Here is a 72089-nt window from a genome sequence, read left to right as displayed (position 1 = left end):
TCCCAAAAATAATATAAAAGTGGAAAATAAAGCCCAATATAGTCCAAAACAGTAGATAATATAGCATGGAGCAATCAAAAATTATAGATACGTTGGAGACGTATCAGCTGGTCCCGCACGTCTTTGAACTATTAAGAAGGAGATCAATATGCATGTGTATTAGTTGAGTGACTAGATATCGACAATCATGTAAGATTTGTGAATAGTCTTCTGGCAAATGTTCCTTTCGGACGCCATCATGCGAACACCATTGCTGTCTATCAGATCTGCTCCTTTCGGACGCCATCATGCGGATGTTCTCGCAAACGTAGTATGCACACACTTCAGTCCCCGGCACCTGCTTCAGGGCCTTTACGAGAATAGAATTTAATCAGATAATAATTAGTCAAGCATGTTAATTAATTAATGGTATTGAAACAAGAATTAAACAGATGGTAGCTAGCTAGCTAGTACTACTTAATTACTTACCTTGGGTCGATACCAAAATAGTTTTGGTCGCCATTTTCCTGGAGTCACCTTGATGTACTTTGCCCAAGCCCTTCCCGCCGACAAAGAAAATTAATAAAGGGGTTATTAAAAATAGTTCATATCAGGAAATGACGAACTAAATAGGCCGAGATATAGTTAATAATGATTGAAATTACCTGTTGACTATCCCCTTCACGATGCTGTAGTCACTTTCTTTTTTAAGTAGTGAGTCCAGTACTTCAACTTTTCCTTTGTCAACTTTAATGTCTAACAAGATCCAGTGACAGAATTTGTAGTACAAGACAGTGTGACTCACTCGAAGTTGTAAGGAAGTAGTATATCTTCATTGCTATTGAGGCGCTTAAAGAACTCTAGCATGTTTTTCTCTACATCTTGTCTACACAATTCCAATTTCCATGTGTATTCATTAACGGTATTTGGGTCAATGAACCCAATGTCATAGCGTCCAGCTTTTTTCATTTCATACATCTTCATCCTGTATAATACCACAGAAAAGAATATATAGTGAGAATATATAATTACAGGTAATTAATGATCAATCAATGAGCACTAGAGCTAGCTTGAGACTTAAATTATAGAAAGAAATCACTTACAGACAATAGCAACTGATGATAGATTTGTCGAGTGCATCTTGATTGAATAACTGAAATTTTTATGAATACTCAACGGACAGAGCTTTCTTATTGAAGTAATGATCTTCCTCGACTTGCGCCATGAGGGACTCTCGATTGGAACTCTTGCTAATTTTCATGTACCAATCAAGCAATTCATACATTCTCGTTGGGAGGTTCTTGACCTCCTCGGGCTCGACCAAAGGTTGGCCCCGGACATATTTCCGTTTTATTTTCTCCTCTCTAAGCGGAGACATGGGCTCGATATCGAGGAGTTGTCCAACAGTGATCTTGAGCATTTCAGCCTGCATTATATGTTACTCGGTTATTACCACATCGTCCGGCTTGGGAACGTAAACGGTTCGCCCACAATAATATTGGCTACGCGTACTGTCATGTGTTGTTGGCACAACAAGCGGGGGGATCGATTGCGCCGCCTGTTCTCCCAGCTGGGGAACGATTTTCCTGCATTTTTTGACAACTGCTTGTTGGCTCGAGCTTGAGCTCGCTTCTTTCTATAGTCGTGCTCGATGTGCCTTCCTGATTTGGCTCTCATAGTCTGAGTCAATAGGCTTGGGAGCTGGTGGTCTAGCCATATGAATGAAGTGGTCAATCTTTTCCTTAGGCACTTTCTCCCTCGGCGGCGGTGCCGGTTTCGGTCCAAAATGGGCGTCCACTTCGGCCCGCACTATGGCATCGTTTTGCTCCTCGGTCATGTCGTAAGGCCTCTGAGGAAGAGGAGCGAGGCTGCTTGGAACATATTTATATCGCTTGTCTTCGCCTGTACTTCCTGTACTACCTCAACTCGTACCGCTACGCACCATAGCTGCGGCGTGTCTCTTCTGCGAATGCTGAGGCGGCGGAGACGGTTGACGTGGCTGAGTTGGAGCAGGAGGAGTGGCCTGACGCTGTGCCGGACTTGAAACAGGAGGTGTGGCCTAACACGGTGTCGGACTTGAAGCAGGAGGTGTGGCCTGACGCTGTGCCGGACTTGAAGCAGGAGGTGTGGCCTTACACGGTGTCGGACTTGAAACAGGAGGAGTGGCCTGATGCTGTGCCGGACTTGAAGCAGGAGTCTGCTCACGCGTTCATGGACTTGGAGGAGCGGGAGTCTGCTGACATGGTGGCGGACTTCGAGGAGGAGTCGGCAGACGTGGTGTCGGTGGACTTCGAAAGATGATGCAATCCTTTCTCCATAGGATGATATGATGTATGGCCTCTCCCAGTGTGTGCTCATCGTCACCTCCAGGAATGTCAAGCTGTAGCCCCGAATATGGGTCCACCACTTCATCAACCAAGACACGAGCATAGCCCGCTGGAATCGGGGCGCAATGGAAGGTTGCTTCGGGGGTAATTGTAAAAGCAACGGCATCCGCCACCTTCATGGATATGTTCTTCATTTTGAAGTGTAGCTCACAGTTAGTGTTCTTTATGATGTCATCCACAGGGTATGTATCTAGCAGTGCGTCGCCCGGGGCGGAACCAACGCTGCTTCTCAGCATGGATGGGACGGTGCTATCCAATGCTGGATGATCATCCGCTTGCCGCTACCGCTGCTGAGACCCCCTTTCATGACTAAGTGAGTCGATCTGCTGCTGCTGCTGCTGCTGCTGGAATTTGAGTGCCAAGTCCGCGTGCCTTGCTTCTAGGCCTTGAAGGCGTTCCGCGTCCTGCTTCCTCTGCTCCTCCTCCAGCTTCCTCTTCTTCTCCTCCTCCATCATCTTTCTTGCACGGGTCCTGTAGTCATCGTTCCATTCCGAAAATCCCTCATACCAGGGAATAACACCCTTGCCTCATGTTCTTCCCGGGTGTTCAGGATTTCCCAGGGCGCGCGTAAGCTCGTCGTTCTCTCTGTTGGGCGTGAACACCCCCTTTCGAGCATCTTCTATTGCGTCAAGTAACTTTTGTTCTGCTCCTTTTAGACTTGCCTTCTTCGAAACCAGGCCTGTCTTCAGGTCCAACGCCCCCCCATGCGCATAGAACCAAGTTCTGCACCTAGGGGGCCAGCTCCTAGTAACCGGAGTGACCCCTGCATCCTCCATCTCTTGCTCAGACTTATCCCACTTAGGCATTGCCACCGCGTAGCCACCTAGACCCAGCCTATGGAACTGCGTCTTTTTTGCGGCATTGGCCTTGTTTTTTCTCGACCGTTCCTTAGATAATTCTGATTCCTTGAATTTCACGAAAGCGGGCCAGTGTTCTCTTTGCTTCTCCAGTGTTCCCTTGAATTCTGGAGTCTTCCTTTCTGCAGCGAGGTAGTTGGCCCATACAGTTTTCTTGTGGGTGTTGAATGCAATTGCCATCTTCTTAAGAGCAGCGTCCTTGACTTTCTGCACATCTGCATCAGTGAAATAATCTGGTAGGGTGAAATGTTCCATCAGAGATTCCCAAAGCTTTTGTTTTCCTCTGTCGTCGACCCAAGTAACATCTAGGCGTTTAGTTTTTGGCTCTTTCCATTCTTGAATGGAGATCGGGAGTTGGTCCTTCACAAGAACTCCGCACTGACGAACGAAATTGTTCGCAATGTTCTTAGGCGTGAGGGGTTCGCCACTAGCTTTGATGGAATCGATGTTGTACTTTACACCCTTCTTCAACTTTTTGCCTGGGCCGCGCTTTGTCCTGCTGTCTGTAGAAGCAGATTTGCTCGATCCGGAGGGCTGAAAGAAGAAAGATCGATTCATTAATATATCTTCAAATAAAAAAAACATGTGATGATCACTAGATGCCTGCTTATATAAATATACCTCGCCGGTAGTCTTTGTTATTTCAAGATCAACATTGTATTCGTCATCATAATCATTGTCTGCGTCATCATAATCATAATCATAGTTCATGACTTCATCAGCTCGGTCGTCGAGATCGAATATCTTATCATCACCCTCCCCGGTATTGTTCAGATATTGGGAGCCGTCATTTGCTTCATTCAGATCATCTGGGCTGTTAGGGCTGTGTATGATCTCGAACAGGGCCTCTTCTCCCTCTCTGCCGGTATTGTCCGCCATAGCTTTTATTTAACTAATACAGAAGAACTATAAAACAATTTAGTATTCAAATTACAATGCATGGATGCAATCAATAAGGAAAAACTGAATCATATAGTACATAATATGCATCGTCTCGAATAATATATAATCTCGAATACATCATCTCAAATAATATATAATCTCGAATAAATACACCCAAAGACAAGGAACCATCACAGGATCATATCTCCGGTCATCTGCCCAAAGAACCTGCCAGGTATTGGAGAACCTGACGTCCATAGCAGCCATGTAGCGATGGACGTGCTCGTCCTCCTCCCTGACACGACGACGCACCACCTCCGGCGGGGCCGGCTCCCTCTGCACCGAATGTGGCCCACGCGAACGCCACCAAAGGAGATCAGGGTCGACGACGGGACCCGAGGCCGAGTTCCTCACCAAGCGCCGCGCCCCTCCAGGTAGCACCTCCCAGTGCCAGCCCGGCGGAGCCCAGTTCCGGACATGGGTCAGCCGGACGTCGTGGCGAACGGGTCGACGGCGAGGATGTGCGCCGGGCGTCGTCGAGAACAAATACTATATGCCCGCAAAAAGTAACATTTTTTAAATGATTGGATTGTGATAACTAAAATTCTATATGCAAATTCTAACAATTTGATATTAATCTAATTCATCTAGCTAAAACTAACTCTAAAATTTCTAACATTTCTATATATATAACTGACATTTCTAATATTTCTATAACTAAAAAACAGAAAATTTGCTAACATTTCTATAAATATTTCTATAACTAAAAAACAGAAAAATTTATAACATTTCTATATAACTAACATTTCTAATATTTCTATAACTAAAAAACAGAAAAATTGCTAACATTTCTATAACAATGTGTGTGTGTGTGTGTGTGTGTGGACATGGCGGCCGGAGCAGGAGCTCACCGGCGAGGCGCGGCGACGGGGGGCGGCGACGGGGACGGAGACGGGCGGTGACGACGGGGATGGGGACGGGGCGGCGACGACGGGGACGGGGACGGGCCGGGCGGGGACGACGGGAGGACGGGGCGGGGCGCGACGACGGGGACGATGGGGACGGGGACGGCGACGGACAGCGACGGGGGCGGCGACGAGGGGCGGCGGCGACGGGGCAGAGGAGAAAGAAGCAGAGGGAGAGATGAGAAACTGATTTTTTTGAAGTGTTTTCTTATATAGCACAACCTTTAGTACCGGTTGAAGCCACCAACCGGTACTAAAGGTCTATTTTGGCCAGGCCAAGCGGCGCGAAGCGCACACCCTTTAGTATCGGGTGGTGGCTCCAACCGGTACTAAAGCCCCCCCTTTAGTACCGGTTTGAGCCACCACCCGGTACTAAAGGGGGTGCGCTAGCGCAGGTGCGGTGCGTCATGTTTAGTCCCACCTCGCTAGCCGAGGGGCGTCCGCACTGGTTTATAAGCCCCAGTGCGGTAGCTCTCTTGAGCTCCTCTCCAAAGCAGGCCTACTGGGCCTAAATGTTCTGTGCTTGCCTGTGGGCCTACTGGGCCTTTGCGGGCCTGCATCCTGGCCCAACAACAGGTTGGGTTTCTAGTCGTATGCAGGCCGCTATGGCGTAGTAGGCGGGCTTTTTTATTTTCTTATTTTTTTGCTTTATTTATTTTTGTTTTATTTATTTTTGAGTTGTTTTTTTGTTGTATTTAGAGTTTCTTTGTGAATATTTTTGCTTTAGGTACAAAAAATTACAAACTTTCTATTAGTGCTGGTAGTTTACAAATTTTAATAGTTTACATTTTGAATTATTTGAAATTTGTGTGAATCACTAGTTTGTGAATAACTTAACTTTGAAAATAGATTTTTCAGTGATTCTTTTTTCTTATGTTTAATATTAGTGTGTTTTATCATTATATTCAATTTGGCAATGCTTAGGTTATTTAAAAAATGAAATTCCTTTGTAACGGATGAGTTTTCGTCCGAAACCCTGATACTTCGAAAGAGATTGTCCATTTTGTACACGAAGTGCATCCAGTTTTTGCGGTAACCCTCTCTACTTTTTTTCACATGCTATGTGGGTGAAATTATGATACCATGCCAACTTTCAACCTTTTCTGAGTTCATTTGAAATGCTTTTTAGTTTCAGGGTCATTTAGCTGAAAAAACCAGTAAATGCATGAAAGAATTTGTTTGCACATAAAATTTCTTCGCGTTTCAAATGCCAAAACACATAACTACCCTAACTATTACAGAGATTCCCTCCTGGGTGTGAAACACAGAAGAAAGTGATGATAGTGAAGCCGATCACATCCCAGATCTTTGGGTGTGAAACTTTTTCTTCGCGTGTCTCCCTTTGCGTCGTAGCCATGGAAAATCTTCATCATTTAACTGGATGCTCGGGTCAATATTCACTGTGAATGGAGCAATTTCATCAAACTTTTCATAATCTTCTGACATGTCTGTCTTGTCATCCACTCCCACGATGTTTCTCTTCCCAGAAAGAACTATGTGGCGCTTTGGCTCATCGTATGATGCATTCGCTTCCTTATCTTTTCTTTTTCTCGGCTTGGTAGACATATCCTTCACATAGAAAACCTGTGCCACATCATTAGCTAGGACGAATGGTTCGTCTGCATATGCAAGATTGTTGAGATCCACTGTTGTCATTCCATACTGCGAGTCTTCCGTTAAACCGCCTCGTGTCATATTGACCCATTTGCACCGAAACAAAGGGACCTTCAAACCACATCCATAGTCAAGTTCCCATATCTCCTCTATGTAACCATAATATGTTTCATTTCCCATCTTGGTTGTTGCATTAAAGCAGATACCACTGTTTTGGTTGGTGCTCTTCTTATCTTGGGCGATCGTGTAAAATGTATTACCATTTATCTCGTACCCTTTGAAAGTCATTATATTCGAAGATGGTAACTGGGATAGGAGTACAGGTCATCTTCAATAGAGGCGTCATGCATGGTATGTGTCTGCAACCAGCTGGCGAAACTCCTGGTTTGTTCACATCTAATCCAGTCATCAAACCGCTCCGGGTGTTTGGAGCGTAGAAATTTTTTGTGTTCATCCATATACGGAGCCACCAAGGCAGAATTCTGTAGAACCGTGTAGTGTGCTTCAGTGAGAGAATGTCCGTCCATACATATTTTTTGATTCCCTCCTAGCGTGCCTTTTCCATCCAGTCTGCCCTTATGCCGCGATTCAAGAACACCAATCGTCTTAAGGTCAGGAATAAAGTCAATACAAAACTCAATGACCTCCTCATTTTCATGGCCCTTGGAGATGCTTCCTTCTGGACTAGCACGGTTATGAACATATTTCTTTAAGACTCCCATGAACCTCTCAAAGGGGAACATATTGTGTAGAAATACAGGACCCAAAATGTTAATCTCTTCGCATAGGTGAACTAGGACGTGCGTCATGATGTTGAAGAAGGATGGTGGGAACACCAACTCGAAACTGACAAGAGATTGCACCAAATCATTCTCTAACCTTGGTATGATTTCTGTATCGATTACCTTCTGAGAGATTGCATTGAGGAATGCACATAGCTTCACAATGGCTAATCGAACGTTATCCGGTAATGCTACCGCCGTACTAAGCAAAATAAGATGCATAAAAGATAAACATCACATGCAATCAAAATATGTGACATGATATGGCCATCATCATCTTGTGCCTTTGATCTCCATCTCCAAAGCACCGTCATGATCTCCATTGTCACCGGCTTGACACCTTAATCTCCATCGTAGCGTCGTTGTCGTCTCGCCAACTATTGCTTCTACAACTATCGCTAATGGATAGTGATAAAGTAAAGCAATTACATGGTGATTGCATTTCATACAATAAAGAGACAACCATAAGGGTCCTGCCAATTGTCGATAACTTTTACAAAACATGATCATCTCATACAATAACTTATATCATGTCTTGACCATATCACATCACAACATGCCCTGCAAAAACAAGTTAGACGTCCTCTACTTTGTTGTTGCAAGTTTTACGTGGCTGCTACGGGCTTCTAGCAAGAACCGTTCTTACCTACGATCAAAACCACAACAATTTTTTGTCAGGTGTGCTATTTTAACCTTCAACAAGGACCGACCGTAGTCAAATTCGATTCAATTGAAGTTGGAGAGACAGACACCCACCAGTCACCTTTATGCAAAACAAGTTGCATGTTTGTCGGTGGAACCGGTCTCATGAACGTGGTCATGTAAGGTTGGTCCGGGCAGCTTCATCCAACAATACCGACAAATCAAAATAAGACGTTGGTGGTAAGCAGTATGACTATTATCGCCCACAACTCTTTGTGTTTTACTCGTGCATATCATCTACGCATAGACCTGGCTCGGATGCCACTCTTGGGGAACGTAGCATGCAATTTCAAAAAAATTCCTACGATCACGCAAGATATATCTAGGAGATGCATAGCAACGAGAGGGGGAGAGTGTGTCCGTGTACCCTCGTAGACCGAAAGTGGAAGCGTTTGACAACGCGGTTGATGTAGTCGAACTTCTTCTCGTTTCGACCGATCATGCACTGAATGTACGACACCTCCGAGTTCTGCACACGTTCAGCTCGATGACGTCCCTCGAACTCTTGATCCAGCAAAGGGTCGAGGGAGAGTTTCGTCAGCACGACGGCGTTGTGACGGTGATAGTGATGTGATCCGTGCAAAGCTTTGCTAAGCACTACGTGAATATGACCGGAGGAGTAAACTGTGGAGAGAGACGCCGCACATGGCTTGGAACAATTGTTATGTCTCCAAGGGGTACCCTGCCCACGTATATAAAGGAGGGAGATGAGGAGGCCGACCACCAGGGGCACGCCATGAGGGGGGAATCCTACTAGGACTCCAGTCCTAGTAGGATTCGCCCCTCCCTTTTATTCCTTCTCATGGAGGGGGAAAGAGGGAAGAGGAGAAGGAAAGGGGGGCGTGCCCTCTCCCTCTCCCCTAGTCCAATTCGGACTCCCTATGGGAGGGGGGCGCAGCCACCCCTTGTGGGCTGCCTCCCCTCTCCCCTATGGCCCATGTAGGCCCATTACATTCCCAGGGGGGGGGGGTTCCGGTAACCCCTCGGTGTTCCGATAAATATCCGAAACGTCCCGAAACCATTCCGGTGTCCAAATACTATCGTCCAATATATCAATCTTTACCTCTCGACTATTTCGAGACTCCTCGTCATGTCCGTGATCTCATCCGGGACTCCGAACAATCTTCGGTCACCAAAACACATAACTCATAATACAAATCGTCATTGAACGTTAAGCGTGCGGACCCTACGGGTTCGAGAACTATGTAGACATGCTCGAGACACATCTTCGATCAATAACCAACAGCAGAACCTGGATGCTCATATTGGTTCCTACATTCTACGAAGATCTTTATCGGTCAAACCTCAATAGCAACATACGTTATTCCCTTTGTCATCGGTATGTTACTTGCCCGAGATTCAATCGTCTGTATCCTCATACCTAGTTCAATATCATTACCGGCAAGTGTCTTTACTCGTTCCATAATGCATCATCCCGCAACTTACTCATTAGTCACATTGCTTGCAAGGCTTATAGTGATGTGCATTACTGAGAGGGCCCAGAGATACCTCTCCGATACTCGGAGTGACAAATCCTAATCTCGATCTGTGCCAACCCAACAAACACCTTTGGAGACACCTGTAGAGCATCTTTATAATCACCCAGGTATGTTGTGACGTTTGATAGCGCACAAGGTGTTCCTCTAGTATTCGGGAGTTGCATAATCTCGTAGTCAGAGGAATATGTATAAGTCATGAAGAAAGCAATAGCAATAAAACTTAACAATCATTATGCTAAGCTAACGGATGGGTCTTTTCCATCACATCATTCTCTTAATGATGTGATCCCGTTCATCAAATGACAACACATGTCTATGGTTAGTAAACTTAACCATCTTTGATTAACGAGCTAGTCTAGTAGAGGCTTACTAGGGACACGATGTTTTGTCTATGTATCCACACATGTATCAAGTTACCGGTTAATACAATTCTAGCATGAATAATAAACATTTATCATGATATAAGGAAATATAAAATAACAACTTTATTATTGCCTCTAGGGCATATTTCCTTCAGTGTATGTATATCATGGTATGGCCTTGGAGAATTTCGACTTAAGAGGTTACTAAATCAATGCAGGAGCTCTGTAGAAATGGAGGTATACTGTCACTATCTTTAACGATATTGAAGTTAGGTGTTCCGAAATGTCTGAAAGGATCAATTGTTATCGCTTCTTCCATTTCCAGACAAAAGGCTAAAATCTTTGTATTGTAAGTTTGTCATGAGTCTTGAATTACGTTGTTTAATTCAAGTACTACTACTGTCTATTGCCAATATTTAGTTAGTAGCTAGTTCCTGCTATAGTCATTCTCTAGTTGTTACAACTGTGTGAAGCTGAAAGTATTTATTACCTTGATGAAGTTGCCTCTGTACCGAAAAGCATGCAACTAGGGCAGATTTTGGCACTGGAGGTTAGTTCTCCTAGGGCTGACCACAGCCAGGGGGAGAAATTAATCCTTTTTTGCAGCATCTGAAAATATCATTCAATTGATATCAATTTATCACAATGATTACTGTAGGTTCTTGATTTACTGAAGATCGCATTTGGAAGGAAACAAAAACCTGCTGCCAGTTCCCATGATAAGAGTTACCCCATGGGTTCTGTGCTTATAAGTGCATTGCGTCTCGTTGATGTCTTTTCTGACGATTCAAACTTCAGATCTTCCTTCATAACTAATACTGTAAGTTTTGAAGTCGACTGCTTTTTAATACCTACCTTGACAGCGTTATATAGTCTTTTTAGCAACCACAAAACTGTTACTTTGGCATATTTTATTTTATTCATCTTTTCTGCAGATTCCCTATCAGAGAGTCCCAAGCATTCATTGGACCATCTAGCTAGCATCTGACGAGGCCACGATAGTTTGCACAAACTTGGGTACAGTCTCTTGTATTTTTGTTTTACAGTTTGCTGTGATTATGTTAATTCTTATGTTGCATATCTTTCGTGGGTTTCACAGGATCTTTGTGCCATTATGCTAAATCATTAATCCCTGGTAACTTGTTAAATGAGGAAGATGTGCACCTATTAAGGTGGGTAATGCCATTTTGACTAGTCCTTTGTGTGCCACATAGAAATAATATTTTTATATACTTTTTTTCATTCTATGCCTGATTTTATTAGTCAATATGTTGTTTGAATTTGTTGCACTCACCTGAAAGCTTCTTTGATGTTTTTTCTCTAAAGTTTTCTTTTATTATCTCTGCAGTGATTTTGCTTTTAAGTTACATCACTGGTGTAAATCGCAAGTTGGACCGGGAACATCACAGGTTTGTTTGCTTTTACTCATTGATCTCTAAGATCGTAGTAGGTAGCCACAAACAAACCAAATCCTTATGTTTAGGGACACAGTTCTCTGATTCCCAAGGGATAAATTAGGTTTCTATCTACAATGATCCTTCTAAATTTCAGTGTCCTCAAGCAAATTCACTTTCAATGATCCTTCTAAATCATAGTAGGCAACCTAGTAGTAGTAGGAGGAGGGGAAATAACATCATCGCAACTGAAGAATTGGTAGGGCCAAGTTAGCTTTCTTCTTAGTCCTCCTTCATACTCCCTCTTATATTTTGTTTAGTGATCTAAACGCTCTTATATTTCTTTACAGAGGGAGTACTTATTTATTGCTATAGCTGTTTGTAGTAATAGCCTTTTCTTTGAATTCCAGGCTGAACAATAGAAAAGCCAAGCTTGCTCGTATCCCCAAAGAAAGAGGAGTAGCCATCTACACCAGCCACTTTCACCTGGGCGACTCCTCGGAGAGCTATTATATTTGCCGCCTTCAAGGGTGATGAATGCTCTACTCAAACTCGTTGTCAGCACGTATCTCATTTTCTCATCATGTGATGTTGTAGGTGGCAAAAAGTGACATGCATTCAGAAATGAAGCAAGACTTGCAACCGGTGCAGCCAACAAGGCTGGTGTTCCAGACCCCAATATGGATAAGGATAACCCTCTCAAGGTAACTGTAGACAAATAATTTACAATACGATATATTGATCGAGGTGCTGGTGCACGCATATATAATACAAGGGAAGGCCTCTACCTTAACTATACAAAACTAGAAGGTGAGCCACAACTCCAATACACGTGCAATACAAAATATATACTCAACACCCCCCGCAGTCGAAGCGTCGCTAGAGACACATAGACTGGACCGAAACTCCTCGAAGACGGGAGTAAGCAATCCCTTAGTCATCACATCAGCAAACTGTTGCGTTGTCGGCACGTGGAGAACCCGAACACGGCCAAGGGCAACCTGCTCGTGCACGAAGTGAATATCGAGCTCAATATGCTTTGTCCGTCGATGGTGCACTGGGTTGGCGGAGAGGTAGACCGCGCTGACGTTGTCGCAGTAGACAAGAGTGGCCTTGTGAACATCACAAAGCAACTCTTGGAGCAGCCGACGTATCCAAGAGCACTCGGCCACGGCATTAGCCACGGCGCGATACTCTGCCTCAGCGCTGGAGCGGGAGACCGTGGGCTGCCGCTTCGATGACCAAGAGATCAACGAGGGCCCAAGGTAGACGCAGTAGCCTGACGTAGAGCGTCGCATGTCGGGGCAGCCAGCCCAGTCAGCATCCGAGTAGGCCACGAGGTCGGTGGAGCCGGAGGCCGTCAGGGTGAGTCCCAAGGACATGGTGCCGCGTATATAACGGAGAATACGCTTCACCAAAGTCCAGTGAGAGTCACGCGTGGCGTGCATATGGAGGCACACCTGCTGAACAGTGTATGACAGGTCGAGGCGAGTCAGCGTCAAGTACTGTAAAGCACCGACGATGAAGCGATAAAACGCTCCATCGGGCACGAGAGACCCCTCCAGAGCAGAGACCTTCGCCTTCGTGTCGATGGGGGTGGGCACCGGCTTGTAATTAAGCATACCGGCACGCTCAAGGAGCTCGTGGGCGTACTTCTGCTGATGCAGAAAGAAACCGTCAGCCTGACGGATCACCTCGATGCCGAGAAAGTAGTGCAGGGGCACCAAGTCCTTGAGGGCGAACTCATCACGAAGACGAGCAGTCAGCCGTTGAAGGAGATCGGGGGCGGACGACATGAGGATGATGTCGTCGACGTAGTGCAGCAGATATGCAGTGTCAGCTCCCTGATGATACACAAAGAGTGAGGCATCGGAGCGAGTGGACCGAAAGCCCAGAGACTGCAGGAAGGCTGCGATACGCTGGTACCAAGCCCGAGGCGCCTGCTTCAACCCGTAAAGAGAGCGGGAGAGCAAGCACACGAAGTCGGGGTGCTCGGCGTCGATGAAACCAGTAGGCTGCTCATAGAACACCTGCTCGGCGAGATGACCGTGCAAGAAGGCGTTGAAAACGTCCAACTGATGCACATGCCAAGCGCGCGAGACGGCCATCTGAAGGACGGCGTGGATCGTGCCCGGTTTCACAACCGGGGCGAAGGTGTCGGTGAAGTCCACGCCCACGCGTTGCCGAAAGCCACGAACCACCCATCGAGCCTTGTAGCGCTCAAGAGAACCGTTCGGGCGAGTCTTGTGGCGAAACACCCACTTGCCAGAGATGATGTTGGCACGAGGGGGTCGCGGAACAAGCTGCCACGTGCGATTGCGCTGTAGGGCATCGAACTCCTCCTGCATCGCAGCCAGCCAATGGGGATCCCGAAGGGCGGCACGAGCGGAGGTGAGAATGGGTGATGGCGTCGATGTCGAGGCAGCGCACGCATACTCGTCGGAGGAGTAGCGCGTGCTCGGCCGATGCACTCCTGCACGGGTGACCGGGCCGGCGAGGGCGGCGGGTGCAGCGGCAGCGGGGGCCACAGCGGCGTCGGGGGCCACAGCCACAACAGGGGCGCCCGCGACGGCGGGGGCCGCGGTGTCAGGGGCGGGGCCCGCGGCATCAGAGGCGGGGGCCACGGTGTCAGGAGCCGCGACGGTGCCAGCCGAGCCAGCCACGGAGGAGGAGATGGGCGAGGTCGAGGTCGAGCCCATCGCAGGAGTAGCGGCGCCGGCCGGAGTGGCGGGTGGGGTGCCCGCGGGCTCGACCTCAGGCGAGGGAGCCGGGGACCCGGGGGCCCGGTCGGACTCAACCTCGGGTGAGGGAGTCGAGAACCCGGGAGGGGGCAGCAGAAGGCGCCGGGCCGGGGGGCCGCCGGGGGGTGCCGCCGCGCATCGCGCCAGGTAGGGGGCGCGGGGGCTGGAGCCGAAGGAGCCGCGGCCGGAGGAACTTGAAAAAAAGGGAACACCGTCTCGACGAAGTACACATGCCTCGAGGTGTACACACGATGAGTGACAGGATCATAGCACCGGTAACCTTTGGTGTTGGGAGGGTAGCCAAGGAAGATGCATGGGACGGAGCGGGGTGCAAGCTTGTGTGGCGTGGTGGATGCGGTGCTGGGATAACAGAGACACCCAAATATGCGAAGACCATCATAGGACGATGGTGTACCGAAAAGAAGGTGGTGAGGGGCGTAGTTCCACCGGGGACGACACAGACGAATGTTGACTAAGAGAGAGGCGGTGGCGAGGGCATCGGGCTAGAACCGAGCGGGCACATTAGCGTGAAAGAGCAACGTGCGAACACAGTCATTAAGAGTGTGTAGAATGCGCTCGGTGCGACCGTTCTGCTGTGAAGTGTAGGGGCATGTCAGACGGGAGGTGATTCCGTGAGAGGTGAGAAGTGAGCGAAGAGCGACGTTATCAAACTCTTTTTCGTTATCATTTTGGAGTGCAAGTATGGGGCGACCGAACTGAGTGGTGATGTAGGAATAAAAGGTGGTGAGTGTGGTTAAAGCATCGGATTTATGACGAAGAGTAAAAGTCCACACATAATGAGAGTAATCATCTAAAATCACCAAATAGTATAGATAGCCCGTGTTACTCACAACGGGGGAAGTCCAAACATCACTATGAATCAACTGAAACGGAAAAGTGGAAACTGAAGTAGACGCACTAAAGGGAAGACGCACGTCCTTTCCCAAATGACAAGCCTCACAAGTATGCTCGTCGAGCTTATTACATGAGAAAGAAAAACTTCTAAGAATCTGACGCAAAACGGCGGGGTTGGGGTGGCCCAAGCGAGCATGCCAAAGGTCGACGCCGGTGGAGAGAGTGACGGGTGTGGAAGTGGAGGCGCCGGTGTGCACGGGTTAAAGCTCGTCAGGGCTATCACATCGGTGAAGCACCATCCGGGTACGGCGTCCTTCACAGAAAAACCAACACCGTCAAATTCAATAGTAAGAAGATTCTCACGAGTAAGACAACGAACAGAGACTAAGCTAGTGACTAAATCAGGTGAAACAAGAACGTTAGACATAGTGATAGGTGTGGAACTAGAAGGAAAACTAGTGCTACCGACATGGTTGATGGGTAAAGAGGAACCGTTGCCAACGGTGATTCGAGTGGGAGTGTGAACGGGAGTGGAGGAGGAAAGGTTACCGGGATGAGCTGTCATGTGCGCAGTAGCACCCGAGTCCATGTACCAGTTGCCTCCACCGCCATAGTTGCTCGGCGACGGCGCCGGGTGTAGGACGGCCAGGAGGACTGGGTCCCACGGTGCATGTGCCGCCGGCGGCAGTTGGCCTCCATAGGGCGGCACTTGGGCGGGCGTGCCGTAGCCACCGAGGGGTGGCGGCGCGAGCGGGGCACCGTAGGGCTGGTAGGGGGCGCCGACGAACGCCTGGTGGCCCGCTGGACGGGGGCTAAGGAGACCCATTGCAGGAGCCCGCGGGACGGGCATGTGATAGGCGTGGACGCCGCCCGTCCATGGGTTCTGCCCGGCGGCCCATGGTGGAGGCGGCTGCTGGAAGTGGGGCACCCCCTGTGCCCTGCGCCTGCTGCTGCTGCGGCTGCTGCTGGCGGTGGCCCCCGCCACCCCGCCGGTTGCGCCGGCCCCCGCCACCTTGCGGCTGCTGGGGAGGCACTGGGGGCGCGGGCGGCAGCGGGTAGTAGCCGGCGGGTGCCGGCGGCGCGGACTGGCGGGGGGCGGCCGGAGGAGCAGGGCCGCCGTGGGTGGTACCGGCGGCGAGAGCGGTGTGCTGGACCCGCTGCTTCAGCTTCATCATCTGGCGCTCCTCAAGTTTGAGGTACGCGACGACGCGCTGGAAAGTGGGTTGCGGCAACAGGGTGAGGTTGGAAGCCGCGTTGCCGAAGTCCTCATTAAGCCCGGCGGTGAGGGTGCTTAGCATGAGGTCGTCAGAGACCTTAGCGCCGATGTCACGAAGCTCATCGGCGAGCATCTTGAGCCTCATGCAGTACTCGTCGATGATGGAGTTGCCCTGGTGACAGCTGAAGAACTCCTGCTGCAAGAATACAAGGCGCTGGAGTTTGTTGTCGGTAAAGAGCGCGTTGATCTTGACCCACACGGTGCATTCAGAAATGAAGCAAGACTTGCAACCGGTGCAGCCAACAAGGGCTGGTGTTCCAGACCCCAATATGGATAATGATAACCCTCTCAAGGTAACATTGTTAACAATTTTTTTTGAACCGGGCGTTACCCCTTTCCATTGCAAACAACGGAAATACAACCAGTTCCGAATACAGAGTCAGGGGGAGGGAAAGAGGTAAGGCGAGTTCAAGCATTACCAGGAAACCCACTGCCACTCAGGTCGCCGTCGACCCGAGTGCTGTGGGACGAAAACCTGGCAACACCTACAGTTAACAGAGAGCTAAGTCCCACGACATCCAGAGAGGGTAACAAGCCAACACACCAAAAGTATCCACGAAAACAAAAGAGAGAGGAAACTGCTACGAGGAAGATGGCCCTCCAGGCAGGACTCCATCGCCGCGCCCTTGAAGCAGAAAACCTCCACCACGATCTTTCACGCTCCTCCAATTGGCTGGGTATTGGCTCCGCAAAGTCTCATTAGTTGCATCGTGCTGGTCCTGATCATCTCGGCGCCTGAGCGAAGCTTGTCAGCGTCATCGCCCTTCTGCAGTCCTATCCAGTACAAAAGAAAAGAGCATATAGAGAACACAATTTCAAAGGGAGACTTAATTTGCTTTTTCTCAAAGGTAGCCTTATTGCGAGCAACCCAGATCGCCCAGCAGGTGGCAGCAAGACCAACAGTATAAAACTTGTCTCCTCCTGAAAGAAAGGAATAGCACCAAGCAAAGAATTGCCAATAGTTATCAGGGCACTTATCAGTACCAATGGCCACCCCAATAGATCGCCACACCACCCTAGCGACCGAACAAGTAAAGAATAAGTGTTGTGAAGTCTCAATCTCGTTACAGAATGAACAAACAGGGTTCCCAGACCAATTCCTGTGACGCATCACCTGTCTAGTCAGCACCGCATATTGCGAAAGTTGCCACATAAATTTTTTAATCTTGAGTGGGATTTTGGCCTTCCAAATCCATTTATAATGGCACCCACTGAGGGGTTTCTCCAGCAACTTATAAACAGATTTGGTACTAAAGTTACCATTCTGGTTCAGACTCCAAACCACTCGATCCTCCTTGTCAGTTAAGGGAATTTTATTAACCGTATCCAAAACAGCCCCCCATTGCTCAGACAGCATAGGAGTAAGCCTTCTTCTAAAGAAGGAAGCACTATCTACATTCAGCACTTGTTTGATAGTACATTCAGGGATGTTGCAAATGTCAAAGAGTTGAGGGTAACTCTCCTTAAACGGAAGCAGTCCGTTAATGGAGTCACTCCACACCCTGGCACATTGACTTGGGGACGTATTTGATCCCAATCCAAAACATGCAAGAGTTTATGGCAATGCCTCCCATGCATGAAACAGGAGGGAAATAATGCCAAGGGTAATAAGACTCCAAGAAACCGCACGGAGAGGAAAACTCTGCCACCACCGTGCCATGTTGAGTACGGTCGAACCGGCGAGGAAATCTTGGGGGCAGGGGTGGGGACTGGGGGGTGGTGTGGATTTATCGATGGAGACTGTCGACCGGGCGAAGAGCAGCGTTGAGGATAGGATCAAGAAAAACCTGCATGCGGTATGAAACTGAAGAGTCGCTGCAGAAAAGAGTGGAGTTCGTGGAAGACCTTCCGTACGTTGGGGTTAAATCCCGCCCAACTTCCAAGTGGTGGTGTGGAGCTGGGCTGAAGAAGCGTCGCAGCCCAGGCTACCAGGTGAGATATTGGTTTCCGCTACCTCATCTTAAGTAAAGTGATGCGCTCTAACATTCTCCTGATTGCCACCTTATCATTTTTCAGTTTCAGCCACAAGACCCACAAGATTCACAACAAGATGAAGAAGAAGAGAGAAGGATCTTCGAAAGCCTGCGGTTCAAGAGTAAAGATGTTCTGCAGCTAAGGAAGGACTTCATCATTTCTTCAGCTAAGGAAGGCTTGAGCAGTGGGTTGAAAAGGTTGCTCCAACTTATTGACGGGTTGCTTGAGCCTTCCTCATAAGTAAAGAGTGTCAGTCTCTTCTCCTACTCGAGCCTTATCATGTTTAGTTTCAGGATCTGCAGAGAAGGCTGCTAAAGAATTACTCATGTACTATCAATCTCTGGCAGTATTCAACTTTCTGACTATCATCCTCTCTGACTATCCCACCATGGATGGCCTTTTACATGAAGAATTTACACTTACAATTCATCTTTTGCCTCCCAATTCGGTGTGCCTTGGTTGAATTTCAGCAAATAAAATTTCACTCACCCCATCCACCCCTTGAAATTTGAGTCCAACCTTGACCATAATTTTTTCTAACATAAATATGAAGCATGTGCCACAAAAAAATATAGCTACAGACATTGGAGTGTTCTATTTTTTTACAATAAAATATATAGCCTCTGCTTTCAACTAAGGAAATTGCGCCAACAATTTTTTTACAATATATTAACATTTTTCTAAATATATCACTAACATATTTTTGAAGCATGTAAATATTTCTTAAAATGTCACATACATTTTTTTGAATGGTACAAAATATTTTTTAACTACGAACCTTTTCTACAGTGTAGAAACATTTTCCAAAATATCACAAATATATATTTTTAAACGTGTGAACATTAAACAAAAATCATACATACTATATGAATGTTAGAACTATTTTTCTAAAATATACAACATTTTGTAAATTGCATGTACATTTTGAAAATGTAATAATTTTTTAAAATGGCTTGTATTCATTTGTTAAATTTGAACTAAAACCATGATACTTATTATGGATCGAAGGGAGTATTCTTTTTAATGCTATTAACATTTATGAAAAGTTACGTCAACATTTTTTATAATAACATTAACATTTACGAATTTGGGATGAGCGTTTTTATTTTTTAAAGTAAATTAAGTTTTTGAATATATGTATTTAAAACATTTCAAGAATGTATAACAAAGCTAAAAGGAAAAAGAAAAGAATGAAGAAAGCAAAGAAGAATCAGGGAAGAAACTACTTGGGCTGGCCCAATAAGTAGCAACGGGAGGGCGGGTTCATGCTAGACCAGGTTCGGTCTCGCTGCGGGTGATATACATGGCTCAGCCCTCCCGTTGTGCTTCCCTTTTTTTGGTTTTCAAACTTTTCGGTTTTTCCGGGAAAAAAGTTCATCCAAATCTATTATGATAGGATATAATTTCGAAGATCTCGACACGAGAGATCCCATGACGAAACGATTAATGATTTGGATACACGGTTTTAAAGAATTTATAAAAACCAAATCTGTGAAATAAACACAAACTTTCAAGTTGCGACCAGTGGCACATATGAAGTGTGCCAGTTGTCATCACCAGAGAAGGTGGGGATGACCTTCGCAAAGGTTGTAAGGGGTACCCTTGCTAACTAGTGATTTCGGCAATATCTAGATGTTCCTGTCCAAGGCATGCAATCTATTTGAAAAAACGTTCTTGTTTCCAAAACAAGTTCAAATTTTGAAAAATGTTCGCACATTGAAGAAATCTTCTTGCTTTTAAAAGAAATCATTTTTTAAATGCTCCTGTTTTCAAGAAATGTTTATGCTTTAAAACATTCTTACCTAAGTGGTTGGTGGCTATAGCGTCCCGTGTCAAAACTGATGGTCGCAGGTTCGAGTCCAAGTATATCATTTTTTGTTGTTAATTTTCTCATATATGTGTACTACTGTAGTAGGGTTTCGCTGTGGTTGACTTTTCCCGCCAATAAAAATCTATGAGGGTGTTTTCTGTAAAAATACATCAGGTCCAACACCATCACTCACTGACATGTGGGATCATACACGTGCATATGTCCGCATGCGCGTACTATGACCGTATCTGCATGCTTGAGTCAAGTTAGATGACCACAAAACCGTATTTTCTAAGTTGTAGTAGCAAACTAAACATACGACGCAAGTTTTATAACTCCCAGTGATATTACCTCAAAAATCAAGATAGGCCACCAACAGATACAACAAAAGACATCTCGGTTCTAAGGTAGGAACCCACGCTGGACATGAACAAACGAGGGTTCAACATCTATATCTGTTTACAGCACCGCGGAACGCTATAAGCACAAAGAGGAACGGCCTGAGATAGCAACCACCTTGCTTCAAAATCCTGTCCAGAACATAGGAAGAACATAAGTACAACAAGATCACAACATTGATTTTGATTTTGACGCATGTTCTGACATTGCACCAAATCCTGGCTCTGCCACGCTGCATGTGATTCACCATCACATGGAGAGAAGGGAGTACGACATTTACCACTGTTGGTTGTTTGCATACGCATGGATACTCATCACAGACAACTAGTATTACTGGCAGACAGGTACTACTCCTACCTCCTAGTTTGACCTACCGATGACTTGGGTTGAGTCGTCGTCGGGTAGATTGTGACGCCCCCGATTCAATCGTATACTAATCATATACGCAAACGTGTACGATCAAAATCAGGGACTCATGGGAAGATATCACAACTCAACTCTAAAAAGTAAAATAAGTCATACAAGGATCATAATACAAGCCAGGGGCCTCGAGGGCTCGAATACAAATGCTCGATCATAGACGAGTCAGCAGAAGCAACAATATCTGAGTACAGACATTAGTTAAATAAGTTGCCATAACATGGCTAGCACAAACTGGGATACAGATCGAAAGAGGCGCATGCCTCCTGCCTGGGATCCACCTAAACTACTCCTGGTCGTCGTCAGCGGTGGCGTCAAGCTCCTGGGCTCCAGCATCTGGTTGCGACAACCAGGTAGAATGGAAAGGGGAAAAAGAGGGAGAAAAATAACCGTGAGTACTCATCCAAAGTACTCGCAAGTAAGGATCTACACTACATATGCATGTGTATCTGTGTAAAGAGGCAATATTGGTGAACTGAACTGCAGAATGTCAGAATAAGATGGGGATAGCCAGTCCTGTCGAAGACTACGCTTCTGGCAGCCTCCATCTTGCAACATGTCGAAGAGAGTAGATCGTAAGTTCACCAAGTATCATCGCATAGCATAATCCTACCGGCGATCCTCCCCTCGTTGCCCTGTGTCAGAGCGATCACTGGGTTATATCTGGCACTTGGAAGGGTGTGTTTTATTAAGTATCCGGTTCCAGTTGTCATAAGGTCAAGGTACAACTCCAAGTCGTTCTGTTACCGAAGATCACGGCTATTCGAATAGATCAACTTCCCTGCAGGGGTGCACCACATTACCCAACACGCTCGATCCCCTTTGGCCGGACACACTTTCCTGGGTCATGCCCGGCCTCGGAAGATCAACACGTTGCAGCCCCACCTAGGCACAACAGAGAGGTCAGCACGCCGGTCTAAATCCTATGCGCGCAGGGGTCTAGGCCCATCGTCCATTGCACACCTGCACATTGCGTGGGTGGCCGAAAGCAGACCTAGCCCCCTTAATACAAGAGCAGGCTTACGGTCCAATCCGGCGCGCGCCGCTCAGTCGCTGACGTCAAGAAGGCTTCAGCTGATACCACGACATCGAGTGCCCATAACTGTTCCCGCGTAGTTGGTTAGTGCGTATAGGCCAGTGGCCAGACTCAGATCAAATACCAAGATATCCTTAAGCGTGTTATTTGAAGTATCCGCGAACGCCGACCAGGGCCAGGCCCACCTCTCTCCTAGGTGGTCTCAACCTGCCCTGTCGCTTCTCCACAAAGTAACAGTCGGGGGCCGTCGGGAACCCAGGCCCACCTCTACCGGGATGGAGCCACCTGCCCCTTCAGCCCCCATCTCCGAACAGTATCATAAGTAATGTAACAATATAAAGTATATAGCATATGCCCGTGATCACCTCCCGAAGTGATCACGGCCCAGTAGTATAGCATGACAGACGGACAAGAGTGTAGGGCCAGTGATGGAATACTAGCATCCTATACTAAGCATTTAGGATTGCAGGTAAGGGTAACAAATGTAGCAACAATGACAGGCTATGCAGCAGAATAGGATTAACCGAAAGTAGTAACATGCTACATTACTCTAATGCAAGCAGTAGAGAGAAGGAATAGGCGATATCTGGTGATCAAGGGGGAGTGGGGGGCTTACCTGGAAGCTCAGCCGAGAAGGAGGGGTCGTCAACACCGTAGTCGTGCTGGGTAGCAGCGGCGTCGGTCTCACTGTCTAACGAGAGAAGAGGGGGAAGAAACAATAAATATAATGCAAACATAAGTATGACAGTGCATGACATGACAATGCACGATGCTAGGTGTGCCCTAACGCGATAGGAGGTGATACCGACGAAGGGGGAAACATCCGGGAAAGTATTCCCGGTGTTTTGCATTTTCTGATAGATGAACCGAAGGGGGAAAGTTGCGAGTTTGCTATGCTAGGGATGTGTGGCGGTCGAACAGGCTGTGTATTCGGGTTCGTCTCGTCGTTCTGAGCAACTTTCATGTACAAATTATTTTTATCCGAGCTACGGATTATTTTATACTAATTTTCAAAGTTTTAATCAATTTATAAATTATTATTATGAATTAATTCAAAATAGCATTATTGCATCAGCATGACGTCAGCAGTCATCAGAGGTGTTGACTGGGTCAAACTGACATGTGGGGCACGCATGTCATACTCTGTTTATTCTAATTAGGGTTTAACTAATCTAATTATTGTTTAATTAATTAACAATAGTTAATTAGGTTAACTAAACATGGTTGATTAATTTAGTTAATTAATTAATTAAATTTATTTTTATTTTTATTATTTTTATTCTTCTTTTCTTTTTAGATAAAACGTTCCAGGGTGGGGTCCCTTGTCATAGGCCCCTAGGCCTAACGGGCGCAGCCCGAACGGGCGGTGCGGGCGAAGCCGCCGCTCGCCCGGTAGCGGGGCGAGGCCGGAGCGAGGGCGACCAACGCAGCCGGTCAGCGCAGGCGCGGCCGGGGCCGTGGTCCGGACCGTGGAGGACGCGGGCGGCGGACGGCATAGTGCAACGGGCGCTCGTGTGGCCGGCCGCGGACGTCGTAGGGCGGAGGGCGAGCAGCGCACGGTGGTGCCGGAGCACGACCAGGGGGTGTGAGCGGGGCGCACGGCCCAGGCGCGGTGCGGGGAGGAGGCCGTGGCCCCGGGACGGCAACAAGTACGGCGGGCGCACGCTAGGGCGACCGTGGGCACTTGCGGACGGCGAGGGGGAGTGGACGGAGCGACAGCATGGAGTGAGGCCATGCACGGGCGCGCGCGAAGGCGAGGTCGCCGGCGGCCAGATGCAGCTGTGGTTGCGCGAGGGGCCATGGGCGAGGCAGCGGCGCGGGGCGCGCGAGCGCGTGCGCACTTCGACGCGTGCAGGCGTGGCACGGGCCATAGAAGGGGAGAGGAAGAGAGGCCGGGGCCTCACCGTGGGGCCGTAGGGTCAAATGGCAGCGGGTGTCGAGGAGGATGACTGGGACGTGCGACGGAGACGGGGAGCGCCGTCAGGGTTGAGGTCGGGCGGCGGCGTCGTCGGGTCGCACGGTGGTCGAGGCGGTGAAGAAGCTGTGGGGCGGAGGCGGCAGCCCTCGGATGCGGGCGTGCTCGCCGGAGCAGCGGCGGAGTCGATCGGGACAGCGGGGCGCCGGCGAGGAAGGGCTTCCCCGCGGCAGTGGTGGCGGAGGGGGGCGCAGCGCCCTGATCCAGATCGGGTCGAGGGGGAGGAGACGAGGGAGCGAGGGGAGTGGGGGAACATGGGGAAGCGAGTGGGGGCGTGGATAGGTTAGGGTTAGGACTCAGGGGCGTGGGGGGGGGGGGGGTTATGGGGGGCCAGGTGGGCCGGCCTGGCTGGCCAGTGGCCAACTGGGCCGAGGCCCAGCGAGGGGGGTTGCCCCCCATTGCTTCCTTTTATTTATTAAATTTTCTTTTCTATTTTAATTTGTGTTTTCATATTTATTTTAGTTTTGCAAAGTACAAAAACGATCCCTAAATTAGTACTACCACTAAACCCACTACCATAAAAAGTTTAACCCCTAAATAGAATAATTTAACATTTTATTAATTATAAAAGGCATTTCAAATATTTGTTTTTGCTACTGTTTTATTCATTTTTAGAGTATTTAAAGGTTTTATATAAGTGTGGTTCTCCACCATAATTACCTATGCATTATTTGGTACAACCCGAACATTTTAGTTTTATTGTTTGAAAACTTTTGTCGTTTGCCTTAATTTAGATTTGAATTTGAATCGGTTTTGAACTAACGCGAGATTGGCAACAGTAACCGAGGTGATGTGGCATCATTAGCAGAGGTTTACGATTGCTTAATTAACCGGGCGTCACAATTCTCCTCCACTACAAGAAATCTCGTCCCGAGATTTAGGAGCGGGAGTAAGGGGGGAAGGGATTTGGTTACGAAATTCTAACGAGTCTTCTCGGTGTTGGTTGCTCTTCCTAAAGTAGTTGATCCTCTTCGGTGATGTCTTTATTTCTCTGCTTCAGGTCATCATGGTGAAGTCGGCATCCTTTCTTTGGGAACTCCGTCATACTTACGAAAGAATAAAGGGTGGTTATTCTGGAAGAACGGACCTCTGCAAGGTTGACTACCTGGTAGCTAACATCGGGGAAGGTGGCGGAAAGTAACTCTCGAACTGAAACTTAAAAAAAATTTGAGAGCAAAGTAAGAAGCTACCATGAGACGTTTAAGCGGGTAGGCAATCGTTCGATGCGTGAACAAAGTGTGAAAGGGGGTCCAGAGCAACGAGACTAAGTATTGCGTCTGATACCAAAGTAGATTACTAGGAAGATGACCCATGAATTACATACGAAATCAAGCGCGAGGAATAACTTTGGAACATGGGTGTACAGGAGAGTCAGGTTTCGATCATGTGGAATTGTGGGTTATGGGCCCACCATGTAGTTAGAAGTAGGAATGGCATTGACATCTTGCACGGTCATGATAGCAAGACATGTCAGAGGGTAGCCTATTAGTTATGTCGGCAACAATGTCGGTACCAAGGGCGAGGGATGAAGAGAACCGTTTTCCTGCTCGTTGAACGAGGCGGACCATTAGGCAAAGTTCTCGTTCATCAGTGGTTATCGAAATGTCATCAACAATAGTAACAAGGTCTTGCTTGACAGAATTGTACGCCGAGGTGTTTACATAAGCAGGAGAATATTACTGCTTAGATCATATAGATCACAAGAAAGGTTAAACCAAATAGTGGAAAGGAAAATATGATTATCAGATATTTCAGGGGTATATCCTTCCCAATGATAAGCAGAGCATGATATCCATGACAGGATATAATGTAGAAAACCCTTTAGGTAAGGGGAGAGAAATTTCATGACAATACCCATGCAATGGTGTTTGGATAATGGAGCAAGAAACATTTATCATTGGGCTTCAAATGTTATTGTTGAAGATCGGAGTACCACAGACATGCTTCGAGATAGCATTAACATGGTCACTGGGTAAAGATCAGAATTTGGATACACAAAGGATCCATCGGGAACAACTTATAGAGTAAGTCTTACAATTTCCTCATGGAAGAATGGCTAACCTAGCTAAAAGAAAACTATAACAATAGGTCCTCCGACCAGGCGTGCTAGGCATGATATCACCTTACTGGGTTATATAAAGACCAATGCTATGACTCTTGGAAAATGCTCCAACCATCATATCTGACAAGTTTGAAATCTGATTGTTGTGAGGACACCTCAGGCTCAGGATGCCTGAGAAGAAGAGGTGCAACACAATTGACGAGACGACATTATATGATTCTCGGGAAATGAACTATGGAAGCGAGTTCTGAACAAGGGTTCACCATTAAATCAAGGAGAGGTGAGGAGGTGACTGATTGACTCAGCGACAATCCATTGAGGTTTCCAAAAAGATGAATTTCCAGAACTATGTGAACAAGGAGATAACATTAGCTAGATCAAATGACTTAATGATGTATGCTCGAGGAAAACATACACAGTTAAACATTGGTTGAAATGTGCACCCGAAATATGGGCTAGGTAGCACGATCAATGTTCGAATGATGATTCAATAAGCCATAGACGTAGAATGAAACTATAGACCAATAACTTCAAAGCAATAGGGTTGCTAGAAGTTTAGAATTTACACATCACAGACCATTTGTCGGTATTCCGATTAGAAACAACACGGGGACCAAGAAAGAATGGTGATGGTGAGAAGTATCACTATACCAAGAATTCTTAAGAGGTGGAGTAATCCTCACAACATCCTTGACATAAAACACAGTAATACTTCAAGGTAGAACATGATACAAGATGGATAGCAAGTTGCATCCATAACATGAACAAGTTTGTGACAAAAGGAAGGTAAGGATGTTGTCGATGGTAACTCAAATTACCAAGGGACGAGGATGACACTTAACATCATGAATACGATTGTTATCCTAGAAGGAGTCAAAATGTTGATGATGGTCACGACAAATTTTGTCGAGAGGTTCCATGAAGAAGCAATCGAACATCGACTGCATCAAGCAAAAGGACTGATGTAGCGGAAGATAGTTGGATCCACGGATACATCACCAACCTGGAACCAAGCATGTTGTCCGAGTTGGAATGATAAGACGAGGAATTCGACGTAACCTTAGCTCACCGCCGAAAGTTGTGCTCCGGGAATAAGGACCAGGTAGCATAGTTAAACCAGCACGATAATGATATAGCCGAGCAGGCTAGGAATGGTGTGATCGAGTAAAAACTCATAAGCAAGGAAGATTACTAAGAATGGTTGAATCGTAGAACAGACACGATTCAGTTATCGGTGTACTCGAGTGACTAACCACTCAGAACCCAGGAAAAATTGGAATCGGTGAGAATGTAGTACTTGATGAAGAACTCATAAGAAGTTATGATGTTTCGTGATAATCTCGAGATACCAGGGGGTAATACTCGACGATGGATCAAAGTAGAGGTTGGACTGGGGTATTGCTCTGTAGAAGACAAGGGCTTAAACTTGCACAGGAAATGGTATTTAAGGAGAACATGGTCGGAACCACGATTGAAAAAGGCCAGATCCCAGATATAAGATGAACTTATACCAAGGGAATGACTAATTTTAAAAGAAGCTTCGATGATAAGATCTACATCATGTCCATGGGCATGAACACAAAGTTCAAGGTCGACTCCTACTTCTCCAATGCATAACCTTTCATTTACTTCTCGCATTTACTTCTCTGATCACGGATAGATAAGTTGGATAGACCAGAGGCACAATTCACGACAAATAGTTTGGTCGAGAACCAGCTCATATTCAAAATGACGTCTGAGCCGGAAAGATAATTTAGAAGGGTCGATTGATGATTGTGTGCATTCACACACATGTTGAATCAATAGGATCAAAATGACGGTGTCAGAAGATACTAGTGAATATTGCTAGTGATATGGGAGCATCCATAATGTAAGCATACAAGTATTTGCAGAGCAATAGTTTGAAGAGGATGCTCAGAAGGTCGGATAGTATTTCAGAGTATCTTATGAAGCATACGAACAACTGGGATGAACGGATACTCAGTAAGTGCGAGGAATTTTCAATAGGGGTATTCATGTGGTAAAGAACTGCAAGGCAGTAAGCTTAAAGGATTTTCAGAACAACGGAGAGCAATTAGGGCATCTTGTAATAACAAGAGCAACTGAGGATGAAGGTATGAACGCCAATTGTAGGTAGTTATCCATAAGGGTATATCGGTGGTAGGGGATTGTAAAGTCGGTGGGCACAACGGTCTCGGGAAAACCTCGGAGAGTATCTTCGGAATCTTCTGGTGCAGCAAGCGATCATCTGGAGTGAGAGGCTCTCTGGGAGAAAGTATTTTCGAGAACCTAAAGTTAGTCTTTTTAGCCAAATCATTTAACCCGAATAGGGGAGAGATTAGAGTCCCAGAGTATAGGTCGAGGAATAAAAGATCCTAATACCACCCAATGGCGACGTGGGCCCGTAAGACACACAACCATGTTAGTAAAATTTGTGCAATGTCTAGACTCGACTTCGGCCAAGGAGTTTGGACGGGGGATTCCTACAGGTAGTCGGCGGCCGGAAGCAGACCTAGCCCCCTTAATACAAGAGCAGGCTTACGGTCCAATCCGGCGCGCGCCGCTCAGTCGCTGACGTCAAGAAGGCTTCGGCTGATACACGACGTCGAGTGCCCATAACTGTTCCCCCGTAGTTGGTTAGTGCGTATAGGCCAGTGGCCAGACTCAGATCAAATACCAAGATATCCTTAAGCGTGTTATTTGAAGTATCCGCGAACGCCGACCAGGACCAGGCCCACCTCTCTCCTAGGTGGTCTCAACCTGCCCTGTCGCTCTGCCACAAAGTAACAGTCGGGGGCCGTCGGGAACCCAGGCCACCTCTACCGGGATGGAGCCACCTGTCCCTTCGGCCCCCATCTCCGAACAATATCATAAGTAATGTAACAATATAAAGTATATAGCATATGCCCGTGATCACCTCCCGAAGTGATCACGGCCCAGTAGTATAGCATGGCAGACGGACAAGAGTGTAGGGCCACTGAGGGAATACTAGCATCCTATACTAAGCATTTAGGATTGAAGGTAAGGGTAATAACTGTAGCAACAATGACATGCTATGCAGCAGAATAGGATTAACCGAAAGTAGTAACATGCTACATTACTCTAATGCAAGCAGTCGAGAGAAGGAATAGGCGATATCTAGTGATCAAGGGGGGGGGCTTGCCTAGAAGCTCAGCCGAGAAGGAGGGGTTGTCAACACCGTAGTCGTACTGGGTAGCATCAGCGTTGGTCTCGGTGTCTAACGAGAGAAGAGGGGGAAGAAATAATAAATATAATGCAAACATAACTATGACGGTGCATGACATGACAATGCGCGGTGCTAGGTGTGCCCAAACACGATAGGAGGTGATACCGACGAAGGGGGGAAACATCCGGGAAAGTATTCCCGGTGTTTTGCGTTTTTGGATAGATGAACCGGAGGGGGAAAGTTGCGAGTTTGCTATGCTAGGGATGTGTGGCGGACGAACGGGTTGTGTATTCGGGTTCGTCTCGTCGTTCTGAGCAACTTTCATGTACAAATTATTTTCATCCGAGCTACGGATTATTTTATACTAATTTTCAAAGTTAATCACTTTATAAATTATTATTATGAAATTAATTCAAAAATAGCATTATTGCATCAGCATGATGTCAGCATGACAGCAGCGGTCAACAGAGGTGTTGACTGGGTCAAACTGACATGTGGGGCACGCATGTCATACTCTGTTTATTCTAATTAGGGTTTAACTAATCTAATTATTGTTTAATTAATTAACAATAGTTAATTAGGTTAACTAAACACGATTAATTAATTTAGTTAATTATTACTTAATTAAATTTATTTTTATTTTTATTATTTTTATTCTTCTTTTCTTTTTAAATAAAATGTTCCAGGGTGGGCCCCCTTGTCATAGGCCCCTAGGCCTAATGGGCGCAGCCCGAACGGGCAGTGCGGGCGAAGCCGCCGCCCGCCCGATAGCGGGGCGAGGCCGAAGCGGGGGCCGAGCAGGCGCGGCCAACGCAACCGGTCGGCGCGGGCGCGGCCGGGGCCGTGGTCCGGACCGTGGAGGACGCGGGCGGCGGACGGCGGAGTGCAACGGGCGCTCGTGTGGCCGGCCGCGGACGTCGCAGGGCGGAGGGCGAGCAGCGTGCGGTGGTGCCGGAGCACGACCAGGGGGTGTGAGCGGGGCGCACGGCCCAGGCGCGGTGCGGGGAGGAGGCCGCGGCCTCGGGACGACAACAAGTACGGTGGGCGCACGCGGGGGCGTCCGTGGGCGCTTGCGGACGGCGAGGGGGACTGGACGGAGCGACAGCGGGAGGTGAGGCCATGCGCGGGCGCGCGCGGAGGCGAGGTCGCCGGCGGCCAGATGCAGCTGTGGTTGCGCGAGGGGCCATGGGTGAGGCAGCAGTGCGGGCCGCGCGAGCGCGTGCGCGCTTTGGCGCGGGCAGGCGCGGCACGAGGCATAGAAGGGGAGAAGAAGATAGGCCGGGGCCTCATCGCGGGGCCGTTGGGTCAAATGGCAGCGGGTGTTGAGGAAGATGACGGGGACGTGCGACGGAGACGGGGAGCACCTTCGGGGTCGAGGTCGGGCGGCAGCGTCGTCGGGTCGCGCGGTGGTCAAGGCGGTGCAGAAGCTGTGGGGCGGAGGCGGCAGCCCTCGGGCGCGGGCGTGCTCGCCGGAGCAGCGGCGGAGTCGATCGGGACAGCGGGGCGCCGGCGAGGAAGGGCATCGCCGCGGCAGTGGTGGCGGAGGGGGGCACAACGCCCCGATCCAGATCGGGTCGAGGGGGAGGAGATGAGGGAGCAAGGAGAGTGGGGGAACGTGGGGAAGCGAGTGGGGGCGTGGATAAGTTAGGGTTAGGACTCAGGGGCGTGGGGGGAGTTATGAGAGGCTACGTGGGCCGGCCTGGCTGGCTCAGTGGCCAACTGGGCCGAGGCCCAGCGATGGGGTTTGCCCCCCCCCCCTTGCTTCCTTTTATTTATTAAATTTTATTTCTGTTTTAGTTTGTGTTTTCATATTTTATTTTAGTTTTGCAAAGTACAAAAACGATCCCTAAATTAGTACTACCACTAAACCCACTACCATAAAAAGTTTAACCCCTAAATAAAATAATTTAACATTTTATTAATTATAAAAGGCATTTCAAATATTTGTTTTTGCTACTGTTTTATTCATTTTTAGAGTATTTAAAGGTTTTATATAAGTGTGGTTCTCCATCATAATTACCTATGCATTATTTGGTACAAGCCGAACATTTTAGTTTTATTGTTTGAAAACTTTTATCGTTTGCCTTAATTCAGATTTGAATTTAAATCGGTTTTGAATTAACGCGAGATTGGCAACAGTAATCGAAGTGCCGTGGCATCATTAGCAGAGGTTTACGATTGCTTAATTAACCGGGCGTCACATAGATGCACACCACGATAGCATCCAGCTTTTCAGCAGAGCACGCTACTCGTGGTGTGTGACATCCATAAAATATCAATTCTTCATAGACAAAGCCGTGCGTGAGACAGACGGTGAGAAAGAGCCCCATGTTACACCACCGGCCGGCCACTAAGCTGGATGTCACCATGGAGTGCAACGCGGTCTGCAGGATGCTATTGCTCGATGGCTTCCAGCTGATCACAGGAGATCGTGCAGCTGATAGGCTAGCTTACCCACACAGGCCACTGGAGTTCAGGAGGCGACAGTGAGATCGTTGTCCGATTGTCGATTTTTTGGGCCACCATCCTTGCAGCTGATTGGCTAGCCGCGTCAGGAGTCATACAACGAGTTTCCCGCTGCCTCTTGCTTGAAGTCGATGAAGGCCTTCCACAAGATGTGGTTCCCCTTTATCGGTTTCTCGGTGATAGCATGAGTGAAGGGCAAGTTGCCGAGGGCGGCGACGGAGGAGGAGCCTATCATGGATGTGTCGGCGAGGTCTAGCTCTGATACCGTATAAGAAGACTAGGTAGGTTGATAGAAACAATGCCTTTACTTCGGCATGCCTAAGTGCTAATATAGGGATTGTTACAATAGATCTACAAAAAAAGAGATAAACAAGATCGGTTTACATCACACCGATTATTACAATCGAATAATAACTCTAAGCCTTATCGTTTAACAAAAGAAGTGCCAGTAATATGATACATCCATTGATACAATTTACTAATAGTCCTGTAACACCGGAGCTCTGCTTTTTTTATCAGTTAAACAAATTTTAAGCAAGTATTGTAGGTAGCATAGAAGAAACTACACACAAAACGATACCAATTCATCATCCGTAGTCATAGGCACTACTAGGTAGGAATGGTGAGGTTGGCGTGTAGATAATCAACATGATGACCTTCACATGTTTGGTTCCCAGAAGATAGCTCATCACTAGCATGCCGTGTTGTTGGTCTGCGTGATGGGTTAGGCTCTAGGCACCGAACTGCAGCGCTGAGCACGTTGTATATTTCTCTAGCGGTTTCAGCGCCCGGAAGCTCGAGCCTAGAGTCCAGCAGATCCTTCAGACATAGATCATTCTTGTTGGTTGTCAAGTAGATAGATGAGAGCAAATCGCCTGGATGGGATCCCAAAAAAAGCTCAATAACGAGCACTCCGAAACTATATACATCACATTTCTCAGTCACGTTCTCTGTGTACGCTAGCTCTGCAGTAAATATAGGTCAGTTAATTAGTGTTGCAATTAATTTTCATTGTTCACACGGATACATCACATATGACATATGCAAAAGCAACATATATGACGCATATGTAAGTCTAGAAAATAATACAGAAAAGGATCTATTTTATTTTTACCTGGAGCAAGATAGCCTTTTGTGCCAGCAAGCCTTGTGATATTCGGGCCACTAACATTGAGGATTTTAGCCGTACCAAAATCAGAGATGAAAGCTCTAAATTCCACATCAAGCAAAATGTTGCTGCTTGTTATATCTCGGTGAACTATTGGTGATGTACAATCATGATGCATGTATGCCAAAGCATGAATCACGTCCAACACAATATTTACCCGCCTTTTCCAGTCCAATTCAATTGCCCTTTTGTTGGTTCTAAGTGTTTCCGCCAAGTTTCCTCTCTCCATGTATTCATAGATAAGAAATCTGCCTTGGCTTGAGGAGCAATACCCAAATAGTTTTACGATGTTTCGATGTCGAATCTGCACCAATGCCCCGATCTCGCGATTGAACATTGACTCATTGACGCCATACTCATCTTCTATTGTGCGTATCTTCTTCACTGCAAATATTTCACATGTTGCAAGTCTAGCTTTGTACACAGACCCATATCCTCCGGTTCCAATGCAATGTACCTCGCTGAAATTGTCAGTTGCCTCAGCAATTTGCTTGAACACATTTGTCCCATCAAAGCTCCAAACAGAGAACATGCTTGCTAATTGTGTTACATTATCAGTGGAAGTTGCCTTTGATTTCTTCCTTTCATGCCGAAATTTAAGTATAGCTATGACAAGAACAAGAGATATCAAAATAGGGACTGTGGCTAGTACAATTTTTCCATAAGGTGTCCGTTGTCCTTCGCTCTGAGTTGCACTACTACAGGGGGGCAGTCCTTTCACTACACCACATAACATCTTATTATGCATGAAACATTGGAGTGGAGCTCTCAGGAAAAGCCTACTCTCTGGGATCGGTCCTTCCAATTCATTATAAGATACATCAATGGATGTTAAGCTTTCCATGCTCCCAAATGATGCTGGAATTGAGCCATTCAATTCATTGTGTGAAAGATTCAAAGTATCTAGCATGCTCAGGCCACTAAGTTGGCTTGGTATCGCCCCAACAAATGAATTGTCGCTTAAATCCAACAGGCCTTGTAAGCTTGACACCACGCCTAGCTCGGTAGGGATGTTTCCTTCAAAGTTATTATGACTCAACTTCAAAAAGCGAAGCTTGAGGCAATGTTCAACTGAACCTTTTATTGAACCACTTAGGTTATTTGATGACAAATCTAGGATCTCTAGATTGTACAATGCTCCAATTTCTTGTGGAATGCTACCATAGAGCAAATTATCAGCGAGGCTCAAATGGAACAGACTTTTTACATTGCCCAGTTTACTTGGAAGCTCCCCTTCAAGTTTGTTTGATGAAAGATCGAGCACCTTTAACTGAGACAACAGTCCCATACTTGTGGGTATATTACCCATGATGTTGTTGTTTGAGATGTTCAGCTTGGTAAGATTATGCCAGTCCCTCCAATGGTTAGATAACTGCCCATATAGTTTATTTGAGCTCATATCCATATACACCATATTGGGATGAATTCCCAACTCAGAGATATCTCCTTCTATTTGATTCCTTTCAAGACGAACTCTAACGAGGCTTAAGCAATGTACCAGACTTGACGGCAAAGGTCCATTCAGGTTATTATCAAATGCAGTCAATCTCTCGAGCTTGCCTCCAGCACAGAAGTCAGGTGGCAAGGGACCGGAGAAATTGTTACCATTCAACTGTAGATATTGGAGATCCATTAAGGTACCAATTTCTCGAGGAACATGTCCGCAAAATTTATTACCATCCAGGTGCAAGAGAGAGAGAGCTTGGTCAAATTTCCAAACATATCAGGGAGGGAACCCACGAGTTTGTTGTTGCTAAGTCCTAACTCTTCTAAGTTCATGAGATAACCTAATTCTGGAGGGATACGTCCAAAGAGTTGGTTGTCCCATAGGACCAAGCTAGTGAGATTAACCAAACTCCCAAAGGTAGCAGGGATAGAACCAATGAGTTTGTTGTTCCTAAGATCTAACTTTCTCATATTCACTAGGTACCCAAGTTCTCGAGGAATATGTCCGGAAAGTTGGTTGTCGCCCAGGTACAAGTAACTGAGCTTGGTCAAATTTCCAAATATATCAGGAACGAAACCCATGAGTTTGTTGTGTTGAAGTTCTAACTCAAATAACTCCACGAGGTAACCTAGTTCTCGAGGAATGTGCCCAGAAAGTTGGTTATACCTTAGGTACAAGCTGGTGAGATTAAGCAAACTCCCAAAGGTAGCGGGGATAGAACCCATGAGTTTGTTTTGCCAAAGATGCAGCCCTCCTAAATTCACCAGGTAACCTAGTTCTCGAGGAAGATATCCAGACAATTGGTTATCACCAAGAAACAAGTTATTGAGTTTGGTTAAATTCCCTAAATTTCTTGGGATAGGGCCTGTGAGGTCGTTGCCGGTAAAATCTAACTCTTGTAAGTTCACGAGGTAACCTAGTTCCTGAGGGATATGTCCAGAAAGTTGGTTATAATATAGGTACAAGACAGTGAGATTAACCAATCTCCCCAAGGTAGCCGGGATAGAACCCATGAGTTTGTTTTGACTAAGAACCAACCATCGTAAATTCACGAGGTAACCTAGTTCTGGAGGAAGATATCCAGATAATTGGTTATCAGCCAGGGACAAGTTAGCGAGCTTGGTTAAATTCCCTAAAATTCTTGGGACATGGCCTGTGAGGTTGTTGTTGGAAAAATCTAATGCACGCAGCTTCCTTAGGTAGCCTAGTTCGCTGGGAATGGGACCAGACAAGTGATTGTTTGACAAATCCAGCGCCACAAGGCCCTCTAGGTGTTTTACATGCCTTGGTATTTCACCGGAGAGCTGATTTGCCTGGAGCATTAGATGCCGGAGGTTTGGCAAGGATGATGCTAGAGAAGGTGGTAAGGAGCCCCTTATCTGATTTTGCGCGAGCTGGATACTCGTCAGGGTTGCCAACGCCGAGAAGTTGAGGGTGTGGAGCTCCCCTCTGAGCCCCAAGCCTCGCAGAGAGATCCCGGTGATCACCGGTTGTTGTTGATGCTTGCTGCTGCAGCTGATGCCATGCCAGCTACACGGCCATGAGGTGTTTTCCCAGGATTGCAGTTGGGCTGGTTGGCTTTCTAGTGTGGCTTTCCAGGCAAGAAGTGCTCCTGCCTGTTCCTCCAAAGATGGCCCAGCCATGGCCGAGGCTAGTAGGAGGGTGAGTGAGATGAGCTTTATCAAAGGGGAGGTCTCCATGGCTAGTCGCATAATAGTGTATGCCTTGTGTCTGTCAAACTTGGTGTCACCTTAATATACATGCATGCTAGCTAGCACTTTGACTAGTCATTGGCCATGTGGGCGGCTCCACTTATCACGACTAGCACGCAACGTCCACGCATAATGTATCCAAGACCAAACTATATATGTCCCGTAGTATCCCCACCAATCAGCTCCAAGTACGTGGATCGTGTGTTTTTCAAGCCACAACCTGAGCCGTCCGATTGGATCCCGATGCTGCGATCTGCCCTCACAGGTCTTATGGACGTGCACGTGACAAATTTTAAAACCAAATATACACTCTTCATCAAATATGTTGTTTACATATGCATAGATGCTCACCAGAGTAATATATAAATAGTACTCCTACCTGCTAGTTTGTCTGGGACACGGATAGACCGATGACTTGGATTGAGTCGTCGTCGTCGGGTAGCTTTCCGCTACTCGTAACATCCATAAAATATCAATCCTTTATCAAAAGTGTGTGAGAAACAGCAGGCAGAGTCTTGTTCTCATCACACAACTTCCAACTTGCCCACTGGAGTAGAGTATATATATACATGATTGACGCAACGTACATGAGGAGACCAACAAATCTTACTAGTTGCTGCCCACAGATTCTGGCAAAAAAATCGACAAACATGACCCTTTTCGACAAGTTTTGATCCCTTTTTCTTCGATTCCAGCCCCAAATTCCGACAATTTTGCAAAATGAGAGCATATTTGGTGAGCTAGTCGACCGATCTACCGATTCCACTGATTTGTTTTTTTGATTTTGGAGGTGTTTTGGTGAGACTGCGTTGGAGTTGCTCTCACCAGCAACTCCTTCATTCCACGGGCCATGTACTGTACTACCGACAATAATGTTAATGTGTGTGTGTGTGTGACCAACAGCACAATCATTGAGGCCACCTACTGCCCTACCAATAATGCACATCTCATTTGTGTTATTTGCTTTAAAAAAGTTGTCCTCTATTGATGCGAGGGCGGCATGGTTGGTACTCTTATTTTGCTAATTTGTATGGGTACTAATTCATGTACTTTTAAAAAACTTAATTCCATCTTGTTCCAGCTGATTGTTCTATCGTCTTCATTTTGTGATTTAATTTTTTGACATCCTACTTTAGTCTTGATATCATATATGTATTCTCGTTTCCATCTGTCTGATTATCGTTTTCATCAATTTTTCTATACAATTTTATTCTACTAGTAAGCTTGCACGTGTAACACACGTTCTAATCTTAGCAAGAATTTTTCTCATTCCCCGCTGTAACATACTTGAACAAAAGCTAATCTCCTCCTAAATCAGACCAATACTCCCGTGTTGATCAATTGAAATTTTCAGAACAATCAATACAATCGGTAACTACTTAGGGTACATAGATGGCTTTATTACATATCTTCGCTCAATATAAAATGTATTTCTTTATCAAAATCTTGTAAGCTGCAATTTAGCTTCATTTGCATCTATTTCCTAATGTTAGTAGCAATCACAGAACCCATGCACAACAACCTGGGCGACAATCTTTCTTCTCTTCATTGACGGTGCCTTCGCCACACTACATCGGGTGGCGATGATAGGTTCGATGGGACTGTTGTGCATGGTACCAGGCCAAGCTGCTGGCTCCAACCATCAGAGCAGCCATAGGCTGCAAATAGAAGAATGGTCATTATGTGATACTATAAAACAGCTCGAGCACATCCGTATGGTTAAAGATTCACGGCCATAGTGGCAATAAAGAGTGTTAGTTGTTGCACAGAGCAAGAAGGCCCCGGTGCTTCAATATTGAGCAAAGCAATATGGGAATAGTGCACTATCCTCACCAGTATGACAAGAACCTAATTGCACAGCTCTCTTGTGATTTACACAGTGATGAATAGAATAAAATTACACACATTCATATGAGAACCGCATTGTTTGTTAACAGTTAGTAAGCCTAAATACAAATATTTTCTTTCACATTCTCTGCTGGTTTGAAAGTATGATTGGCTGAATCCTCCTAGACCTTGATTTGAAATATCTACAAAGGTAGTTTTAAGGAACCTTGTAATGATGTGTGAACAAATCATATTGTCAAAAATAACTACAGTAGGCAGGCACGATACTCATGTTGTTCGACTGAATTAATATTATATACAATCTATTTTCCTACTAGGTGGGATAGACAGAAAAAACTGTGAGATAAGCAGCCTCCACAAAGATCAGAAATACATAGATATCTGCAAATATATTGGGTCAGGAGAAAGATTAGGGGACAGTAAAATATTTACATCGACGGAAAGGAAATCCAGTTTCCTTGGCTGTATAACTTTGCTCAAAATCAAAAGCATTGCATTGCTGCTAATGGGCTTTGGCATCAGCAAAGCAAGTCTTGCGATATACTTTGGAATTAAATGAATTAACAAAAAACTCAATTAATGTGCATCATCCAAACTTTTTAGACCTTAGTTTTTGTGAAGCCACTCCTAACAGGTCAGATTGTATATTCGTATATTCTTCTACCCTTTGTTCCCTTGAGCACCACCTCCTTATTCACTTCATTGCATCGAATTTAGGAGATGAAATAGCACAACAACACATAAGTAATATTATATTTTGCATCCTCTATGTGCTTATCTGTAAGCTCAACAATATATGTTTCTCACAACAATAGCAACAATTCATAACACTTATCCCTTCCCACCAAGAGCAATAAAAAATAATAGGCATAGTCAAATATTCCCTGCATCCGGAATTACTTATCGGCCAAACGGATGTATCTAGCACATCTGTTTGAATGACAAGTAATTACGGATGGAGGGAGTATGTGTCAATATTTAACATATTTGATCAGACCAAACTTTTCAAATATAAAAATTTGGGAATTTGGGCGAACATGAGTGAATTACTTTCACTATATAATCAAGAGAAATGAGATATTTGGGCGCCGGTAGCACCACCAAGTAAAGGTGTCCTGAAATAGAATCCCATATAAGCTACAAGATAAATCCATCATGTATGTGGAGCACATAATATTTTAGGAAATCAGAATCACCTCAATAACTAAGAAGTTGATGCTAGATGCATCTTCACTCCACATACCACACAGCCATCTTACAGAACACAATGAGCTCCTCCATTCTGCCACCATCGTAGCCATACATTGTGAAGTGTTGGCTAGTTGGATTTGAAGATTAATCCTTGCTATTCTCCACCCCATTTATGTGAATTGCAAGACGCTGCCACCACCATTGCTATTGTAGAACCTATCTCAAGTATCAACCTCTCCTTCCCAGTTCCTCGTTGCTGGTGCTTATCCTCTATGAATCATGATGGCAACCCAATCATCACAATCTGAAATAATTGTAAAAACAAAATGATAAATGCTGTGATTTCCAAAAGTAGACAGCCATAACCTACTTTGATCACATGACTTCCGGCTTCAATGCTTCATATGCACATGGGTAAGGTAAACTTCAGTCTGAATGTAACATGCAAATCTGATTGTAAAATATACATGATTGATGTGAATGCCAACATGTTGATACATCAGTACAAATGTACAGTATGAAGGTGCCTTCATACTCCATCGCTCAGGCTCCTATTTTAATCAAACATGGCCTGGAGTTTTCAGAGTTAGAGACGGCAATATAGTTTCAACATGTCTAGTAAAGGCTGCACAAAATATTAGACGATGGTGAATGGAGATTCATAGAGGGAAAACCAAAGACGTATTAATTAGCACAAAAAAAATTATTAAAGAAGGGGGCTGGTCAATAAAAATACAACCTTATCTATCCTTATTCTGCCCTTCTATGTGGCAAGAAAAAGCACAAGAAAGTTATCAACTAAATCTTGAATTATATAGATGGGGCAGTTCGCCGGACACATAGAATGGCCTCCGTGAATATCACTCACACCCAAATTAGCTAGCACATGTGAGGCCAAAACTGCAGCTGTACTCACTTTCCTGAATAGCGCGCACTACATAATCAATGGAGAATATCAGTGTGCTGCACCCCAGGTCCTCAAGCAGGTTGATCCACACACAAAATCAACGCACTAGTTCTCCAATTTGACTAATGCTAGTAGTTGTAATGTAATTTGTTCTGAAAGGGAGCAATGTATGTAACATGAGAACTTTGATTGAACCCAATGCTTTGTAAATATAATTATGAGAAACAATTTTGAACTCTCATTGGACAACTCGAAGCAAAATACCAGAAAATTACCAGCGGTGGGTGAAGAAATACTTGTGGTCGAGGCTGGACGTCATGGTCGATTTGCACTCTTGTTCGATGTGGGTCAAGGTCAGGTGATGTGGGTCACGGTCGCTTGCTCGAGGTCAGGTGATGTGGGTCACGGCCGCTTGCTCGAGGTTCATCGATCTGGATAAACTCTCAATTATAGCTGTGCCTACTTTCATGATTGGAACATTAGCAGAAGATGGCAGCTGCGCTTACATGATCAGTCTTATTATCTTCAAGTATGAAATATACAGGAAATTCAAAACAGAAGCTGTGTCTATGGCTGCAGCTGGCAGATAGAAGCAGATCACTATAACCAACTAAGTTCATCCTCATATCTAGCTCGGAAAGATCACCCTGGCCCAGACCAAACCACAGCTCGGAAACAGGAATGGAGATAATTCTTGAGCATATGTTACACTAATGCATTAGATTAGTCTTGGAGAGCGCTCCCATTTTTTCCTAGCATGTTTTTTTTTTGTTTTGCTAAATAGCGACTTCATGAAATTATGCCCACAAATACACTGCCAATTACATGATCGAATTTTCTAAAGGATGAGATCGCTGGGAAGAAAAATTATCAAGATTTAAATCAGCCGATCGAGTCTTGATGGAGCCAATCCAGTTTTCCAAATAATTAAAGTGTCAGTTCACTATAGCACACAACTTAAGAGATTCAACTATCAGAAGGCTTTGCATTTCCGGGCAGATGACCAGCTTGAGAAAACGCGAATCCATGGATGATAGATCAGCGTCCCTTCTTGCCTGCCTGCCTTTGCACGGCCTCGCGCCAGATAATGACTGAATTTATTTTCACATGCTCCTAGATTGACATTGCATGACCCTAAAGCAGGAAACGTACCCAAATTGACCTAAACTGACCTGAGGATCCATGGGCGACGCCGTCAGAACTGAAGGTAGGCTGAGCTGAGCACTGTAGATTCTCTTATACGGGAACCCCAAGAATAACTGCATCAGACGGGATTGAAGCCCCCTTTGCACTGCACTGGTTGCGCGAGGATGGCCAGCCCCTCACGCCCTCGCTCTTCAACTTCCCCCGTGGACGCACCAACCTCCAACACTCAGCGCCATAGTTGTCGCCGCCTCCCCGAGGACGACCACCACAACCCGCTGCCACGGCCATCTTGCTCCACGCCTTCATACTCGGAGCTGGGCGCGGGAGACGCCGACGGCGTGTCTCACCGCGGGTGAGGCCAGGCAGGGCAGGGCGTCCCCGCCGGTGAGTCCCGTGCCTCCGACGGCGCCTAAGACTGGCTCGCCCGTGAGCATGACGAGCTCGAGCGCCTCCTCGTGCAGTTCGGCGACCGGATTCGACGGGAAGGGGCGAGGAAGAGTAGGGCTGCGAGTCCTCGCGCTGGAGCCTGGAGGTAGGGAGGATGTCGAGAGAGGGAGTTGGCGAGTACAGAGCTAGAATGGGGAACGGCTGGGAGACAGGGCAGCCGTGGTGAGAGCAGGACGGTGACGGGTTTGAGAGTGCGTGGGGGCGAGCGTTGTGGCCTTGTGGGGAGTCGTTTCGCGAGCGTGGGGCAAGTCGTTTCGTTAGCGATGGGTTTAACGATGATTTTTAACCAATTAGATGGCTGAGATGGCGAGTTGGATCTGCCTCTTCGTGCTTTTATAGTGGTAGTAGATATAATTTTTTTTCTACAATTGTTCGCCATACCAAAAGTTTGCTTCGGCGTAACCTGTTAGCCTAGTTTAACTCACTGGATGGTAAATGCAATTTGGCTACATCTCTCATGCGCTCATACCTTCCTTGGCTGCTCGCGACAAACATTTTCGATTTCTTGTGCGCCCCATCATCGTCCCTTGAAGCCACATCGAGAGCCGAGTCGATGAGAGGAGACCTCTCCCGCCTACAGGCTATTGTGATGGTGTGATTCCAGAAAAGGTGTCTCCCTAATTATAATATTATCAACGACCACTTTGTGCCTCCATCGGATTCTGGCGGTGGTTGTGCCTCCATGATTGCAGGGCAGCGTGGAGACGGCCATGGCGGCTGGCGGCGGCTAATAACCCACAAGTATAAATAACCCACAAGTATAGGGGATCGCAACCGTTTTCGAGGGTAGAGTATTCAACCCAAATTTATTGATTCGACACAAGGGGAGCCAAAGAATATTCTCAAGTATTAGCAGCTGAGTTGTCAATTCAACCACACCTTGATAACTTAGTATCTGCAGCAAAGTATTTAGTAGCAAAGTAATATGGAAGTAACGGTAACGGTAACAAAAGTAATATTCTTGGGTTTTGTAGTGATTGTAACAGTAGCAACGGAAAAGTAAATAAGCGAAGAACAATATGTGAAAAGCTCGTAGGCATTGGATCGGTGATGGAGAATTATGCCGGATGCGGTTCATCATGTAACAGTCATAACATAGGGTGACATAGAACTAGCTCCAATTCATCAATGTAATGTAGGCATGTATTCCAAATATAGTCATACGTGCTTATGGAAAAGAACTTGCATGACATATTTTGTCCTACCCTCCCGTGGCAGCGGGGTCCTAGCGGAAACTAAGGGATATTAAGGCCTCCTTTTAATAGAGTACCGGACCAAAGCATTAACACATAGTGAATATATGAACTCCTCAAACTACGGTCATCGCCGGGAGTGGTCCTGATTATTGTCACTTCGGGGTTGCCGGATCATAACACATAGTAGGTGACTATAGACTTGCAAGATAGGATCAAGAACTCACATATATTCATGAAAACATAATAGGTTCAGATCTGAAATAATGGCATCCGGGCCCTAGTAACAAGCATTAAGCATAGCAAATTCATAGCAACATTAATTTCAGAACATAGTGGATACTAGGGATCAAACCCTAACAAAACTAACTCGATTACATGATAAATCTCATCCAACCCATCACTGTCCAGCAAGCCTACGATGGAATTACTCACACACGGCGGTGAGCATCATGAAATTGGTGATGGAGGATGGTTGATGATGACGACGGCGACGGATTCCCCTCTCCGGAGCCCTGAACGGACTCCAGATCAGCCCTCCCAAGAGGTTTTAGGGCTTGGCAGCGGCTCCGTATCGTAAAACGCGATGAATCATTCTCTCTGATTTTTTTCTCCCCGAACACGAATATATGGAGTTGGAGTTGAGGTCAGTGGAGCAACAAGGGGCCCACAAGGCAGGGGGCGCGCCCCCACCCTCGTGGACAGGTGGTGGGCCCCCTGGCCTTGATTCTTTCGCCAATATTTTTAATATTTTCCAAAAATAAGTTCCGTGGAGTTTCAGGTCATTCCGAGAACTTTTGTTTTTGCACATAAATAACACCATGGAAAGTCTGCTGAAAACAGCGTCAGTCCGGGTTAGTTCCATTCAAATCATGCAAGTTAGAGTCCAAAACAAGGGCAAAAGTGTTTGAAAAAGTAGATACGACGGAGACGTATCAACTCCCCCAAGCTTAAACCTTTGGTTGTCCTTAAGCAATTCAATTGATAAACTGAAAGTGATAAAGAAAAAATTTTACAAACTCTGTTTGCTCTTGTTGTTGTAAATATGTAAAGCAGCATTCAAGTTTTCAGCAAAGATTATGAACTAACCATATTCACAATAACTCTTAGGTCTCATGTTTACTCATATCAATGGCATAATCAACTAGCGAGCAATAATAATAAATCTCGGATGACAACACTTTCTCAAAACAATCATGATATGATATAACAAGATGGTATCTCGCTAGCCCTTTCTAAGACCGCAAAACATAAATGCAGAGCACCTTTAAAGATCAAGGACTGACTAGACATTGTAATTCATGGTAAAAGAGATCCAGTCATAGTCATACCCAATATAAATTAATAGTGATGGATGCAAATGACGGCAGTGCTCTCCAGCTAGTGCTTTTTAATAAGAGGGTGATGACTCAACATAAAAGTAAATTGATAGGCCCTTCGCAGAGGGAAGCATGGATTTGTAGAGGTGTCAGAGCTCGGTTTTAAAGCAGAGATAAATAATATTTTGAGCGGCATACTTTTATTGTCAACATAACAACCAAGAGATGGCGATATCTTCCAGGCTACACACATTATAGGCGGTTCCCAAACAGAATGGTAAAGTTTATACTCCCCTCCACCAACAAGCATCAATACATGGCTTGCTCGAAACAACGAGTGCCTCCAACTAACAACAGTCCCAAGGGGAGTTTTGTTTGCAATTATTTTGATTTGATTTGCATAAAGTATGGGACTGGGCATCCCGGTGATCAGCCATTTTCTTGTGAGTGAGGAGCGGAGTCCACTCCTCTTGAGAATAACCCGCCTAGCATGGAAGATACGGACATCCCTAGTTGATACATGAGCTATTCGAGCATACAAAACAGAATTTCATTTGAAGGTTTAGAGTTTGACACATACAAATTTACTTGGAACGGCAGGTAGATACCGTATATAGGAAGGTATTGGTGGACTCATATGGCATAACTTTGGGGTTTAAGGGATTGGATGCACAAGCAGTATTCCCGCTTAGTACAAATGAAGGCTAGCAAAAGACTGGGAAGCAACCAACTAGAGAGCGACAACAGTCATGAACATGCAGTAAAATTAATAGACATTGAGTGCAACCATGAGTAGGATATAATCCACCATGAACATAAATATCATGAAGGCTATGTTGATTTGTTTCAACTACATGTGTGAACATGTGCCAAGTCAAGTCACTTGAATCATTCAAAGGAGGATACCACCCCACTATACCACATCACGACCATTTTAATAGCATGTTGGCACGCAAGGTAAACCATTATAACTCATAGCTAATCAAGCATGGCACGAGCAACTATAATCTCTAATTGTCATTGCAAACATGTTTATTCATAATAGGCTGAATCAGGAACGATGAACTAACCATATTTACAAAAACAAGAGAGGTTGAGTTCATACCAGCTTCTCTCATCTCAATCAATCCATCATATATCGTCATAATTGCCTTCCACTTGCATGACCGAACGATGTGAAAATAAGAGTGCACGTGCATTGGACTAAGCTGGAATCTGCGAGCATTCAATAAACAGGAGAAGACAAGGCAATATGGGCTCTTAGTTCAATCAATAATAATGCATATAAGAGCCACTTCAACAATTTAATCATGGTCTTCTCCTATCGACCGCCAAAGAAAAGAAAAGAAATAAAACTATTTACACGGGAAAGCTCCCAACAAGCAAAAGAAGAACAAGACATATTTTTGGGTTTTCTTTTAATTATTACTACTACAGCAAGAAAGGTAAACTAACTAAAAGCTACAACTAATTTTTTTGTTTTTCTTAAGGTTTATCAAACACACAAGAAGAAAGCAAGAAAAAGAAAATAAACTAGCATGGATATTACTATGAAAAAGTATGAGCATCGACATCTAGCAATGAGTGTGTGAACATGAATGTAATATTGGTGAGAAATACGTACTCCCCCAAGCTTAGGCTTTTGGCCTAAATTGGTTTATTGCCACAGATGGCCTGGCGGATATCCAAAGTTGTAGTTGGGGTCGTACTAAGATGCACCAGCTATTGCATCGTGGGCTGCAGCTTGGAGGCGAGCTGCCATCGTCCTCCTTTCGTACTCATTTGCCTCCTCTCTGGTTATAAAATGTCTCCCCTTTGCCTGAAAGTCAAATAGAGTAGGGGCACGGAGAACAATATTGACGGCGTGACGCCTGTCAAAGATTAGTCGGTACTGGAGAGGTGGTTCATTCCTCTCGACAACCTGATGGTGAACCATAGCATTAAAGTCTAGATAAGTAGGAGGCAACTCAATATCATCATCACGTATGGCTACATCAAGAAAATCAGCTAAGCGGGTTGCATAAATTCCACCAAAGAAATCTCCATTAATTCTATTATGATGCAACCTACGTGCAACAATGGCTCCCAAATTATAAGATTTATCTCCTAACACAGCACTCCTAAGAATACTGAGGTCAGGGACACACATGTGACATGCTTTATCCTTACCATTTATGCACCTACCTATGAAGAGAGCAAAATAATGTATAGCAGGAAAATGAATGCTCCCTATGGTAGCTTGTGCTATGTCTCTAGATTCCCCCACAGTTATACTAGCAAGAAAATCTCTAAATTCAGATTTGTGAGGTTCACTAGCACTACCCCATTGTGGAAGTTTGCAAGCGGTGGTAAAATCCTCTAAGTCCATAGTATAAGAATTTTCATAAAGATCAAACAGGACAGTTTGAGAATTGCGTGAATATGAAAATTCAAACCTCCTCACAAAGGAACTAGTGAGATAGTGGTACTGGCGGCACTTTTCTGCCTCGAAGCTCACAAGATCAGCATTACACAAATATGCGTTAAATTCGTCCTTAATTACTGCTCGATCCATGAAGTCCTCTGAAGGCCATTCACAAGGCCGCACTGGAGCATTCCTTGGTGGCTCATAATCGGCATCACGCATTGCAAGCCTGGGTCCTTGTTTCCTTGAAGAACCACCTTGGTACATTTTCCTAAACATATTTCTTCCTTTGAAAAATTTCTGAAATTTTTAGTAACTTCAAATAAAAGTGAACCAAGCTCAACAAAATTGATAGTAACTACTCCTACAAGTGCCAAGAGACTATATCATGCATTAGAACTACTTGAAACCATATAAATTTGACATGCAAGCTCAAGAACATGGTCACCTAGGCAGCACAAATTTTCAATGAATAAGGCACTAGAACAAAAACTAATTGGACCAATGGAGGAGTCACATACCAAGGAACAATCCCCCAAAGCAGTTTTGTGAGAGGTGCTTTGAGCAAGGAGATCGAAAATCGCAGCAAAATGAGCTAGAACTCGTGCTTGAGCTGGATGGTGATTTTTTTGGGAGGAAGAAGAAGTGTGGTGGCTGTCATAAGTGGAGGGGAGCCACCGTGGGCCCACGAGGCAGGGGGCGCACCCTGTAGGGGTGGGCACTGATACGTCTCCGTCGTATCTACTTTTCCAAACACTTTTGCCCTTGTTTTGGACTCTAACTTGCATGATTTGAATGGAACTAACCCGAACTGACGCTGTTTTCAGCAGAATTGCCATGGTGTTGTTTATGTGCAGAAAACAGAAGTTCTCGGAATGACCTGAAACTCCACGGAACGTCTAGTTGAAAATAATAAACAATCCTCGCCAAAGATGAAGACCAGGGGGCCCACACCCTGTCCATGAGGGTGGGGGCGCCCCCCTAGGGCGCCCCCCTACCTCGTGGGCCCCCTGGAGCTCCTTCGACGCCAACTCCAACTCTATATGTTTGCTTTCGGGGAGAAAAAAATAAAGGAGAAGAAATCATCGCGTTTTACGATACGAAGCCGCCGCCAAGCCCTAAAACCTCTCGGGAGGGCTGATCTGGAGTCCGTTCGGGGCTCCAAAGAGGGTGATTCATCGCTGTCGTCATCATCAACCATCCTCCATCACCAATTTCATGATGCTCACTGCCGTGCGTGAGTAATTCCATCATAGGATTGCTGGACGGTGATAGGTTTGATGAGATCTATCATGTAATCGAGTTAGTTTTGTTAGGGTTTGATCCCTAGTATCCACTATGTTCTGAGATTGATGTTGCTATGACTTGCTATGCTTAATGCTTGTCACTAGGGCCCGAGTGCCATGATTTCAGATCTGAACCTATTATGTTTTCATGAATATATGTGAGTTCTTGATCCTATCTTGCAAGTCTATAGTCACCTACTATGTGTTATGATCCGGCAACCCCGAAGTGACAATAATCGGGACCACTCCCGGTGATGACCATAGTTTGAGGAGTTCATGTATTCACTATGTGCTAATGCTTTGTTCCGTACTCTATTAAAAGGAGGCCTTAATATCCTTAGTTTCCAATAGGACCCCGCTGCCACGGGAGGGTAGGACAAAAGATGTCATGCAAGTTCTTTTCCATAAGCACGTATGACTATATACGGAATACATGCCTACATTACATTGATGAATTGGAGCTAGTTCTGTGTCACCCTATGTTATGATTGTTACATGATGAACCGCATTCGGCATAATTTTCCATCACCGATCTAATGCCTACGAGCTTTCCATATGCTGGTCTTCGCTTATTTACTTTCCCGTTGTTACTGTTACAATCACTACAAAACACCGAAAATATTACTTTTGCTTTCGTTACTCTTTTATTACCGTTACCACTACTATCATATTACTTTGCTACTAAATACTTTGCTGCAGATATATAAGTTATCTAGGTGTGGTTGAATTTACAACTCAACTGCTAATACTTTAGAATATTCTTTGGCTCCCCTTGTGTCGAATCAATAAATTTGGGTTGATTACTCTACCCTCGAAAGCTGTTGCGATCCCCTACACTTGTGGGTTATCAAGACTAATTTTTGGCGCCGTTGCCGGGGAGCATAGCTCTATTCTTTGAGTCACTTGGGATTTATATCTGCTGGTCACTATGAAGAACTTGAAAGATGCTAAGACATCATTTTATCCCTCAACTACGAGGGGAGGTAAGGAACTGCCATCTAGCTCTGCACTTGATTCACCTTCTGTTATGAGTAAGCTTGCGACACCTAAACCTACTTCAGCTATTCGTTCTGATATGTCACATGTTATTGATGAATGCCACTTCTGCTATGCATGAATACTTAATGATGAAACTACTTCTCTATTGCTTGACACTACTGTGCCCCTTAAGTGAATTCTTGATGAATAATTGCTAGGGCTTAGAGAGAAAGAAACTTATTGAAACTGATTAATAATGATGAAAGTGAATGATGAAGATAGCCTATTATTCCTGAGGGTTATGTTTTGATAGGAAGCTCTGCAGCTATTCTAGCTTGCAAGGATAGATATGAACTCAAGAGGTTAATTAAGCTGAATGGAATAAGCAATCTCTTAAAGATAAAATGAGGCCTGACCCACTTTTGCTACTTTCACCTATTTGTTGTTGCTGATAAGGATTATGATTCTCTGTTGATCCTGATATAATTACTTTGGTTGAATCTGATCCTTTTTATGGCTATGAACCTGAAACTGTTGTGGCACATCTTACTAAATGAAATGATATAGCCACCCTGTTCACTAATGATGAGAGATCTCGCTACTTTTATATCCTTAAAATATTTCTGTTCTCAGTAAAGGGTGATGCTAAGACATGGTTTAACTTTCTTGATCCTGGTTGTGTGCGTAGTCCCCAGGATATGATTTACTACTTCTCTGCTAAATATTTCCCTGCTCATAAGAAACAAGCTGCTTAAAGGAAATATACAAACTTTGTGCAAAATTGAAAGAGAGTCTCCAAGCTTGGGGGAGGCTTCTCAATTACTTAATGCTTTGCCTAGTCATCCTCTAAAGAAAATGAAATACTTGATATCTTTATAATGGACTAACCGATGCTTCCAGAGATTACCTGATAGTTGTATGCGTCTTTTCAGGGAAAAGAAACACCGGATGAAGCTGAAATCTATTGAATAATATGTTGACAAAAAGAAAATAATTGACACTTCCTGAGCCAGCCTGAGCCAATACCTGAGCCCTATTCCTAAACCAAACTTCGAAGAAGAGGTGTTCTATTCTCAGTCCCTGAAGATATGCAAGAGGCAAAGAATCTATGAAAGAAAAGGTATTAAAGCTGAAGATGTAAGAATTTACCTCCTATTGAAAAGAAATACATGGTCTTAATCTAACCACCTGTTGAAGAACATATGATCTTAATCCTCTACCTATTGAAGAGCCTCTGTCTGATAACCCGACACAGGTAGTAAAGTAAATTCTCTCTATAGATATGATAGAGCTGAAATCCCCTCCTACTAAAATTGCTAGCCCAGTCTGATGAGTTTTAATAACTTTTGTAAGCACAAGAAGATTCAATGCTATTTTGGTAGAATGCTTATTTTGGTAGACAATTAAAACAAAATGCTTATATGATTAAACACTTGGGTGATTATATGGCTAATATTAGAGGTGAACTTCAACTTGTTAGCAAACATGCTTCTATGATTACCACTCAAGTAGAAAAAGTACTTAAGGCTCAAAATAATTTGCTCAACGAAATGAATTGTAAGAAAAATGATTATGCTGTTAGAGTGGCTACTAGAACTGGTAGAATGACTCAGGAACCTTTGTATCCTGAAGGCCACCCTAAGAGAATTGAGAAAGATTCTTAGATAAATAATATTGATATACCTAATTCTTCTAAAAGGAAGAAAAAGAAAAATGATAGGACTTTGCAAACTTCTAGTGAACCTATTGCTGAACCACCTGAGGATCTCAATGATATCTCTATGTCTGATGCTGAAACACAATCTGGTAATGAACATGAACCTAATGAAAATGCTAATGCTGATGTTCATGATGATGCTCAACCTAGTAATGATAATGATGTAGAAATTGAACCTGCTGTTGATCTTGATAACCCATAATCAAAGAATCAACGTTATGATAAGAGAGACTTTGTTGCTAGGAAACATGGTAAAGAAAGAGAACCATGGGTTCAGAAACCCATGCCTTTTCCTCCCAAACCATCCAAGAAAAAGGATGATGAGGATTTTGAGCGCTTTGCTGAAATGATTAGACCTATCTTTTTGCGTATGCGATTAACTAATATGCTCAAAATGAATCCTTATGCTAAATATATGAAAGATATTGTCACTAATAAAAGGAAGATATCAGAAGCTGAGATTTCCACCATGCTTGCTAATTATACTTTTAAGGGTGGAATACCAAAGAAACTTGGAGATCCAGGAGTACCTACTATACCATGTTCCATTAAAAGAAACTATGTTAAAACTGCTTTATGTGATCTTGGAGCCGGTGTTAGTGTTATGCCTCTCTCTTTATATCGTAGACTTGATTTAAATAAGTTGACACCTACTGAAATATCTTTGCAAATGGCTGATAAATCAACTGCTATACCTGTCGGTATTTGTGAGGATGTGCCTGTTGTGGTTGCAAACGTTACTATTTTAATGGACTTTGTTATTCTTGATATTCCCGAGGACGATAGTATGTCTATTATTCTTGGAAGACCTTTTCTGAATACTACAGGGGCTGTTATTGATTGTAACAAAGGCAATGTCACTTTTCATGTTAATGGTAATGAGCATGCAGTACACTTGCTGAGGAAACAACCTCAAGTTCATAGTATCAATTCTATTGGAAAAATTCCATCGATTATATTTGGAGGTTTTGAATTTATTCTTCCTACTGTCAAGAAGAAATATGATATACTTATTATAGGGGATGTGCATATCCCCATTGAGGTAACATAGTGTTATTCAAAATTTCTCCAGTTCCATGTTAATCGGAATGAGTTTGTTAACAAGACTTGATCAACCTTGTTAGTGGATTCCTTTTGATGAGCATGAGATGGATGAAACTAGAAGGCACAACCTTCTGTACCCTCTTTCTATTTTCTGTTATTTAGTTGAAATAAAGTAAAAATAGTATTTTTCTGTCTGTTTCCTGATTTATCCGTGCAATATAAAAATACCCTGAAAATAAAAGTCCTCCAAATGCCATGCCAATTTAATATGATTTTTTCTGGAATATTTGAGGATTTATGGTACTGAAAACATTGCGGAGGGAGCTGCCACCTGGCCACGAGGGTGGAGGGTGCGCCCTACCCCCCAGGGCGCGCCCCCTGCCTCGTGGGCCCATGGTGGCCCTCCTCCACTTATTTCTGCACCCATCCACTTCTTCTTCCTCCCACAAACATGAATATCTGGCTCAAGCACGAGTTCTAGCTCACTTTGCTGCGATTTTCGACCTCCTTGCTCAAAGCACCTCTCACAAAACTGCATGGGGAGATTGTTCCTTGGTATGTGACTCCTCCATTGGTTCAATTAGTTTTTGCTCTAGTGCTTTATTCATTGCAAATTTGTGCTGCATAGGTGACCATGTTCTTGAGCTTGCATGTCAAATTTATATGGTTCCAAGTAGTTCTAATGCTTGATATAGGCTCTAGGCACTTGTAGGAGTAGCTGCTATCAATTTTGTTGAGCTTGGTTCACTTTCGTTTGAAGTTACTAAAAATTTCAGAATTTTTTCAGAGGAAGAAATATGCTTAGGAAAATGTTCCAAGGTGGTTCTTCAAGGAAGCAAGGACCCAGACTTGCAATACGTGATGCTGACGAGGAACCACCAAGAGACGCTCCAGTGCGGCCTTGTGAGTGGCCTTCAGAAAATTTTATGGATCGAGCGGGAACAAGGAAGAATTTAATGCATATTTGCGTAACGCCGATCTTGTGAGCTTTGAGGCAGACAAATGCCCCCAGTACCAACAACTCACTAGTTCATTTGTGAGGAGGTTTGAATTTTCATCTTCACGTAATTCTCCAACTGTCATGTTCGATCTTTATGACAAATCTTATACCATGGACTTAGAGGATTTTACTTCTGCTTGCAAACTTCCACAATGGGGTAGTGCTAGCGATCCCTGTAAATCTGAATTTAGAGACTTTCTTGCTGGTATAACTGTAGGGGAATCTAGAGATATAGCACAAGCTACCATAGGGAGCATTCACTTTCCCGCTATACATTATTTTGCTCTCTTCATAGGTAGGTGCATAATTGGTAAGGATGAAGCATGTCATATGTGTGTGCCTGACCTCAGTATTCTTAGGAGTGCTGTGCTAGGAGACCAATCTTATAATATGGGAGCCACTATAGCACGTAGGTTGCATCATAATAGATATAATGGAGATTTCTTTGGAGGAATTTATGCAACCCGCTTAGCTGATTTTCTTGAGGTGGACGTTCGTGAGGATGATATGGAGTTGCCTCCTAATTATTTAGATTTTAATTCTATGGTCACTCACCAGTTTGTCGAGAGGAATGAATCACCTCTTCTGTATCGACTAATCTTTGACAAACGGCGTGTTGTCCGTATTACTCTCCCTGCTCCTGCCTTCTTTGATTATCAGGCAAAACGAAGATATATTATTACCAGAGAGGAGGCAGATGAGTACGAGAGGAGAGCGGAGGCAGCCCGACGCCACGCTGCAGCTCAGGAGGCGATAGCTGCTGCATCGCAGTACGACCCTAGCTACACCTACGGATATCCGCCAGGCCATCCTTGGCAATGAACCAACTTAGGCCAAAAGCCTAAACTTGGGGGAGTACGTATTTCCCACCGACATTACATTTATGTTCACACACACTCATTGCTAGATGTCGGTGCTCATACTCTTTCACTGTAATATCCATGCCAGTTTATTTTCTTTTTACTGCTTTCTTCTTGTGTGTTTGATAAACTTTAAGAAAAACCAAAAAAATTAGTAATAGCTCCTAGCTAGTTTACTTTCTTGCTGTAGTATTAATAATTAAAAGAAAACCCAAAAAGATCTCCCGTTCTTCTTATGCTTGTTGGGAGCTTTCCCGTGTAAATAGTTTTTATTTCTTTTCTTTTCTTTGGGGGTCGATAGGAGAAGACCATGATTAAATAGTTGAAGTGGCTCTTATATGCATTATTATTGATTTAACCAAGAGCCCATATTGCCTTGTCTTCTCCTGTTTATTGAATGCTCGCAGATTCCAGCTTAGTCCAATGCACATGCACTCTTATTATTATTCACATCGTTCGGTCGTGCAAGTGAAAGGCAATTATGATGATATATGATGGACTGACTGAGATAAGAAAAGCTGGTATGAACTCGACCTCTCTTGTTTTTGTAAATATGATGAGTTCATCGTTCTTGATTCAGCTTATTATGAATAAACATGTTTACAATGACAATTAGAGATCATAGTTGCTTATGCCATGCTTGATTAGCTATGAGTTATAATGATTTACCTTGCGTGCCAACATGCTATTAAAATGGTTGTGATGTGGTATGAAGGGGTGGTATCCTCCTTTGAATGATTTAAGTGACTTGACTTGGCACATGTTCACACATGTAGTTGAAACAAATCAACATAGCCTTCACGGTATTTATGTTCATGGTGGATTATATCCTACTCATGCTTGCATCCAATCTTATATATCTTATATATTTACTAATTGGAGGCACCATTAAAGTCGTCTCATTAATCCACATCATCAAAATTAACTAAACCGTTGGATTATAAAACTTACGTACAAGATAAAAAGAAAAGAGGTAAATACACGCGCGGTCATAGAACTTGCACGTGACGGTCAGTTTGGTGCATAAATTTGTAAAATACATGTTTCTAGTCATCAAACTTGCGTGGGCGTGCAAATACGGTGCTTTCTACCGTAGCTGGGTGTATTACATGCATGCGTGGCGTGCCAACATTACATGGGCCCGCTGTCAGTGGCTGAGGAGGTGGGTAATCCGCATGCGTTTTTTTCTTCAGAAAGCACCCTTGCATTTCATTTTTTTACATAGAAAATTCTGAAATAAAACAAAAAAAAGGATGGATCAGTATTGATGGGATTCGACCACACCTGCAATTCGCATGCATATTGCCCGCTAATCGGCTAACTGACGTTTGACGTCTAACGTGCACAATTAGCTTTATATACGAGCACCGTCCTAATTAAAATAGAAATCAAAACCAGAAAAGGGTTCGTGAAAAGGTGGAAGCCGGGTTCGGACCATCCAGCCACAATGACACATAAAAAGATAAACACAATTTATCTTATGTATTTTGCTTTTGTTTTTTCTATGTAAGAAAACAACTTATATTCTAGATAAATTTTTTGGACAGATTGACTAGATTTCTGTTTTGAATTAGAATATTTTTCGGAATGAATGTATATATTTTTTACGGACAAAGCAACCAATTTCCGTTAGAGTATCTGTAGCAGACCCCTTATATGCGGACCCTTATAGTGTGTTTACAGTGTCTGTTCAGACAACCTTTTGGCGCAAAACCACAAACTGGCGATTATTTTAAGGGTCGGCACGATATGAGGGATTTGCTAGAGATGCGCTTAGAATTCAAAAAATATATTAGAAAATCTAGATAAAACATAATATAGTGCAGAATGAATGAATGGAGGGCTTTTGTATGAAGTATTAAAAAACTTGAGGGTGTTTCTATAAAAAATATCACATGCACAACGATTCAGCCACTGACAATGGGCCCCGGCCACGCTGGCATGCTATGTAGGCAGTGAATACATCCATGTACAGGAAATGTGACCGTATTTGCACGTCCACGCAAGTTTGATGACCAGAAACACGTATTTTGCAAGTTTATGCACCAAACTGACCATCACGTGCAAGTTCTATGACTCTTGATGTATTTACCTCAAAAGAAAACTTATGTAACATGGATGGTCCCATCCCATAAAAAAAGGCATCTGACACGTTCATTGTTGTAATGGAACAAATAAAGCCTCCAACTGTTTGTGTAAAAAAAAGAAGGGAAGTCTCCATCCCCTAAAATACTCCCACAAAAAAGGGAAAACAAAATCCACGATCATGCTGATCTCCCGTAAAAGTCTCCATCAACAAAACTGCCAAATAAAATCTCCATGGACTACTCCACTTTGACGTAGCCTCCTTCCTTTCAATCCTGCTCTCCTACCAATGGCTGGAGACAATTCTTCTCCATGAAATCAGGTGTGCGCTCTCGACTCTCCTAATCGTGTTCCTCTTGAACCTTTGAATCTCACCTTGCAAGAAATCCATCAGCTATGTTACGTGTTCCACCTCAAGCTTTCAATCTCAATTTTTAAGTAGAGCAACCAATCGTGTGTCTGTACATCATCTGTTCTCCCCGCCATGGGCGGTGCCATTAGTGTACCACCAAGCCCTGGCTGTCCTGCATCAATCTGAAAAATAGGTATGATCCAATCCATCTTCTCCTATTGTAATCATGTTTCTCTCAACCTAGGAAACATGATTGTTATCATCCATCGAACATAGGTGATTCAGATTTTGTAAAAGGTTCAGATTTTGCACCGGCCAGTGTGTTGCTTAGTACGAGAGTAGGAAATAATCTGAGTACGTATATGTACACAGTACCAGCCATCAGGATACATCTATCGACGGGATCAAGGTAGCGGTGCTGCTTTAGCCTCCCTGCTCCATGCCTAGGTTGGCCATTGTACCTCCTGAATTTCGCCTCTTGCAGTGCCCAATGGAGAGGTGCAGCTTAGCCATCAACAATTTGATCCTTGGATTTGAAAACGAAGAATCCTCAGCAGGAAATGCATTGCGAGGCCAAGGGATCGCTAGCTATGTTTGCTAATATAAATTCTCACGTGTCTTCTCTGATTTTGGTTATTTGTACATTCCCTGAAAATTACAAGGCCATTGTACCATGCAAATTCGATCCTCTATATAAATGAAACCCTTAAAAATCACTTCTCTTATCTAAATATCTTCGTCAGACATACTGTCACGCTCTTCTGAATTAGCAGAGATTTCGATGATAATTAATTTGCAAGAATGCCGAAGTCAGTACCATGTATTATATGTTATAAAGTAATTTGTGTGAGCAACTTATCTCTGCACAACTTTCTAGATAATTCATACAAGAGTTCTGTTTTTCAAGTGCACTGCACAGTACACACAATGGTGCTAACTGTGGCGCACATACTAGATTCACTGATTTACTTCTCTCTTGCTGCACTGATATTTGTAGGCTTAAGATTGTTCAAGGAATATTCACATTTTTTTACAACATCTAGCAATAATCACATAGTTTGACAACTCTGACTATTCTTGCCCGTTAGTATCTCAGCTCCACTTTGGCTTTTTTTCCTCACTTATCTCTTGGTTTGTGATCAAAGGTATTGTCATATCTTATGAAAATGAACGGACTGGACCTGTCTGCTGCTCTGCGCAACTTATGAGTATGGCAAAAGTGAGACCGGTTTGCAAAAAATGGAAAGAGGTAGTAAAACAGGGATTAATTGAACTCCTACTAACATATGATGCCCATTGTTTACATACCAGAATATATTTGGGAGCGACCAATTGTAGCTCTAAATTTCTATATGTCAACGAGTCTGGAACAGTAGTCCTCCAAACTTGAAAATGTGCCTTTTGTTTTTAGTTTCTTGGAACAATGATCTGCTATAGTTCCACTGGATTTTTTTTATGCAAACATACAGATAAAAAGGGTCATTACTTAGGAACAAATCCTTTTGCCCTGGGACACAATATATATTTGTTACTATTGCATGTGTTATATCTTTCTAAATAAGTTATTCAAATAAAGCAAATGTGACTCTTAACTTATGGATTGTTAAATCTAACACATAAGTTATGTTATGAAACAAGTAAGGGGAACCGCCTCACAAGACTATCATGTTGAGGAGCTATAAGTAAACAGGTACATTTCAAATGTTGTGTCCTGGAAGAAGAAAGTTCCTCCATCAAATTCAATGCTTTCTGATACAAAACCCAACACGTTTTGGCCACAGCGGCTGCAAGTTTGCTCAGATTATCTATTGTTATTAACATGCTCTCTGTATTTGGTATTTACCAATATTATCATTCAGAAATGCTTACTTGATTACAAAACTGCAGCTAAGTTCAGCTATGAACTCCTAATTAAATCACTGCGTTGTGTTCTTGATGTCATGGTGTACCACCTTTTAGTGACTACACTTGGATAATACAGAATGAGTCCCAAGAAAATACGTGTTTATGATATTAAGAAAATGCTAGCAACTCATGGCCTCATGTTTGTTTAGCTATTTGGTAGAATGACATGATTATATATACATCATGTTGTCGTCTCTCCCTTCAATAATTATGACCTATATTTGAGAATGTAATGTGCAGCTCAGTTTGTGGTTGTTTACATGATTGTGTATTTTTAAAATATTAGTAACATATGATTTTATTTCACTGCAGAAAACATCTATACATTTAATATAGTTGGGAGAGTTAACGAATGTTGAAACTTCTTCAAAAGTCTGTAATAAGAAAATTTTGACAATTTTATTTCTACATGACCTTTTGGCACATATCAAAGAAAATATCCACATTAACTTGGTAATAAAAAGAACACTATCATACCATTAATAAATTGAAATGTTATATGTGTATATGGTTAAACGAACTAACTGTTGTGCTTTAATAATAGACTTCCAAGTGCTAAATACAAAGTATGATACTCCGTAGTTAGTTCTTTTTTAAATAAGTATCTGACAAACCAGTGTTTTTCAAATTGTTCTACTAATCCCTTAAACCCCAAAGTTATTCTAGATGGGTCCACTATACCTTCCTATATGCGGTATCTACCTGCCGTTCCAAGTAAATTTGTATGTGCCAAACTCTAAACCTTCAAATAAACATTCTGTTTTGTATGCTCGAATAACTCATGTATCAACTAGGGCTGCCCTTATCTTCCATGTTAGGTGGGTTATTCTCAAGAGGAGTGGACTCCGCTCCTCATTCACGAGAAAATGGCTGGTCTCTGGGATGCCCAGTCCCATGCTTTATGCAAACTAAATCAAAATAATTGCAAACAAAACTCCCCCTGGGACTGTTGCTAGTTGGAGACACTCGTTGTTTCGAGCAAGTTATGGATTGATGCTTGTTGGTGGAGGGGGAGTATAAACTTTACCATTCTGTTTGGAAACCGCCTATAATGTGTGTAGCATGGAAGATATCGCCATCTCTTAGTTGTTATGTTGACAATGAAAGTATGCCGCTCAAAATATTATTTATCTCTATTTCAAAACCGAGCTCTGGCTGTTGGAAATATGCCCTAGAGGCAATCATAAATTAGTTATTATTATATTTCCTTATTCATGATAATCGTTTATTATCCATGCTAGAATTGTATTGATAGAAAACTCAGATACATGTGTGGATACATAGACAACACCATGTCCCTAGTAAGCCTCTAGTTGACTAGCTCGTTGATCAATAGATGGTTACGGTTTCCTGACCATGGACATTGGATGTCATTGATAACGGGATCACATGATTAGGAGAATGATGTGATGGACAAAGACCCAATCCTAAGCCTAGCACAAGATCATGTAGTTCGTATGCTAAAGCTTTTCTAATGTCAAGTATCATTTCCTTAGACCATGAGATTGTGCAACTCCCGGATACTGTAGGAGTGCTTTGGGTGTGCCAAACGTCACAACGTAACTGGGTGGCTATAAAGGTACACTACGGGTATCTCCGAAAGTGTCTGTTGGGTTGGCACGAATCGAGACTGGGATTTGTCACTCCGTGTGACGGAGAGGTATCTCTGGGCCCACTCGGTAGGACATCATCATAATGTGCACAATGTGATCAAGGAGTTGATCACGGGATGATGTGTTACGGAACGAGTAAAGAGACATGCCGGTAACGAGATTGAACAAGGTATTGGGATACCGACGATCGAATCTCGGGCAAGTATCGTATCGATAGACAAAGGGAATTGTATACGGGATTGATTAAGTCCTTGACATCGTGGTTCATCCGATGAGATCATCGTGGAACATGTGGGAGCCAACATGGGTATCCAGATCCCGCTGTTGGTTATTGACCGGAGAATGTCTCGGTCATGTCTGCATGTCTCCCGAACCCGTAGGGTCTACACACTTAAGGTTTGATGACGCTAGGGTTATAAAGGAAGCTTGTATGTGGTTACCGAATGTTGTTCAGAGTCCCGGATGAGATCCCGGACGTCATGAGGAGTTCCGGAATGGTCCGGAGGTAAAGATTTATATATGGGAAGTCCTGTTTTGGACACCGGACAAGTTTCGGGGTCACCGGTATTGTACCGGGACCACCGGAAGGGTCCCGGGGGTCCACCGGGTGGGGCCACCTGCCCCGGGGGGGGCACATGGGCTGTAGGGGTGTGCACCTTGGCCTATATGGGCCAAGGGCACCAGCCCCAAGAGGCCCATGCGCCAAGGGATAAGGAAAGGAAGAGTTCTAAAAGGGGAAGGCACCTCCGAAGTGCCTTGGGGAGGAGGGACTCCTCCTAGCCGCACCCTTCCTTGGAGGAAGGGCCAAGGCTGCGCCTCCCCCCCTCTCCCTTGCCCCTATATATATGTGGGGGGTGGGAGGGCAGCCATACCAATGTTCTGGTGCAGCCCTCCCCTTCTCCCAAGTCCTTCTCCTCTCCCGTGGTGCTTGGCGAAGCCCTGCAGGATTGCCATGCTCCTCCATCACCACCACGCCGTTGTGCTGCTGCTGGATGGAGTCTTCCTCAACCTCTCCCTCTCTCTTTGCTGGATCAAGGCGTGGGAGACGTCACCGGGCTGTACGTGTGTTGAACGCGGAGGTGCCGTGCGTTAGGCACTTGGTCATTAGTGATTTGGATCACGACGAGTACGACTCCATCAACCCCGTTCACTTGAACGCTTCCGCTTAGCGATCTACAAGGGTATGTAGATGCACTCTCCTTCCCCTCGTTGCTAGTTTCTCCATAGATAGATCTTGGTGACACGTAGGAAAATTTTGAATTTCTGCTACGTTCCCCAACAGTGGCATCATGAGCTAGGTCTATGCGTAGTTACTATGCACGAGTAAAACACAAAGTAGTTGTGGGCGTTGATTTTGTTCAATATGCTTGCCGTTACTAGTCTTATCTTGATTCGGCGGCATTGTGGGATGAAGCGGCCCGGACCAACCTTACACGTACGCTTACGTGAGACCGGTTCCACCAACTAACATGCACTAGTTGCATAAGGTGGCTGGCGGGTGTCTGTCTCTCCCACTTTAGTCGGATCAGATTCGATGAAAAGGGTCCTTATGAAGGGTAAATAGCAATTGGCATATCACGTTGTGGTCTTTGCGTAGGTAAGAAACGTTCTTGCTAGAAACCCATAGCAGCCACGTAAAACATGCAAACAACAATTAGAGGACGTCTAACTTGTTTTTGCAGGGTATGCTATGTGATGTGATATGGCCAAAAGGATGTGATGAATGATATATGTGATGTATGAGATTGGTCATGTTCTTGTAATAGGAATCATGACTTGCATGTCGATGAGTATGACAACCGGCAGGAGCCATAGGAGTTGTCTTAATTTATTTATGACCTGCGTGTCAACATAAACGTCATGTAATTACTTTACTTTATTGCTAACCGTTAGCTGTAGAAGTAGAAGTAATAGTTGGCGAGACAACTTCATGAAGACACGATGATGGAGATCATGATGATGGAGATCATGGTGTCATGCCGGTGACGATGATGATCATGGAGCCCCGAAGATGGAGATCAAAAGGAGCAATATGATATTGGCCATATCATGTCACTATTTGATTGCATGTGATGTTTATCATGTTTATACATCTTATTTGCTTAGAACGACGGTAGTAAATAAGATGATCCCTCGTTAAAATTTCAAGAAAGTGTTCCCCCTAACTGTGCACCGTTGCGACAGTTCGTTCGTTTCTAAGCACCACGTGATGATCGGGTGTGATAGATTCCAACGTTCACATACAACGGGTGTAAGACAGATTTACACATGCAAACACTTAGGTTGACTTGACAAGCCTAGCATGTGTATAGACATGGCCTCGGAACACAGAAGACCGAAAGGTCGAGCATGAGTCGTATAGAAGATACGATCAACATGAAGATGTTCACCGATGTTGACTAGTCCGTCTCACGTGATGATCGGACACGGCCTAGTTGACTCGGATCATGTAATCACTTATATGACTAGAGGGATGTCTATCTGAGTGGGAGTTCATAAGATGAACTTGTTTATCCTGAACATAGTCAAAAGGATTTTGCAAATTATGTCGTAGCTCGCGCTTCAGTTCTACGTTTTAGATATGTTCCTAGAAAAAAATTTAGTTGAAAGTTGATAGTAGCAATTATGCAGACTAGGTCCGTAAACTGAGGATTATCCTCATTGCTTCTTAGAAGGCTTATGTCCTTAATGCACCGCTCAGTGTGCTGAACCTCGAACGTCGTCTGTGGATGTTGCGAACATCTGACATACACGTTTTGATAACTACGTGATAGTTCAGTTGAACGGTTTAGAGTTGAGGCACCGAAGACGTTTTTGAAACATCGCAAAACATATGAGATGTTTTGAGGGCTGAAATTGGGATTTCAGGCTCGTGCCCACGTCAAGAGGTATAAGACCTCCGACGATTTTCTCAGCCTGCAAACTGAGGAGAAAAGCTCAATTGTTGAGCTAGTGCTTAGATTGTCTGAGTACAACAATCATTTGAATCAAGTGGGAGTTGATCCTCCAGATGAGATAGTGATGTTTCTCCGAAGTCATTACCACCAAGCTGCTAGAGCTTCGTGATGAACTATAATGTATCGGGGACATATATGATGATCCTTGAGATATTCGCGATGTTTGACACCACAAAAGTAGTTTCAAGAAGGAGCATCAATTGTTGATGGTTGGTGAAACCACTAGTTTCAAGAAGGGCAAGGGCAAGAAGGGATACTTCATGAAACGGCAATTCAGCTGCTGCTCTAGTGAAGAAACCCAAGGTTGAACCCAAACCCGAGACTAAGTGCTTCTGTAATAAGGGGAACAACCACTGGAGCAGAATTACCCTAGATACTTGGTAGATGAGAAGGCTGGCAAGGTCGATAGAAGTATATTGGATATACATTGTGTTGATGTGTACTTTACTAGTACTCCTAGTAGCACCAGGGTATTAGATACCGGTTCGGTTGCTAAGTGTTAGTAACTCGAAATAAAAGCTACGGAATAAACGGAGACTAGCTAAAGGTGAGCTGACGATATGTGTTGGAAGTGTTTCCAAGGTTGATATGATCAAGCATCGCACGCTCCCTCTACCATCAAGATTGGTGTTTACGTTGAGCATAGACATGATTGGATTATGTCTATTGCAATATGGTTATTCATTTAAGGAGAATAACGGTTACTCTGTTTATTTGAATAATACCTTCAATGGTCTTACACCTAAAATGAATGGTTTATTGAATCTCGATCATAGTGATACACGTGTTCATGCCAAAAGATAGTAGTGATAGTACCACCTACTTGTGGCACTGCGACGTAAGTCATATCGGTATAAAACGCATGAAGAAGCTCCATGTTGATGGATCTTTGGGCTCACTCGTTTTTGAAAAGTTTGAGACATGCGAACCATGTCTATTGGTGTATATGCATGAAGAAACTCCATGCAAATGGACCGTTTGGACTCACTTGATTTTGAATCACTTGAGACATGTAAATCATACCACATGGGCAAGATGACTGAAAGCCTCGGTTTCAGTAAAATGGAACTAGAAAGCAACTTGTTGGAAGTAATACATTTTTGATGTGTGCAGTCCAATGAGTGCTGAGGTGTGTAGTGGATATCGTTATGTTCTTACTTCACAGATGATTTGAGTAGATGTTGAGTATATTTACTTGATGAATCAAGAGTCTGAATTATTGAAGGGTTCAAGTAATTTCAGGGTGAAGTTGAAAGATCGTCGTGACAAGAGGATAAAAGATCTATGATATGATCATAGAGATGAATATCTGAATTACGAGTTTGGCACAGAATTAAGACATTGTGGAAATTGTTTCAAAACTAATACAGCCTGGAACACCATAGTGTGATGGTGTGTCCGAACATCATAACTGCACCCTATTGGATATGATGCATACCATGATGTCTCTTATCGAATTACCACGATAGTTTATGGGTTAGGCATTAAAGACAACCACATTCACTTTAATAGGGCACCACGTAATTCCGATGAGATGACACCATATGAACTATGGTTTAGAGAAACCTAAGCTTTCATTTCTTAGAAGTTTGGGGCTGCGACGCTTATGTGGAAAAGTTTCAGGCTGATAAGCTCGAACCCAAAGCGGATAAATGCATCTTCATAGGACACCCAAAACAGTTGGGTATACCTCCCGTCTCAGATCCGAAAGCAATAAGGGGTTGTTTCTGGAATCGGGTCCTTTCTCGAGGAAAAGTTTCTCTCAAAAGAATTGAGTGGGAGGATGGTGGAGACTTGATGAGGTTATTGAACCGTCTCTTCAACTAGTGTGTGGCAGGGCACAGGAGTTGTTCCTGTGGCACCTACACCAATTGAAGTGGAAGCTTATGATAGTGATCATGAAACTTCAGATCAAGTCACTACCAAACCTCGTGGGATGACAAGGATGCGTACTACTTTAGAGTGGTACGTGATCCTGTCTTGGAAGTCATGTTGCTAGACAACAATGAACCTACGAGCCATGGAGAAGCGATGGTGGGCCCGGATTCCGATAAATGGCTCGAGGCCATAAAATCCGAGATAGGATCCATGTATGAAAACAAAGTGTAGACTTTGGAAGAACTACTTGATGGTCGTAAGGCTGTTAGGTACATATGGATTTTAAAAGGAAGACGGACAATGATGGTAAGTATCACCATTAAGAAAGCTCGACTTGTTGTTAAGATGTTTTCCGACAAGTTTAAGGAGTTGACTACGATGAGACTTTCTCACTCGTAGCGATGCTAAGAGTCTGTTGGAATTATATTAGCGATTACTGCATTATTTATGAAATCTTGCAGATAGGATGTCAAAACATTGTTTCCTCGACAATTTTCTTGAGGAAAGGTTGTATGTGATACAACCGGAAGGTTTTGTCCATCCTGAAAGATGCTAATAAGTATGCAAAGCTCCAGCAATCCTTCTAAGGACTGGAGTAAGCATCTCGGAGTTGGAATGTATGCTTTGATAAGATGATCAAAGTTTTGGGTGTATACAAAGTTTATGAGAAACTTGTATTTCCAAAGAAGTGAGTGGGAGCACTATAGAATTTCTGATAAATATATGTTGACATATTGTTGATCAGAAATGACGTAGAATTTCTGGAAAGCATATAGGGTTATTTGGAAAGTGTTTTTCAATGGAAGGCCTGGATTAAGCTACTTGAACATTGAGCATCAAGATCTATAAGGATAGATCAAAACGCTTAATGGTACTTTCAAATGAGCACATACCTTGACATGATCTTGAAGGTGTTCAAGATGGATCAGTCAAAGAAGGAGTTCTTGCCTGAGTTGTAAGGTATGAAGTTAAGACTTAAAGCTCGACCACAGCAGAATAGAGAGAAAGGACGAAGGTCGTCCCCTATGCTTAAGACATAGGCTCTACAGTATGCTATGCTGTGTACCGCACCTGAAATGTGCCTTGCCATGAGTCAGTCAAGGGGTACAAGAGTGATCTAAGAATGGATCACAGGATAGCGGTCAAAGTTATCCTTAGTAACTAGTGGACTAAGGAATTTTCTCGATTATGGAGGTGGTAAAAGAGTTCGTCGTAAAGAGTTACGCCGATGCAAACTTTGACATTAATCCAGATTATTCTGAGTAGTAAACTGGATTCGTATAGTAGAACAGTTATTTGGAATAGCTCCAAATGTAGCGTAGTAGTTGCATCTACAAGATGACATAAGAAATTTGCGAAGTACATACGGATCTGAATGTTGCAGACCCGTTGACTAAAACCTCTCTCACAAGCAAAACATGATCAAACCCAGAACTCATTGAGTCTCAATCACATGATGATGTGAACTAGTTTAGTGACACTAGTAAACTCTTTGGATGTTAGTCACATGGGGATGTGACCTTGAGTGTTAGTCACATAGCGATGTGAACTGGATTATTGACTCTAGTGCAAGTGGGAGACTGTTGGAAATATGCCCTAGAGGCAATAATAAATTAGTTATTATTATATTTCCTTGTTCATGATAATTGTTTATTATCCATGCTAGAATTGTATTGATAGGAAACTCAGATACATGTGTGGATACATAGACAACACCATGTCCCTAGTAAGCCTCTAGTTGACTAGCTCGTTGATCAATAGATGGTTACGGTTTCCTGACCATGGACATTGGATGTCATTGATAACGGGATCACATGATTAGGAGAATGATGTGATGGACAAAGACCCAATCCTAAGCCTAGCACAAGATCATGTAGTTCGTATGCTAAAGCTTTTCTAATGTCAAGTATCATTTCCTTAGACCATGAGATTGTGCAACTCCCGGATACCGTAGGGGTGCTTTGGGTGTGCCAAACGTCACAACGTAACTGGGTGGCTATAAAGGTACACTACGGGTATCTCCGAAAGTGTCTGTTGGGTTGGCACGAATCGAGACTGGGATTTGTCACTCCGTGTGACGGAGAGGTATCTCTGGGCCCACTCGGTAGGACATCATCATAATGTGCACAATGTGATCAAGGAGTTGATCACGGGATGATGTGTTACGGAACGAGTAAAGAGACTTGCCGGTAACGAGATTGAACAAGGTATTGGGATACCGACGATCGAATCTCGGGCAAGTATCGTATCGATAGACAAAGGGAATTGTATACGGGATTGATTAAGTCCTTGACATCGTGGTTCATCCGATGAGATCATCGTGGAACATGTGGGAGCCAACATGGGTATCCAGATCCCGCTGTTGGTTATTGACCGGAGAATGTCTCGGTCATGTCTGCATGTCTCCCGAACCCGTAGGGTCTACACACTTAAGGTTTGATGACGCTAGGGTTATAAAGGAAGCTTGTATGTGGTTACCGAATGTTGTTCGGAGTCCCGGATGAGATCCCGGACGTCACGAGGAGTTCCGGAATGGTCCGGAGGTAAAGATTTATATATGGGAAGTCCTGTTTTGGACACCGGACAAGTTTCGGGGTCACCGGTATTGTACCGGGACCACCGGAAGGGTCCCGGGGGTCCACCGGGTGGGGCCACCTACCCCGGGGGGGCCACATGGGCTGTAGGGGTGTGCACCTTGGCCTATATGGGCCAAGGGCACCAGCCCCAAGAGGCCCATGCGCCAAGGGATAAGGAAAGGAAGAGTCCTAAAAGGGGAAGGCACCTCCGAGGTGCCTTGGGGAGGAGGGACTCCTCCTAGCCACACCCTTCCTTGGAGGAAGGGCCAAGGCTGCACCTCCCCCCCTCTCCCTTGCCCCTATATATATGTGGGGGGTGGGAGGGCAGCCATACCAATGTTCTGGTGCAGCCCTCCCCTTCTCCCAAGTCCTTCTCCTCTCCCGTGGTGCTTGGCGAAGCCCTGCAGGATTGCCATGCTCCTCCATCACCACCACGCCGTTGTGCTGCTGCTGGATGGAGTCTTCGTCAACCTCTCCCTCTCTCCTTGCTGGATCAAGGCGTGGGAGACGTCACCGGGCTGTACGTGTGTTGAACGCGGAGGTGCCGTGCGTTCGGCACTTGGTCATCGGTGATTTGGGTCACAACGAGTACGACTCCATCAACCCCGTTCACTTGAACGCTTCCGCTTAGCGATCTACAAGGGTATGTAGATGCACTCTCCTTCCCCTCGTTGCTAGTTTCTCCATAGATAGATCTTGGTGACACGTAGGAAAATTTTGAATTTCTGCTACGTTCCCCAACACTGGACTCTACAAATCCCTGCTTCCCTCTGCGAAGGGCCTATCTATTTACTTTTATTTTGAGTCATCACCCTCTTATTAAAAAGCACTGGCTGGAGAGCACAGCTGTCATTTGCATTCATTACTATTAATTTATATTGGGTATGACTATGATTGGATCTCTTTTACCATGAATTACAATGTCTAGTCAGTCCTTGATCTTTAAAGGTGCTCTGCATTTATGTTTTGCGGTCTCAGAAAGGGCTAGCAAGATACCATCTTTTTATATTATATTATGATTGTTTTGAGGAAGTGTTGTCATCCGAGATTTATTATTATGACTCGCTAGTTGATTATGCTATTGATATGAGTAAACATGAGACCTGAAAATTATTGCAAATGTGTTTAGTCATGATCTTTGCTGAAAACTTGAATGCTGGCTTTACATATTCACAACAACAAGAGCAAACAGAGTTTGTAAAAGTTTTTCTTTATCACTTTCACTTTATCAACTGAATTGCTTGAGGACAAGCAAAGGTTTAAGCTTGGGGGAGTTGATACACCTCCGTCGTATCTACTTTTCCAAACACTTTTGCCCTTGTTTTGGAATCTAACTTGCATGATTTGAATGGAACTAACCCGGACTGACATTGTTTTCAGCAGAATTGCCATGGTGTTGTTTATGTGCAGAAAACAAAAGTTCTCGGAATGACCTGAAACTCCACTGAATGTCTAGTTGAAAATAATAAAAAATCCTTGCCAAAGATGAAAACCAGGGGGCCCACACCCTGTCCACGAGGGTGGGGGGCGCCCCCCTACCTCGCGGGCCCCCAGGAGCTCCTCCGACGCCAACTCCAACTCTATATATTTGCTTTCAGGGAGAAAAAAATAAAGGAAAAGAAATCATCGCGTTTTACGATACAGAGCCGCCGCCAAGCCCTAAAACCTCTCAGGAGGGCTGATCTGGAGTCCGTTCGGGGCTCCGGAGAGGGGGATTCGTCGCCGTCGGCATCATCAACCATCCTCCATCACCAATTTCATGATGCTCACCGCCGTGCGTGAGTAATTCCATCGGAGGCTTGCTGGACGGTGATGGGTTGGATGAGATCTATCATGTAATCAAGTTAGTTTTGTTAGGGTTTGATCCCTAGTATCCACTATGTTCTGAGATTGATGTTGCTATGACTTTGCTATGCTTAATGCTTGTCACTAGGGCCCGAGTGCCATGATTTCAGATCTGAACCTATTATGTTTTCATGAATATATGTGAGTTCTTGATCCTATCTTGCAAGTCTATAGTCACCTACTATGTGTTATGATCCGGCAACCCCGAAGTGACAATAATCGGGATACTTACCGGTGATGACCGTAGTTTGAGGAGTTCATGTATTCACTATGTGCTAATGCTTTGTTCCGGTTCTCTATTAAAAGGAGGCCTTAATATCCCTTAGTTTCCATTAGGACCCCGCTGCCACGGGAGGGTAGGACAAAAGATGTCATGCAAGTTCTTTTCCATAAGCACGTATGACTATATTCGGAATACATGCCTACATTCATTGATGAATTGGAGCTAGTTCTGTGTCACCTATGTTATGATTGTTACATGAATTGAACGCATCTGGCATAATTATCCCATCACCGATCCAATGCCTATAGCTTCCATATACTGTCTTCGCCTTATTTACTTTCCCGTTGTTACTGTTACAATCACTACAAAACACCAAAAATGTTACTTTTGCTTTCGATTACTCTTTTGTTACCGTTACATTACTATCATATTACTTTTGCTACTAAATACTTTGCTGCAGGTATTAGTTAATCCAGGTGGTTGAATTGACAACTCAACTGCTAATTAGTTGAGATATCTTTGGCTCCCTTGTGTCGAATCAATAAATTTGGGTTGAATACTCTACCCTTGAAGCTGTTGCGATCCCCTACACTTGTGGGCTATCAGGCGCGCCCTGGACCCTCGTGGCTAGGTGCTTGTTCCGCCTGATGTGATTTCAGTGCCAGATATTCTCAAATATTCCAGAAAAATCATATTATTGACAGGGCATTTGGAGAACTTTTATTTTCAGGGTATTTTTATATTGCACGGATAATTTAGAAAACAGACAGAAAAATACTATTTTTACTTTATTTCAACTAAATATCAGAAAGTAGAGAAAGGGTACAGAAGGTTGTGCTTTCTAACTTCATCCATCTCATGCTCATCAAAAGGAATCCACTAACAAGGTTGATCAGGTCTTGTTAACAAACTCATTCCGACTAACATGGAACCGGAGAAATTTCGAATAACACTATGTTACCTCAACTAGGATGTGCAAATCCCCAATAATAAGAATATCATATTTATTCTTGACAGTAGGAAGGGGAAATTCAAAACCTCCAAAAATAATCGATGGAATTTTCCCAATAGAATTGATACCGTGGACTTGAGGTTGTTTCCTCGGAAAGTGTACCGTATGCTCATTACCATTAACATGAAAAGTGACATTGCCTTTGTTGCAATCAATAATAGCCCCTGCAGTATTCAAAAAGGGTCTTCCAAGAATAATAGACATACTATCGTCCTCGGGAATATCAAGAATGACAAAGTCCACTAAAATAGTAACGTTTGCAACCACAACAGGCACATCCTCACAAATACCGACAGGTATAGCAGTTGATTTATCAGCCATTTGCAAAGATATTTCAGTAGGTGTCAACTTATTCAAATTAAGCCTACGTTATAAAGAGAGAGGCATAACACTAACACCGGCTCCAAGATCACATAAAGCAGTTTTAACATAATTTCTTTTAATTGAGCATGGTATATTTGGTACTCCTGGATCTCCAAGTTTCTTTGGTATTCCACCCTTAAAAGTATAATTAGCAAGCATGGTGGAAATCTCATCTTCCGGTATCTTTCTTTTATTAGTAACAATTTCTTTCATATACTTAGCATAAGGATTCATTTTGAGCATATCAGTCAAACGCATACGCAAAAAGATAGGTCTAATCATTTCAGCAAAGTGCTCAAAATCCTCATCATCCTTTTTCTTGGATAGTTTGGGAGGAAAAGGCATGGGTTTCTGAACCCATGGTTCTCTTTATTTATCGTGTTTCCTAGCAACAAAGTCTCTCTTATCATAACGTTGATTCTTTGATTGTGGGTTATCAAGTTCAACAGCAGGTTCAATTTCTACATCATTATTATTGCTAGGTTGAGCATCATCATTAACATTATCACTAGGTTCATGTTCGTTACCAGATTGTGTTTCAGCATAAAAAATAGAAATATCATTGGGATTCTCAGGTGGTTCAGTAATAGGTTCACTAGAAGCATGCAAAGTCCTATCATTTTTCTTTTTCTTCTTTTTAGAAGGACTAGGTGCATCTAAATTATTTCTCTGAGAATCTTGCTCAATTATCTTAGGATTGCCTTCAGGATACAGAGGTTCTTGAGTCATTTTACCAGTTCTAGTAGCCACTCTAATAGCATAGTCATTATTTTTACTGTTCATTTCATTGAGCAAATCATTTTGAGCTTTAAGTACTTGTTCTACTTGAGTGGTAACCATAGCAGCATGTTTACTAATGAGTTTAAGTTCACCTTTAACTCTAGACATATAATCACCCAAGCGTTTAATCATATAAGCATATTGTTTTAATTATCTACCATATAAGCATTAAAATATTCTTGCTTAACCATAAAGTTACCAAATTCATCCAAACATTGGCTAGCAAACTTAGTGGGAGGGATCTCAGCTTTATCATATCTATAGAGAGAATTTACCTTTACTTCCTGTGTCGGGTTATCAAGACCATGAGTTTCTTCAATAGGTGAGGGATTAAGATCATATATTTCTTCAACAGGCGGTAAATTAAGACCATGTATTTCTTCAACAGGAGGTAGATTCTTAATATCTTCAGCTTTAATACCTTTTTCTTTCATAGATTTCTTTGCCTCTTGCATATCTTCATGACTGAGAAATAGAACACCCCTCTTCTTCGGAGTAGGTTTAGGAATAGGCTCAGGAGTTGGCTCAGGAAGTGTCCAATTATTTTCATTTGTCAACATATTATTCAATAGAATTTCTGCTTCATCCGGTGTTCTTTCCCTGAAAACAGAACCAAGACAACTATCCAGGTAATCTCTGGAAGCATCGGTTAGTCCATTAGTTATAAAAGATATCAAGTATTTCATTTTTCTTAAGAGGATGATCAGGCAAATCATTAAGTAATTGGAGAAGCCTCCACCAAGCTTGTGGGAGTCTCTCTTCTTCAATTTGCACAAAATTATATATTTCCCTTAAAGTAGCTTGTTTCTTATGAGCAGGGAAATATTTAGCAGAGAAGTAATAAATCATATCCTGGGGACTACGCAAACAACCAGGATCAAGAGAATTAAACCATATCTTAGCATCACCCTTTAATGAGAAAGGAAATATTTTAAGGATATCAAAGTAGCGAGTTCTCTCATCATTAGTGAACAGGGTGGCTATATCATTTAATTTAGTAAGATGTGTCACAACAGTTTCAGATTCATAGCCATAAAAAGGATCAGATTCAACCAAAGTAATTATATCAGGATCAACAGAAATTCCATAGTCCTATCAGTAACACAGATAGGTTAAGTAGCAAAAGCAGGGTCAGGTTCATTCTAGCATTAAGAGATTTCTGCTTCCATTAGCTAATAACTTCTTTAAGATCATATCTATCATTGCAAG

General features: G+C 44.1%; 1 protein-coding gene, 1 long non-coding RNA gene and 1 pseudogene across 3 annotated transcripts; all 3 read right to left on the bottom strand.

Moving 5' to 3' along the window:
* Window positions 1-2718: 2718 nt before the first annotated feature.
* On the bottom strand, window positions 2719-4109 carry LOC125525695. Its single transcript, XM_048690694.1, has 2 exons — window positions 3845-4109; window positions 2719-3757 (listed from the first exon to the last, which is right to left on the bottom strand). The coding sequence occupies exons 1-2, from the start codon at window positions 4100-4102 to the stop codon at window positions 2894-2896; spliced, it is 1122 nt and encodes a 373-aa protein (XP_048546651.1). The 5' UTR covers window positions 4103-4109; the 3' UTR covers window positions 2719-2893.
* Window positions 4110-31983: 27874 nt separating this feature from the next.
* LOC125522672 lies at window positions 31984-35982 on the bottom strand (annotated as a pseudogene).
* Window positions 35983-37282: 1300 nt separating this feature from the next.
* Window positions 37283-41713, bottom strand: LOC125525831. 2 transcript variants are annotated; one of them, XR_007291447.1, is made up of 4 exons: window positions 41070-41713; window positions 40173-40356; window positions 38996-39294; window positions 37283-38914 (listed from the first exon to the last, which is right to left on the bottom strand). It is a non-coding gene; the product is annotated as an uncharacterized LOC125525831 (long non-coding RNA). The 2 variants fall into 2 exon arrangements; XR_007291446.1 differs by having other exon boundaries at window positions 40173-41713.
* Between the last annotated feature and the right edge of the window lie 30376 nt (window positions 41714-72089).

Source organism: Triticum urartu, chromosome 7, assembly GCF_003073215.2.
Source record: "Triticum urartu cultivar G1812 chromosome 7, Tu2.1, whole genome shotgun sequence".
In the NCBI taxonomy this organism is placed as follows: domain Eukaryota; kingdom Viridiplantae; phylum Streptophyta; class Magnoliopsida; order Poales; family Poaceae; genus Triticum; species Triticum urartu.
This window is presented reverse-complemented; position numbering and strand designations above follow the sequence as displayed.

What these genes read in the sequence shown, in the direction of transcription:
- LOC125525695 (XM_048690694.1), bottom strand. Translation starts at nt 4,102, where the DNA reads ATGGCGGACAATACCGGCAGAGAGGGAGAAGAGGCCCTGTTCGAGATC. An exon ending in TAACAAAGACTACCGGCGAG is followed by an intron (nt 3,758 to 3,844) that starts GTATATTTATAT and finishes TTCTTCTTTCAG; the next exon opens with CCCTCCGGATCGAGCAAATC.